Source organism: Neoarius graeffei, chromosome 3 (assembly GCF_027579695.1).
Source record: "Neoarius graeffei isolate fNeoGra1 chromosome 3, fNeoGra1.pri, whole genome shotgun sequence".
NCBI lineage: Eukaryota > Metazoa > Chordata > Actinopteri > Siluriformes > Ariidae > Neoarius > Neoarius graeffei.
This window is the reverse complement of record NC_083571.1, coordinates 14,150,298-14,222,386: the sequence shown is the minus strand read 5'-3', so window position 1 is coordinate 14,222,386 and position 72,089 is coordinate 14,150,298. Positions and strand designations below refer to the sequence as shown.

General features: G+C 44.2%; 1 long non-coding RNA gene across 1 annotated transcript; it reads left to right on the top strand.

The window, feature by feature from the left end:
- Positions 1 to 1,393: 1,393 nt before the first annotated feature.
- On the top strand, positions 1,394 to 1,965 carry LOC132882714 (uncharacterized). The gene is made up of 3 exons (XR_009654217.1): positions 1,394 to 1,537; positions 1,647 to 1,708; positions 1,860 to 1,965. It is a non-coding gene; the product is annotated as an uncharacterized LOC132882714 (long non-coding RNA).
- The last annotated feature ends 70,124 nt before the right edge of the window (positions 1,966 to 72,089 follow it).

The window sequence follows — 72,089 nt, the reverse complement described above, 5'->3', positions numbered from 1 at the left end:
TTCCCTGCGAACTAATAAAAAAGGGTGAACAAACAGGGTTTCACAAAAAGACATTGAGAAAGGTAGCTTTTGAACCTCTCACTAAAATCAAAAGGAGCTGAGTCGAAGCATGCTTGAGTTTGCAGTGATCACTTCATGAAAGGTTTGTATATCTCTCTCAGCTATGTCCTTAGTGTTTTCCAAGTAGCCTACTTTTCTTGCTATGTGCATATGCATGAAGGTCGGAACAAAATTCTTACCCAGCCATACAGTTACAATGCGCCGTGATCACTTCTCTGTCTTGTTTAACTAAGATCCAGGTCTTTAAAGGGGTTTCTGATGATCTTTGTGAATGATTTACCTGAGAGATAAGAACAAACAAGTGAGAATCAAGAGAACTGTTGTTTGTTTACACTTCAACTTGCAGTACTTCGTTGTAAAGACATGAAAGAAAAGATAAAAAAAAACATACTTACACGGGCAAAAACAATACAGGATTCATACAGCAACTTGATACCGAGGTCCTTTACCCAGGCACATACAAAAAAGTTGTAAGCCTCCATACCCTTCCATGGTTTCATCCGTTTTGTGGTGTAGAAGGATGTCTGCAACAGCAGATAGTTCGAGATGTCAGGGAACTCGACTGAAGGGTAGTTTTCATGATTGTATGACAAATCCTCCTTTTCCAGACTGAAGGGGTCTATTCCATTGCACATAGCAATCTTCTGAATATATCTAAAGCGAGCAGTGGCTTCTAGATTACGAGCATACTCTGATAAGTTATCGCAGTTTTGGTTTGCTTGACCACCAGCTGTTTTACCAGAAGTGAAATCACTAAGAAAAGTCACGTGTAGTGTTGCCACCTGTCCCGGTTTTTCCTGATTGTCCCGGATTTTCATGGTCTGTCCCAGAAAAAAAAAATAAAAATTCGGGACACTGAATGTCCCGGTTTTTTGTACATGATGGGCAAAATGTGTATTTCAACTTGCGAGCCAGCTGAGAACCAGTTTGCTTTTCCATAGCTCGCCCGTGCTAAGCGCCACTAAGCGGAGCCACGTCATCACGTCGCTGAATACGTCATTACGTCGCTGTATACGTCACTTACGTCGCTGTATACGTCAGTTACGGCGCTACGTTTACATAAACCTTGGCGCGAATATCAAAGCAAAAACACGGAAGAAGCAGCAGTAACAACAATAATAATAATAATAATAATAATAATAATAATAATGGATGACTTCGCGTTTGTACAGCTGCTGCTTCTCGGCGCTTAAAAATGGCGATCTTTCATGGTCTTGTTATTGTTGTTGGTCTTAACAACTCCGCCCCCCCGCTGACGTAAGCAGTTCTTTCCTCTGGCCCAGCAGAGAGTTGGTGCTAGCCTGGAACCGGCTTGGACTGATAAAAGAAACAGACTCTCTGTTGCAATGGTGAAGGCTGAGCTTCAAGTCAGGCTAAACTTTCAGTTGTCCTGTACTGAGTTCAAGACATTCATTGAAAATCAGCCAGGACTCACAGCAGCAGCAAAGAAAAACACCAAATATAAATGGAAGATTAGGTAAGGTTTTGGTGAATTAAACGAAATAGTGTAGTGTAGTAACATACTCCTGTATGTACTGTATGTGCCAAGTTATATCAGTTACATGTCCTCCTATGTATTTGTTTAGCCAAGAGCAGCAGAGGCACAGGCAAGCACAAGCAAAGCACACACCACACTCTAAGCAATCAGGTAAGCTGTTTGACACTACACCTTACATTGTTACATTCAGGTATTCTTAGATACAATGAAAAATTAGATTATTTATTTTTATTCCACATAAGCAAACAAACAGAACTTAATTATGTATTTCCCTTTTACCTGTGCCCACTACTGCCCCCAGTTGTCCACAACCAAAAACTGTTGGAAATAAACCAAAATACTGAAGACCTAGCCTAGTAAACTAGACCCACCCGCCTAGCGGCCAAAAATATTTTTGCCTAGCGAGTGGGTCTAGCCTCGCACCATATAAACAAAAACACTCCGGGCATCAAATCGTGCCCGCCAATCACAACGCAAGGTTTTTGTTTGGATTCTTTGGGCGGGCTTTTGCAGGAGTGACGACAAAGCTGCGCGACGCTGGAGAAAGCGCAGTAGGAAAGATGGCTACGGCTAGTGAACAGCGCGCGTTTAACTCCGCTTTGGAATCAGTTTTAGAAGAATTAGACTTGGAGTTTTCGTTGAAACATGAGCAGGAAGAGGCTCTCCGCTCATTCCTTTTCAAGAAGGACGTTTTCGCTGTTTTGCCGACCGGCTATGGCAAAAGTCTGATCTACGAGCTGGCTCCGCTCGTAGCCAAAAGGATGGGACTAGTTTGTGCAGTACAAAGAATTAATAAACAGCTTTGAAACATTACTTTTTGATTGTTTCTTATTTTCCCGTTATTTTAAATTTAAGGGAAATTATTTCACCAAACACCACTAAATAAAAACTCTCAAAAACAGTTTAAGCAAACCCTTGAAAAACACTTGGGGAAAAAAAATGAGTGTATGTTATGTATGTGGTACAGACTCCAAACTTGTGGTCATTATCTCCAAACTTCTTAATATCTAGAACATGTTTATTAATTAATACGCATTTTGAAAAATTATTTATTTCAAGGCCTCCCCCACTGCTTTCTGTCGCTCTGACTACGTCACAGTCACTGTTGCGCTGATTGGTCAGAGCGTTGGCCTATACGCACAGAGACAGTTTGAAAGACAGCGGTTTGTTCCTCCTACCCGCTTCGGAAATGTCTACGGGTCGAGGCCAGACTAAATATTCACATTTAGTCTGGCTTGCCAGGCTAATGAAGACCTGCTATATTATGTAAAGCAATTAACTAAACAAATAACTAGCAAAAGCATCATTTTTACTAATTAGAGCAATACAGTTTCAGTGTAGAAGGGCGATTTTTGTCTTGGGTTAGATGTGTGAAGGGCGCCGTTGCTTACAAGCAAAAAGGTCGATTGGATGGTCGAAATGTCCAGGATTTTTGTCAGACACAGGTGGCAACCCTAGTCACGTGACTGAAACCCAAGAATAAAAAAAGACTGTTAGTGCCAATAAGCTTAATTAGTATAAAATTATAAGATTATAAAAACTGATTCGGAAATGTATATTTGCCTTTACAGTTGTATTACTTTTGATTTTGCCTTCGACTGTCTTTTATTTAGGATTACAATAGCCATGAGAATAAGAAGTCCATCAGTCAACTATGAACAGATTAGCCTGGATATGAAACTTGTTTGTCCTAGACACCTAGGTAACTGATTTGTCCATCACTTCCTCCCATGCTACCTCGTCCCATGTTTTGCTTGGAAATCTTTTTGACAAAGTTAAAAAGTGGTAGCTAGTGTACTAATAACTAATGTACAGCTAACTAGTTAGCGATTCAGATCAAGGCATATCAAACCATGTTTAAACAGTTACAGTGGTGCTTGAAAGTTTGTGAAACCTTTAGAATTTTCTATATTTCCACATAAATATGACCTAAAACATAATCAGATTTTCACACATGTCCTAAAAGTAGATTAAGAGAACCCAGTTAAACAAATGAGACAAAAATATTATACTTGGTCATTTATTTATTGAGGAAAATGATCCAATATTACATATCTGTCAGTGGCAAAAGTATGTGAACCTCTCAGATTAGCAGTTAATTTGAAGGTGAAATTAGAGTCAGGTGTTTTCAATCAATGGGATGACAATCAGGTGTGAGTGGACACCCTGTTTTATTTAAAGAACAGGGATCTATCAAAGTCTGATCTTCACAACACATGTTTGTGGAAGTGTATCATGGCATGAACAAAGGAGATTCCTGAGGACCTCATAAAAAGCGTTGTTGATGCTCATCAGGCTGGACAAGGTTACAAAACCATCTCTAAAGAGTTTGGACTCCACCAAGCCACAGTCAGACAGGTTGTGTACAAATGGAGGAAATTCAAGACCATTGTTACCTTCCCCAGGAGTGGTTGACCAACAAAGATCACTCCAAGAACAAGGCGTGTAATAGTCGGCGAGGTCACAAAGGACCCCAGGGTAACTTCTAAGCAACTGAAGGCCTCTCTCACATTGGATAATATTAATATTCATGAGTCCACCATCAGGAGAACACTGAACAACAATGGTGTGCATGGCAGGGTTGCAAGGAGAAAGTCACTGCTCTCCATAAACAATCATTGCTGCTTGTCTGCAGCTTGCTAGAGATCACGTGGACAAGCCAGAAGGCTATTGGAAAAAAAAGTTTTGTGGACAGATGAGACCAAAATAGAACTTTTTGGTTTAAATGAGAAGTGTTATGTTTTGAGAAAAGGAAAACACTGCATTCCAGCATAAGAACCTTATCCCATCTGTGAAACATGGTGGTGGTAATATCATGGTTTGGGCCTGTTTTGCTACATCTGGGCCAGGACGGCTTGCCATCATTGATGGAACAATGAATTCTGAACTATACCAATGAATTCTGAAGGAAAATGTCAGGACATCTGTCCATGAACTGAATCCCAAGAGAAGGTGGGCCATGCAGCAAGACAATGACCCTAAGCACACAAGTCGTTCTACCAAAGAATGGTTAAAGAAGAATAAAGTTAATGTTTTGGAATGGCCAAGTCAAAGTCCTGACCTTAATCCAATCGAAATGTTGTGGAAGGACCTGGAGCGAGCAATTCATGTGAGGAAATCCACCAACATCTCAGAGTTGAAGCTGTTCTGTATGGAGGAATGGGCTAAAATTCCTCCAAGGCAGTATGCAGGACTGATCAACAGTTACTGGAAACGTTTAGTTGCAGTTACTGCTGCACAAGGCGGTCATACCAGATACTGAAAGGAAAGGTTCACATACTTTTGCCACTGACAGATATGTAATACTGGATCATTTTCCTCAATAAATAAATGACCAAGTATAATATCTCATCTCATCATTATCTCTAGCCGCTTTATCCTTCTACAGGGTCGCAGGCAAGCTGGAGCCTATCCCAGCTGACTACGGGCGAAAGACGGGGTACACCCTGGACAAGTCACCAGGTCATCACAGGGCTGACACATATGGCCCTTTTCCACTACCCTTTTTCAGCTCACTTCAGCTCGCTTCAGCTCACTTCAGCCCGACACGGCTCGCGTTTCGACTACCAAAAACCAGCACGACTCAGCTCGTTTCAGCCCTGCTTAGCCCCTAAAACTCGCACCGTTTTGGAGTGGGGCTGAAGCGAGCCAAACCGTGCCGACTGAGGTTGGGGGCGTGAGCAGACACTCCCCTGTGCACTGATTGGTGAGGAGGCGTGTCCTCACATGCCCACACACGCCCCGCGAGCGCGCTGGGATCTGTAAACACCGCAAACCCGGAAGAAGAATAATTATGAATTGCGAGAATTTCGGAAGCCTTATGCGCCTCGCCTCATCAATACGCTCTTGCGAGTATCTGTTGGCAAGCCACAGCACCAAGACCAGCAACACTAACGACTCCATGTCCTCCATGTTTATTGTTTACTCTCCGGGTCGTGAGACTACCGCTTAAAAGATCACTGAATCAGTGACATAGAGCATCGTGGACGAGTTCGCGGAGCGCAAGGCTCATCGTATGCCCTTCAAATAATGCGCGCAGTAGGCTATTGATGTTTTATTATGAGCCATGTACAGTATGTCGCCTAATGTTTTTTTGTTTCTGAGTTACATGTTCGTTTGAAGGACTTAATGTACAAAATAACATAGTTGCACCCCGGAGTGTTGAAATTGGTAAACACAGTGCATTCAGTGAGGTTTGCACCGCCCTCCTTTTATTTCTGACTCTTCCTGTCACCACTCTGAGCGCTCATTCGTATGCCCTTCAAATAATGTGCGCAGTATAGGCTATTGATGTTTTATTATGAGCCATGTACAGTATCCTAATGTTTTTTGTTTCTGAGTTACATGTTCGTTTGAAGGACTTGATGTACTAAATAACATAGTTGCACCCGGTAGTGTTGAAATTGGTAAACACCGCAGTTGCGGACATTTTGTAGCCTAAAATGATGTTATGATAAGCTTTAATAAAGGGCCCGGTCATTTGCCCCGCCCCCGGCCCGGCTCTGACTTGTTCCGCCACTGTCACTGATGTCACTGTTTGCGCTGCTTAACGACATCACGTGACGTCCACCCACTTTCGCTAACTCCACCCAATGTGTCCACCCACTTCCAGCCAGCACGGTTCAGCGCGGTTGTAGTCGAAATGCAACTTCAATAGCCCCGCTCAGCTCGACTCAGCTCGACTCGGCACGGCACGGCTCAGCCGCGTTTGTAGTGGAAAAGCGGCAATAGTGTCAGCCCTGCGATGATCTGGTGACTTGTCCAGGGTGTACCCTGCCTCTTGCCCATAGTCAGCTGGGATAGGCTCCAGCTTGCCTGCAGCCCTGCATAGGATAAGCGGTTATGGATAATGGATGGATGGAATATTGAAAATAATAAAGATAAACTTCATAATAGCGATGGCAAACCATCTCATCTCATTATCTCTAGCCGCTTTATCCTGTTCTACAGGGTTGCAGGCAAGCTGGAGCCTATCCCAGCTGACTGCGGGTGAAAGGCGGGGTACACCCTGGACAAGTCGCCAGGTCATCACAGGGCTGACACATGGACACTTGACCATTCACACTCACATTCACACCTACGGTCAATTTAGAGTCACCAGTTAACCTAACCTGCATGTCTTTGGACTGTGGGGGAAACTGGAGCACCCAGAGGAAACCCACACAGACACAGGGAGAATAAGCAAACTCCACACAGAAAGGCCCTCACCGGCCACGGGGCTCGAACCCAGACCCTCTTGCTGTGAGGCGACAGCGCTAACCACTACACCACCGTGCCGCCCATGGCAAACCATTAGTCACAAAAAATCCATCCATCCATTATCTGTAACTGCTTATCCTGTGCAGGGTTGCGGGCAAGCTGGAACCTATTCCAGCTGACTATGGGTGAGAGGCGGGGTACACCCCAGACAAGTCTCCAGATCATTGCAGGGCTGACACATAGAGACAAGTCAAATCAAGTCAAGTTTATTTGTATAGCGCTTTTAGCAATAAACATTGTCACAAAGCAGCTTTACAGAATTTGAATGACTTAAAACATGAGCTAATTTTATCCCTAATCTAACCCCAATGAGCAAGCCTGCGGTGACGGTGGCAAGGAAAAACTCCCTCAATCAACATGAGGAAGAAACCTCGAGAGGAACCAGACTCAAAAGGGAACCCATCCTCATTTGGGCAACAACAGACAGCATGACTATAATATTAACAGTTTTAACATGAAGACAGTTTCGTTGATGTTTTAACTCTTTGTAGTGGGGTGCATATTCACATTCCCCTCCCCTCCACTAGGAGGAGTCAAGTCTCGGTCTTAACACAGGAACTAATTTTGAGCACTCTGGACTATTTAAGGAAGTGGTGTGTGTTGTGATGGTAGGGGGCTGTTAATTCCTGGTTGATGTGGTGGGATGTGTGGAGCAGCCTTGTTCAACTTTCAGTTGCTGCCGTGCTTACTTTAGTTACTTTACAACAGGAGGGAAACTCCTTGCCCTCAGGAGTACGCACTGGCTCTGGAGGTTGCTTTCTCTCTCTCTGGTCTAGTGGAGCGTGGAGCACTGTTTATGTGGTATGTATCTGCAGAGATGCCTACTAGTACGGATTGGTCGTATTTTGTGCGGAAAAGTTATGTAAATACGATGTTACGGCAAACAGTGTTATTCTCATCTCATCTCATTATCTCTAGCCGCTTTATCCTGTCCTACAGGGTCGCAGGCAAGCTGGAGCCTATCCCAGCTGACTACGGGCGAAAGGCAGGGTACACCCTGGACAAGTCGCCAGGTCATCACAGGGCTGACACATAGACACAGACAACCATTCACACTCACATTCACACCTACGGTCAATTTAGAGTCACCGGTTAACCTAACCTGCATGTCTTTGGACTGTGGGGGAAACCGGAGCACCCGGAGGAAACCCACGCGGACACGGGGAGAACATGCAAACTCCACACAGAAAGGCCCTCGCCGGCCACGGGGCTTGAACCCGGACCTTCTTGCTGTGAGGTGACAGCGCTAACCACTACACCACCGTGCCGCCCAGTGTTATTCTGTACAGAATTATTATAAAGTCTTAAATTCCAGTGAGTTGTTTTTAAATGTCCAAGCGACTTTTTCAATCCATGCGCGGTTCACGGCTATTTATTTTTACGACAACCACACGTGCTGTGTGTGACATGCGCAGATTCCGCACGTGCTGTGTGTGACATGCGCAGATTCCGCACGTGCTGTGTGTGACATGCGCAGATTCCGCACGTGCTGTGTGTGACATGCGCAGATTCCGCACGTGCTGTGTGTGACATGCGCAGATTCCGCACGTGCTGTGTGTGACATGCGCAGATTCCGCACGTGCTGTGTGTGACATGCGCAGATTCCGCACGTGCTGTGTGTGACATGCGCAGATTCCGCACGTGCTGTGTGTGACATGCGCAGATTCCGCACGTGCTGTGTGTGACATGCGCAGATTCCGCACGTGCTGTGTGTGACATGCGCAGATTCCGCACGTGCTGTGTGTGACATGCGCAGATTCCGCACGTGCTGTGTGTGACATGCGCAGATTCCGCACGTGCTGTGTGTGACATGCGCAGATTCCGCACGTGCTGTGTGTGACATGCGCAGATTCCGCACGTGCTGTGTGTGACATGCGCAGATTCCGCACGTGCTGTGTGTGACATGCGCAGATTCCGCACGTGCTGTGTGTGACATGCGCAGATTCCGCACGTGCTGTGTGTGACATGCGCAGATTCCGCACGTGCTGTGTGTGACATGCGCAGATTCCGCACGTGCTGTGTGTGACATGCGCAGATTCCGCACATTTGTTTGCGCTATTTTCGATACGGTAGAATGGCTGTGCATTACACCCAGTCAAAAGGGTAATGGATACGTGCACTGCAAACTGTGTAGAACTGACATTAACATCACTCATGGTGGTCGCGATGACTGCACGCTGCATGTCAACTACAAAACATATGGAGGATGCTGAAATGGCGAGTCAGGCGGAAAGTAAATCTGGGGGTATCCAGCAGTTTTTTACGAAATCTGTGGATGAAAAGACACGGAACGTGACACGTGCTGAAGCGGTGATGGTTGACCTATGCTTGGAGTTGAACTTGCCAATCAGTGCCATGAAATGTGAGTTAAACTTATTCAGTTTCTTTTTACATGTATGATTTTTATTCACTGAAATATCAAACACTGGCTGTACTTTAATTCAAAGTCTTTTCAGTGTTGCAAGTACAAATGTACATGTAGTATGATCAAAAACAGAATTTTATGATTAGTGTTGGGATTGTGGCAAAAAATTGATCATTCCACTGTTTTAAATACAATATAAATGTAATTTTATTCAATGTCTCTTCTGAAGCATTATGCTGAAATATTTATATATTGGGACATTAAGATAACAATGTCGGACTCTTTGGCATGAAATAAGATTTTTTAAAAATTTTATTAGAATCCGTTAACAGGTAGAACATTTTGCCAGGCAATATAATATAATACTTTTGAGGAGTTACATTCAATACCAATGATTGGTAGTCAACCGTAATGTCAGCAAACAGGGAACACTTGTATTTATAAAAATGTGATATATTGTATGCTCTAGAAATTTGTTGAGTGGAAATTCAGTTGAGATGGCTGCTCATGTTTGTTTATTCAATTCACACAAAACAGTACTTTTTAATAATTTAAATGTTAAACATATTGGTATATACACCTCTTTATAATGGAAATGTGCATAAATTAATGTTACTGAAAGTCATTCCAAAATACTGAAATGTTTTCAAGAATACTGAAATTCAAAATTTGGGGTAGGCATCTCTGTATCTGCTAATCTTCCTATCGTCTTATACGGGACTTATAGTGATCTAAACCGTTCTTCCTGCTTCGTCAGCCTCTCTGATTTAGTCGGAGCATGTACTGGCTTCGGAGTTTTTTTTTCTTCCTGGTCCATAGTGGAGCGAAAGCATTGTTTGTGTGGTATGCATCGGCGTCGCCAGGGGTATTTTACTGGGGCACGTGCCCCAGTATAGATCTGTAGTGCCCCAGTAAAAAAAATCCAGTGACGAAACGCTCTGAATTTTAAACTTGGGAATAGCTGCAATTTAATTAATTCATAACGTGGGGTAGGCTAACCGATGCGCGAAGAAGACCATCTACAATGCTTTTACATTGGTAGTTTTGGCTGGCCTCGCGCACACTAAGCAATGTGAAAAAAGTGTGCGCGTGACATGAGTAACATCTTGGTTGCTATGGGGACCGCAGACTCCAGCAGCCCTCAGATGCAATGAAATTCAGAGCAGGGGAAACCATCTCTCCGTGTTTTTCAACTGTTTACAGGTTAGTAGACAGTAATTCCACTGTCATTTTTGTAACACACACACACACACACACACACACACACACACACACACACAGTGGTGCTTTTAGAGGCTTTTGGATTGTGTTTAGAGATGTTCAATGCTGAAAATGCGTGTGCTTACAAAGATATGTTTGGTGATTTAAAAGGTATCAAGTGTGAATACTGTTGGCCATTAAGTACTCTTGGTTGAGTTTAAAAACTCGGCGGTGTTGTATTGTATGTTAATATGTTCTTTTACAATATTACCAACAGTATAAGTATTACATTGCTATTATCACAAATGTTGCAAATATTCATACTGTTATTATTAAATGATTGACCTGGATTCAGTGTCCTCGTAATCATTTTGAGTTTTACAGCTCTAGTGACTAGTTTTAAGCAGGCCGTTTCTAAATATAAATATCAATATATAAATATATATTACATAAAATATAATATATATTACATAAAATGTAATATATATTATATAAAAATATAAATATAAATATAGTGCAAAATTTTTAGCTCGCGCGCTTCGCGCGCTCGCATACATTTCCTGTGCCCCTTTTGTGCCCCAGTATGGTCTTGGGTCTAGTGACGCCCCTGGTGGTATGCATGTACTTTTTTTTTTTTTTTTAATCCTGCTATGTGTGGCTTATAAAGCGATCTAGCATTTTAAGTTTTTTGTTTTCCAGATCTGCATGTGCTGGAAGCTGCTTGCCTGCTGTTCCCACAACTTTCGCTGCTGCTGTTTTGTCTCCCGTTTGATTGTCCACTTACAAATGGTGGCTGCTCGGCTTGCTTGCTGCTGCTTCACAGTCGCTGTTAGCCTGTGGGCTACTGCACACTTGGGGGGGGCTTGGTGCAAAGCGGCCAAGTTGTAGTAATTAAGTGCCTGTAGTTTTCTTTTTGGTTTTGCTTGTTTTGTTTGTGAAATGTACTACAGAGTGGGCAAATGTAGTCATGCCTGTGGTGGTTTTTTTTTTTTTTTGTCTTGTGTGTTTGTGGGTGGATGTGTATGGTGTGTTTGGGCATGATGCCAGTTAAGTATATGTAGAAAGAGTGTATGTATACTTGTGGATCTGTATGACTCGTCTAACTTTGCCTCCTGTGACCAGGGTAGCTTTTTTTTCCTTCCCGTCCAGTGGGAGCGCTTCGGGACAATGTTCAGCCCTAGCTGTGAGGAAAGTTAAGTCACATTATTGTGCTCTAAGTGTATTTAACCCTTTAGAATGCCAGTAGCTGCTGTAGGTATCTGCCTGATCTGTGTATTTTTTTTTTTTCTCCCTTTTTGGACAGGAGAGTAGCAATCCAGGTGGGTCCTCGGCTGACTTGGAGGTGGTGGAGCTTTCTCGTTTTTTCCTTTGCTGTGTGCACAATGGGTGATTTTTTTTTTTTTGTATTGACAGTTGTGTGCTGTGATTTTGTTGTGTGCTGTGATTTCGTTTGTGTTTCTTTCCTGGGCCTCTGCCCCTTCTCTCCTCTTGTTGTCTGTCAGCCTGGTGCACTTGGTAAGCCCTAGCTCTGTTCTAGTCCCATTTATTAAAGTAAGCAGTAGGTACTATGGCTAAATGGCTATTGTGTATGTGCAGTGTATGTGCATATAAAGAGAGAGCGCAGAGGAAGAGTTCTCTCCCCAACCAGATGGCTTGTGTGTGTGTGTGTGTGTGTATGCGTGTGGCTGGGAGAGTGTGTTTTGCGACTGAAAAGTGTGAATAAAAAGAGTTTTTGGAACTCAGTTCTGGCCTGCCGTACTTCTGTGCTCCACCCACCCGCTCTGATTTCTACAGTTACATACCTCACTCCACTCAAACAAGGACCTCTACAAGTTCGCCAAATGTGCACCATTAACCTCTGCACTCAAAGTCTCGTGCTAAACCATAGTTCAACCAGTGCACCGAATACAAATGAAGCCCAATCAATAAACAGCACACAAACTTTACATTGTGCATGAATGACATATCAGGATGACAGACAGCAAATCTTTTTAACATACTGTGCTAAACCTCTGACAGAGGCACAGCAGTGAGCATCTGTAGCATAACAAATACAGCTTCCTGGGCTGACAGATCCTCCCAGAACATGAATAATGAGTGACAGCTTTGGCCGCCACTTGCACACATTTGATACTCATCGGGAGCTCTGCTTTTAGGCAGTGCTTAAATAATCCATGTTTCATGGTGAACAATGTGGTAGCACCATAACAATCATATAATTTTCAAGCACCACTGTATGTTACCTCTGGGTGATATTATTCATAAACATTGTATTAGTTTCCACTGTTATGCTGATGACACACAGTTGTATGTTTCCAGATGAGAGACACCAGCTTAATAGACTTGAGGAATGTGTAAAGGACATTCGACACTGGATGCTTTTTAATTTCCTTCTGCTTAACTCTGACAAGACTGAAGTACTTGTACTAGGACCACATGCAGCTAGAAGTAAGTTTTCTGATGACACAGACCTCGGAGTGATTATTGACCCCAGTCTTTCATTCGAAACTCACATTGATAACATTACCTGGATAGCTTTCTTTCATCTCAGAAATATTGCTAAGATAAGACATTTAATGTTACTACATGATGCAGAAAAACTAGTTCATGCTTTTGTTACCTCCAGGTTGGATTATTGTAGTGCCTTACTGTCTAGATGTTCCAATAAGTGCATAAAAAAAGCTCCAGTTAGTTCAAAATGCAGCAGCAAGAGTCCTTACTAGAACTAGAAAATATAACCACATCACCCCTGTCTTATCCACACTGCATTGGCTCCCAATCAAATTTCATATTGATTATAAAATACTACTATTGACCTTTAAAGCACTGAATGGTCTCGCACCATTGTACCTCAGTGAACTTCTGCTCCTCTATGACCCGCCACGCCTCTTTGATCAAAAGGTGCATGCTATCTGCTGGTACCTTGTATAGTGAAGGCTACATCAGGGGGCAGAGCTTTTTCTTACAAAGCCCCACAGTTATGGAACAGCCTTCCAAGTAGTGTTCAGGAATCAGACACAGTCTCAGTGTTTAAGTCTAGGCTGAAAACATATCTGTTTAGTCAAGCCTTTTGTTAATGGTGTTTATGAGGTAAAGGTGTAGATCTGGAGGGTCCTCAGACAAAGTGTTTTGGTAAACTGGGATGTATGGATGCTGTCAGTCCCCCACTTGCTTCTCACTCGAATTTGTTCATGGTGTAGTGGCTGGCTGCTTTATGTCCTGGGGCTCCCTCATGCCTGTGTTACCTTCTGGCTCTCCCCTTTTAGTTATGCTGTCATAATTAGTTGCCGGAGTCCCTGCTTGTACTCAGTGCAATATGTATACTGTTCCTACTTATTGAGGTGACATTGGGCATACCTAACAATCTGTGTTTTCTCTCTCTTCCCCCCCATCTGTCCCTCTGAGTTACATGTCGGTCCTGGGATCGAGATGCTGACCTCCTCTGCTCCTTGGACCTGCCTGATCCATCCTGGTGCCCTATGTCTGGTTGGAGTCTCATCGCATCGCCCCTGTGGAGGGTGGCCCCATGTGCACAGTTGGGGGTCACACCTGGGAGATGCTGTGGACTCTTGCAGTGGTGCTTTTGTGGCTGGGGACTGCAGTTGACTTGCTGACTTTAGGACTGCAGTTGACTTGCTGACTTAGGGACTGTGGTCGTCGTGAACGGTTTTGCGCTCGGGTTTCCGTCGGTGGGGGGTTTATAGCATCAACGAAGCTGACTTTATGTTAGGACTGTGAATGTTATAGTCATGTTGTTTGTTGTTGCCCAAATGAGGATGGGTTCCCTTCTGAGTCTGGTTCCTCTCAAGGTTTCTTCCTCATGTCGATTGAGGGAGTTTTTCCTTGCCACCGTCGCCACAGGTGTGCTCATTGGGGATAGATTAGGGATAAAATTAGCTCATATTTTAAGTCGTTCAAATTCTGTAAAGCTGCTTTGCGACAATGTTTATTGTTAAAATTGCTATACATATAAACTTGACTTGACTTCTATCAGAGTTCTTTCATTATGTATGCTTCAGTATCTTTCCATGACTGTTCCCCCTCACTATTGTTTCTGCTTTTGCCTTTTTTGTTTCCAAACCTGGACACCAGTTGGCTTTGGTTCATTCACAGAAATGAAGGAAAGCATACAGTTTGTTCTAACTGAATTGTGGGGGTGAAAACAGCTTTGTACCTTGCTTTCATTAAGCAATGAATAACTTATTGTGTTAGAATTTCCTAATAACTGGATTAATTTCACTTCGGCAAAAAGTCCTGAAATTAACATATATAAACACAAATATGTCTCTGTGGTGAGTCTCTTTTGGCTTATTCTTAAGTAAGAAACCAGAAAATGACTTCAGCACAAGGAACTTGAGAAGTACTCGAGGCATTTCTTTATCTTCCTACACTATTTCTCATTTAATAGGGAAAACTGATTGTACAGGAATTTTTAAAAAATACTATAATTCTTATATAGCTTCAAGAGTTTATACATATGAAGACATTCATTTTATTGAACTGTAATTCCATCATATGAGTAATGCAAGTGACCAAATAAGAAAAAAGTGATAACATTATTGTTTCTAATTATGGTACTTTTTATGACAAATACGGTCTTATGGGAGGCTTTCCGGGCTGCGATGGAGTAGACGTGTCTCGAGTCTCGCTCCCGCAACTATTTTCATTTTCACGCTTTAAGACCCCAAAAGTCACAACAATAGCCGTACTCGTCTTTTCTGACGAACACACCAGCTAAATATGTCAACGTATGTGACCAGACAGAATGTAAAAGACCAGGGTGCCAAGGTCAGTTCCGCGCTTGAGGCAAGTGATGGATTTAGCATGGCAGCCATTGCTAACCTCCTGGAAGAACACCGCCAAGCCCTCTCCACTGACTTCAAATCTTCCATCTCAACACTTGAATCAAAGCTGGACCATGTCTACACCACGGTGTCAGATCACGCTCAGAAGATGGTCTCTCTCGAGGTACTGTAAATGCTACTCTACAAGATAAGCACTTGCTGTCATTGGAGGCATCCTGTGCTACACTGACGGAGAGCAATGCTAAGCTGTTAGCTAAAGTTAGCGACCTGGAGTCCCGAAGTCGGCGGAACAATATCAGAGTGGTCGGCGTACCTGAGTCAGTGGAGGGGCCATGGCCCACGGCCTTTTTTGCAGAGCTGCTCATGGAAGTTTTTGGCGAAGATGTCCTGAGCTCTCCGCCAGAATGTGACCAAGCTCATCGTACGCTGTTCGAGAAACCGAAGCAGGGGCAGAGAGCACGGCCCGTCATTATCAGGCTGCACAGGTACCAGGTGAAGGAGAGGATCATACGCGAAGCCCGAGCCAGGAGAGGCAAGCTACAGTACAGAGGCTCCCCCATCTCCATCTACGAGGACTACGCACCGGAGTTAATGTGATAAAACTGTGTCATGACCAGCCCCAGATGGGCCTGGAGTTAATTCTCAAACCGCGTCATTAGTTGTCATGGTGCTGATGGATTGCTGGTATTATGAATGTGCAGAGTTTTGAACAAAAGTCACTGGCTAGACATTTTACTATATTACCTGTACATTGATTTGAGATCCAGTATCCACTAATATTTCTGAATTCCCTCTTTTTCATTTTTCTTCCCTCTCGTTTACACTATTTTAGGAATTAAGATTATCTTCAACCCGCTCTCGTGATAAATACGGGAAGCTTGTTCACATGCCGATTGCAGTTGGTTATTACATATTTTCCTTACAGTTTTATTTTAAATTCTCTTTTCTATCTGTTAGAACCTAATCATCTCTAACCCATGATGGACATCAGTGTTTCTTACATGTAGGTATTTTGTTAATCTCATTTGATGTATAGGAACATGTTAATGGCCTGCCTACTTTAAGAAATCTTGGTGCTTATTTACCTTAAGTGTTAGTTGTTTGCATATCTGGTCTGGAATACAGTACTCAACTTGTTTTTTTGACGTTTTCTCTCTGTGACTTAAGGGGTCAAATATTGTTAATGCAAGGGAGGAGACCCCGGAAGACTTAGTTTAGCGGTTAGCTGTGAGCTGGAGTGCTCAGATGATGTTTCTTTCTATGGGTGTAGCCCTCAGGGTGGTCACAAATGTTGTTAATGTTTTGTTTTTGTGTCCCCCCCCTTTTCTTTTCTTTTTGTTTTTTCTCTTTCCCTTTTCAACTCTTCCTCCCCATTCTCTCTTCCTTCATTACAGTGCAGAATACAGGTAATGCAATGTCAATTTAACGTGTTATTGTCAGCTTTATGGCTAATGCTGTGAATGGACTGCGTCTGATTTCCTGGAATACTAAGGGCATGAACAACGGGATTAAAATTGGTAAGATTTTGACACAGTTACAGTACCTTAAAGGGGACGTGATGTTTTTGCAAGAAACACATCTCAAAACATCTGACACCCCACGTATTAAAAGAGCGTGGATGAGCCACTTATTCCATTCAAAATTTACAGATAAGGTTAGAAGGGCAGCCATTATTATTCATAAAAGGGTCCTCTTTGAACCAACAAAGGTAATTCTAGATACTGACAGCCGCTATGTCATAGTTTTGGGCACGCTTCAGAATATATCAGTGATCTTAATTTCAGTTTATGCGCCGACCTGGGATGATGACCAATTCTTTACTAGGCTCTTTGCAAAAATTCCAAATGCAGATAGTCACCGCATTATCATGGGTGGGGACTTCAATTTGGTGCAGGATGTGACTCTTGACAGATCTTCCCCTACGCACATCACACTGTCAATCAGCGAACGTAGTAAAATTGTACGCATCGCAGTTGGGAATCTCTGATCCCTGGAGGTTTAAAAAACCCCATGATAGTTTTTTCCTTTTTTTCCCATGTACACCACACATTCTCCCGAATTGATTTCTTTCTACTTGATAATAATCTCCTAGATTGTGTGAATGCATGTGAGTACCACCCAATAACTATCTCTGATCATGCCCCTACTACAGTTGACGTTAGTTTTCCACGGGAGACAACTCCACGTTCACGATGGAGGTTCAGTTCGCACTTGCTGTCAGATAATAAGTTTAAAGATTTTGTTGCGACTCAAATTCGTTCTTACATAGAGTTTAATGACACCCCTGATGTCAGCAGTAGCATTCTGTGGGAAGCGCTTAAAGCCACTATTCGTGGACAGGTGATCTCTTATATTTCCCAAATGAGAAGGGCTGAACAGGCTAGGCTGGTGGAGATTGCAGAGGAACTTCTAAAGCTCAATGGAACTTACTCCACCTCTCCATCCCCCACCCTCTATAAGAAACGGTTACTACTACATTCGGAACATGACCTGTTAATGACACGCATAGTGGAGAGACAGCTGCGACAATCAAAACAAAACTTTTTTGAGCAAGGAGATACGGTAAGGCAGGGAGACTCCTGGCACAGCAGGCCCGTGCAACTAGTGCTTCTAGATTGATCTCTCAAATTAAGCTACCTAATGGTAGCCACACTTCGGATCCAGTAGTTATCAATAAATCTTTTTCTGATTTCTATACCACGCTGTATACTTCTGAATATATATGTTGGGTTGCCCCAACTATGGCAGCGACCCCTAATCCTTTAGACTGGTTAATGTATCCTCAGATTGACGTAAAAATCGCTAGAGAACTGGGTAGACCCATCACTTTGTCAGAGGTATATGAAGCAATCAATTCTATGCAAAACAGGAAATCTCCCGGTCCCGACGGTTTTACAACCGAGTTCTTTAAGGCATCCTCGATGTTACTAGCTCCTATCCTTGTGAGAATGTTCAATGATTCCTTTATTGAAGGCAGACTACCAGTGACCTTGTATGAGGCATCTATTTCACTGCTTCTGAAGAAAGACAGAAATCCTACCTCTTGTGGGAACTATAGACCTGTCTCACTTTTAAACATAGATAAGATTCTCGCAAAGGTTCTTGCCCTCCTTCTCCAGAGTGTGATGCCATCAATAATCTCATTAGACCAGACAGGCTTCACATTGGGGAGACATCCATTCTTTAACACCAGAAGGCTGTTGAACATCATATTCTCACCCACGTCAAACACTCCTGAAATCGTAGTGGCGCTTGACACAGAGAAAGCTTTCGATCGGGTGGAGTGGGGATTTCTATTTTTCATCTTAGAGAAATTTGGCTTTGATTCTAACTTTATTTCTTGGGTTAAACTTCTATATGCCACCCCCTGTGCTTCTGTAAATACTAATGGCATTCATTCAGTATACTTCCCTCTCAAACTTGGGACCCGACAGGGCTGTCCACTTTCTCCTTTGTTGTTCAATATAGCCATCAAGCCGCTAGCTATCTGGCTTAGAAACCAGAATGAGTTTGAAGGCATTTCTTGCTTTGGTTTAGTTCATAAACTTTCTTTATATGCTGATGACCTTCTCTTATTTATTTCAAATCCTACATCCTCCCTCCCCTCAATTTTGTCAACTCTGGATCAGTTTGGGCACCTACCAGGGTATAAATTGAACATTCAGAAAAGTGAGCTCATCTCATCTCATTATCTGTAGCCGCTTTATCCTGTTCTACAGGGTCGCAGGCAAGCTGGAGCCTATCCCAGCTGACTATGGGTGAAAGGCGGGGTACACCCTGGACAAGTCGCCAGGTCATCACAGGGCTGACACACAGACACAGACAACCATTCACACTCACATTCACACCTATGGTCAATTTAGAGTCACCAGTTAACCTAACCTGCATGTCTTTGGACTGTGGGGGAAACCGGAGCACCCAGAGGAAACCCATGTGGACACGGGCTATTTTTTTGTTCATAATTTGGCGAGATCCCTCCCACATTCTCTATTTCCTTTCAAAATAGCTGAAGAAGGATTCAAGTATTTGGGGGTGTTTATTACCAGCCCCTTCAGGGAACTCTTTCAGAAGAATTTTCAGCCCCTATTAGATATATGCAAGTCGGACTTGTCTAGATGGGCTGCCCTCCCCTTGTCCCTTGCAGGCCGAGTTAATCTCATTAAGATGGTTATTCTTCTGAAATTTCTGTATCTTTTTCAACACATCCCAATTTGTCTTAGTAAATCCTTTTTTGTTAACCTCGACCAACAACTCAGTGCTTTCATTTGGCATAATAAACCAGCCCGTATTAAAAAAACATTCTTCAACTTTCTAAACCTGAAGGGGGACTAGCATTGCCAAATTTTCGCCGCTATTTTTGGGCCTGCAACATCAATAAATTTATATATTGGCTCCATGGGGAGGGTGTAGACACCTGTCCACCTTGGGCTCACACTGAGATATCATCCTCTTCTTGCTCCTTACACTCTACGATCTGTTCCCAGCTCCCCATAAGTGCCCATAATGTCTCACCCAATCCGGTCATCACAAATACAATTAAAATTTGGATCCAGTTCAGGAAACAGCACGGCTTACATAGAGCTTCGACTTGTGCTCCAGTTTTGAATAATCATGCATTTCTTCCTTCTTGCTCTGACCCTACATTTCGTCTATGGTCAGATAAGTGCCTCAGAAGACTTAATGACCTGTATGAAGGTGTTTTCACGTCCTTTGCATCTCTGTCAGATAAATACAACCTACCCAATAGCCATTTTTTTCGGTATCTTCAAGTGAGACACTTTATCCAAAAACAGTTTCACATTTCCCAAATCACCCCTCTGAAGCCGAAATTGACCAATTACTGTCTCTCAACTTGCGGTAAAAGCGACTGATATCTGGCATTTATAATAAGATTGCACTTCTGAACTCAGTCCCCATTGTATCACCTAAAAATGCGTGGGAGAAGGATTTGGGAGTAGACATTACTGATGTCCAGTGGAGAGACATCTTAAAACTGATTCATTCTTCGTCAATTTGTGCTAGGCACGGTCTATTACAGTGGAAGGTGTTTCACAGAGCCCATTTTACTAATGCTAAATTAGCAAAGATATATCTAAACCACAGTGATGCCTGTAACCGCTGTAAACAGTCCCCAGCCGACCATGTACACATGTTCTGGACGTGCCTGAGGCTGACCAACTTTTGGTCCAATATATTTCAAACTCTCAAACAGGCTCTCAACACAAATTTAGAACCAAATCCCCTGACTGCTCTTTTTGGTCTCCCTCTGTCTAAAAATCTCCGTTTCTACACAGTGTGTCCTGGCCTTCACCACCTTGCTTGCCAGGCGTGCCATTCTTCTCAAATGGAAACAAATTTCTCCACCAACTCACAATAGTTGGATACGGGAAATTTTTACAATGTCTAAAATTAGAGAAGTTAAGGTTTTCTCAGAAGGGATCTTTGACAGCATTTCATAAAACTTGGGACCCACTGCTGGCTTATATTACTAATAGCCTTAATGTTACTCCTGATGATGCCGAGGGCGCTTCTTAACAGTTGGAAAGAGAGAATACCCCCCCACATACACACTTTCTTTATTTACATCTCTCCTCTATCCCCCTGTTTTCGGGGTTTTTTTTTGTGTGTGTTTTGTTTTATTGTACTGCAATTATTTACTTATGTTGTTATATGTTGTGTAATAATTTAGTCATTTGTTGTGACTACATCTGACATGGGTTGTTGGGAGGGATAGTGGGATTCATGTTGGGGTTCTCTTTTTGTCTTTTTTTTGTACTTCACTCTAACGCAGATACTTCGGCACAATCTGACATCGATGCATTTTTCTGTACTGTCTGCAAAAATTCAATAAAGAAATTTGGAAAAAAAATACAGTCTTATGATTTTGAGATGATAACCTGCACAAAATAAGAGAAACCATATTTAATATTTGTTTAAGACTGCTCTGATAAACTAACAAACAGATGAGGATTCTGAAGATTTCTTCATGAAAAGACAGATGAGGAGCAAAACTTTTTTTTTTAAACTTGTGTATGTGACAAATACAGTTGTGTACAAAAGTCTTAGGCCCCCTATTTTTTTTCATATAAACTTTGCTATAGATTTCTATTTTATGACTTTTACATTATCGAGTCAGTACAAAAACATTTTAGAGTTTCAAACGTTGGTTTTCCAGCACAAAATTAAATGTTACAGAAAAAAAAAATTTGTATCTGAGCAGCATATTACACAAGAGACCACTTTTCAGATTAAAAAAGAAAACATAATGAAGGCTACTGGGTTTTGGTGCAAAATTAAGAAGCAAGTGTGACAGTCAAAGTGTCCAGAAGAACTGGGGCTGGTTCTGCAAGATGCTCAATAAAACCTACAGCTCATCTCCTTATAAAACTGCACTCATTGTACCTGAGACGACTTTTTTTTTTAAACAAAGGGTCAACTCACACCAAATACTGACTTTGTTTAATTTATTACAACTTACTGCTGTTTATAATATTTTTTTAATGTTGAAACATTTCATTTCATTATTTTTAAGCCATTTTTGGTCTACAGCATTTATTTACATGTGCTTTTGTACAGTACTGTATATCCAACTTTCACCTCAAAGAACCAGCTCAGTGTCAACTCTTTTACAAACAACTCATCAGTACAAATCACAAAGTAACAAGTTAAATGTATTAAAATCTAAAACATACTCCCAGTCTAAATTTATATTCAAACCAGCATGAATACAGGAAGCTCTTGTTAAACTATAGCATCTTCAATAATAAAACAAACACAGTTTAATGAACAGATTATCATTTTACAGGACACATTTGTGAGTCAAGAAGACAGTACGAATGTAAAATTATCATTAAAATTACTGCTATTAGCAGGAAATTAGGCACAATGCAGCGAAGCAACAAATCATCGGAGGACTGCAATGAGGTCTAAATGGAAAAACTGGCACAAAAACATACCTCTTTGATGCTACCATACAACAGGGATTGAATATGAGATTATTTCTTTTGATCTCCAGTTTCTGTGAGCTTTGTTTCAAACTAAAGAAATGATAAATAGTTTAATCTGTTTGCTCTGAGCTGGTTTTGCAAGCATACATTCTTAAAGTCTGTCAGTAACTCCTTAGAAGTACATAAATTAGCCTATTTAGTAACATAGTGTGTAAAAATATTGTCTAATTAGCAAGAACTGCAGCTAACTAGATTCAACTGAGGAAATACTCACCTGGCTTATACTCACCATTCCTTATTGCTCACTTTAGAAAGTTCCAGTGAAACCATTCTGGGAATTTGTTGTGTACATCAACAGATCAACCACAAGTACAAATGATTACATTGCTTTTACAAAGTTTGTCAGGCACATCTACAATTATTTAAACCATTCAATGGGTTAATATACCAAATCACTCGATACAGAGATCCAAATGTCATGGAAGAGTAATGCTATTGATTGCAGTGTATAACTACAATTTAAATATTATTTAATCCAGTGGAAGAATTTCGTTCCATGAGCCTCTGAGTACAGAGCTGCTTAGGTGACATGGTGGATGTATAAAGTGTAGCCATGAATTAATATTTAAGTCCAACAAGAAGCCTTTATTTGTCACACGTACACTCAAACACAGACTTAAGCACACAATGAAATTCAACCTCTGCATTTAACCCATCTGAAGCAATGAACACACACATGCACACACAAGTGAGCAATGAGTACACATACATACCCAGAGCAGTAGGTAGCTATGCTACAGCTGCCCTGGAGCAGTTGAGGGTTAGGTGCCTCGCTCAAGGGCACATCAGCCCAACCTCAGGCCATGGCTACCCCATGGGTCAGTCCATATGAACTCACCGGAGGCCTCCCAACTGACCATCTCTGATTTGCTTCATACTTTCACAAACTAATGTTCTTATTCCCAGTAAATACCATATAAAATTTCAGCTATATATCTTTATTAGTTTTTGAGATATTGGGGCTTTAAAAATGGGGCACGACACTGATTTTACTGTAAAAATGAGCGGTGCAGGGGCGGCACGGTGGTGTAGTGGTTAGCGCTGTCGCCTCACAGCAAGAAGGTCCTGGGTTCGAGCCCGGGGCCGGCGAGGGCCTTTCTGTGCGGAGTTTGCATGTTCTCCCCGTGTCCGCGTGGGTTTCCTCCGGGTGCTCCGGTTTCCCCCACAGTCCAAAGACATGCAGGTTAGGTTAACTGGTGACTCTAAATTGACCGTAGGTGTGAATGTGAGTGTGAATGGTTGTCTGTGTCTATGTGTCAGCCCTGTGATGACCTGGCGACTTGTCCAGGGTGTACCCCGCCTTTCGCCCGTAGTCAGCTGGGATAGGCTCCAGCTTGCCTGCGACCCTGTAGAAGGATAAAGCGGCTAGAGATAATGAATGAATGAATGAATGAGTGGTGCAGAAAAAGATGCTAAGTTCAATAAGTTATTACTTTTGAGCTATTCATGCTAGATGCATGAAATTTTCAGGAGTTGTTTTTAGGTACTAGATGTCTTTAACTACTATAAAAGAAGATCCACAGTTGCATATGTCAGTTTATAGCTTGCTGAAAACTGTAATTAATTAATTAATTAATTAATTAAATGCCTATAAATTATATAACGTTTTCTGAAATCTGGTGATTTGAGGTGGATTTACCCACACGTTAACCTAACTTGCATGTCTTTGAACTGTGGGGGAAACCGGAGCAAACCCACACAGACAGCATGCAAACTCAACACAGAAAAGCCACCATCAGCCACTGGGCTCAAACCCAGAAGCTTTTTTCTATGAGGCATCAGTGCTAACCACTACACCACCATGCCACCAGTTAAGTTTCTTGAGATCTTTGTGGAGAAATAATACTTAACTTTTTGTATTTTTAAATGAGTGACAGAGAAATTAATTGAATTAGAATTGTATTGTCTATAGGAGACTGTGGCAGCAGGGGCGTGGCCAAGCGTCGGTTTGTGAATGGAGGGCGGAGTCGGGGAAGGTGAGTGGTCAAATCGCTACACCTGTTGTCAGTTAATGTGTATTTGTGTGTCTCTTGCAGTGATGGTGCTCCATAAAAGGAGTAAGAGAATAGAGGATGAGAGATTGGGACCAGAGCATGACGGTGTGTCTGTGTGTGTGTCCCAAGTGAGAAAGTATTGTGCTGAAAAGCCAAATAAAAGCAAATTTGAATGCTAACAACAGCGTGCTGTACTTCTGTGCTCCACCCACATCCGGGCAGCTTCTACAGTGGTGCTAAAACCTGGGAGTGCAGAAGGGAACCCCCCCCATGGAGTCCTCGCCCTTTAAAGACCTCCTCCGTACCCTCGCCACAGCACAGCAAAACCAGCATCAAGCACTGATCGCCTTCCAAAAGGAGCAGGAACAACGGTTCTAAGCCTTGATGCTGGCCCAACAAGAAGACCGCCAGGCATTCTGGCACCTACTTGCATTGGTGGGGTCCATGATTGCCACTGTAGTGGACCCTCCCCACCTCACCCTAACAAAGATGGGTCTGCACGACAATCCAGAAGCCTTTCTCATGCTCTTTGAGCAAGCGTGGGGTTGGCGGGTCGAGCAGTGTACAGCGTGCCTCCTTCCCCTGCTGACTGGCGAGGCGCAGCTCGCCGGGCTGCAGCTCCCTGCCGACAGCCGGCTCGAATACGCGGACCTCAAAAAAGCCATCCTCCAGCATGTCGGCCGCTCCCCGGAGCAACAGCATCAGCGCTTCCGCTCGCTGCGCTTGGAGGAGGTCGGCTGGCCATTAGCGTTTGGCCAAAAGCTCCAGGAAAGAAAGAAAAGAAAGAAAACAACTTTATTCATCACACACTTGTGAAATTTCCTCTCTGCATTTAACCCATCTGAAGCAGTGAACACACACATGCACACCAGGGCTTTACATTAACTTTTTGCTCACCGGCCACTGTGGCTAGTGGTTTTCCCGAGTCACTAGCCATTCAGCCTTTTCACTAGCCACAATTTTGTTGCCAGGAAATCGCAGTTTTTTCTTCACCATGATATGTTAAAGTTCAGAAGATCTAGATTTAATTATGAATGGCAGCGTATAATGCATCTCTACAGTAGCACTCAAGTATTCAGTGCTGTTAAGGTAGCTCCCTATATGAAAACATGCAACCAATTCAGACAAAAATATAAACAGGGTATTCTGTTTATTGAACTCAAATTCAAGCCCCTTACAATATGAAATATCGTATAATATGAAAAATAATATTCAGTACAACTGAACTGATTCTAATATTAAAAGTCCAATTCAAAACATTTATCACTGAAAAACATTTGATGTTTTGATATGCAAGTATTGTGTATTATCAAGTATGATTATGTATTATCTATTAATTGTGTGTGTGTGTGTGTGTGTGTGTGTGTGTGAACATGTGTAGAGAGAGACATTAAATGTCCTCATGACATTCATCATCAGATGAATGTCATGAGGACATTTAATCACCCGCCATCATCACCCGCCAAAGTGGTTAGTGAGACTAAAGTCATTACCCACCAAAGCCGAATTTTACCCGCATTTGGCGGGTGGGCGGGTGCTAATGTAAAGCCCTGATGCACACACACGTGAGCAATGAGCACACACACATACCCAGATCAGTGGGCAGCCATGCTAACAGCGCCCGGGGAGCAGTTGGGAGTTGGGTGCCTCACTCAAGGGTGGTGGCTGAGGGCAGACAACCGCGATGCTGAGGGAATTATCAACCTGGTGACACTGGAACAGTTCATCGCGCGACTTCCTGAAGGAATGGCAGAGTGGGTCCAGTGTCATCGCTCGGCGTCGCTGGATCAAGCCATCAAGCTGGCAGAGGACAACATGGCGGTGGTTCCAACAGCAGGAAGACGTGCTTCTCCTTCTCTTCTTGCCTCTCTCTCTCCCTCTGCTTCCTGTCCTCGACCCGTTCCCCCATCGCAGACGCGGGGGCTGGCTCCCCCCCAGCTGGCCCGACGCACCTGTGGTGTCCTCCCATTTCCCCCTTCCTTATCTGTGTCTTCTCCCCCACCCCCACGTGAGTGATGTCCGTAACACCAGTGCAGAGGGAGAGCCTGGGCTAGTGTGCTGGTGCTGCGGGGAGCCGGGACATCTCCAAAATCAGTGCTCCGCGATGGAGGTGGGCCCAGTGGTCCAGATCCCTGATGTGCCAGAAACCACCCTCGATCAGGCCGGAGTGTATCATATACTGGTAAGTGTCCAAGGGGATACCTATCAGGCCTTGGTGGATTCCGGCTGTAACCAGACCTCAATCCACCAAAGCCTGGTGCAAGGTGAGGCATTAGGGAGAGCACAAGTGGTGAAGGTGTTATGTGTGCACAGGGATGTTCACAACTACCCTTTAGTGTCTGTCCACATTCTATTTTGGGGAAAAAAAGCATAGTGTAAAGGCAGCGGTTAACCCTCGTCTCACCCACTCGCTGATTTTGGGGACGATTGGCCAGGATTTAAGGAGTTAATGAAACACAGTAAGAAGTGGGTCCTGCAGTAATATGTCTTGGGAAGATCTTGGACTAGCATTGGTGGGAGAAGCTGTCACAAAGCCGTCTACATCAGCACCACGTCAGGGCGATACGTGGAGTGAGGAGCACCCTGCCCCTCCTCCCTCTCTTGGGGAGCCCCTTGTGGATTTCCCATTAGAGCAGTCATGAGATGAGACTCTGCAGCATGCATTTGGCCAAGTGAGAGTAATCGATGGTCAAATTCTCCAGCCAAATGCAACGCCAGCCTTCCCCTACTTTTCTATTATTAAGGATGCAGGACACTCAAACTGGCGAAAGGATAACACAGTTATTAATCCCAAAGAGCCACAGGGAACTCATATTCCATGTGGCTCACTTTAATCCCATGGCCGGACACTTAGGGCAGGACAAAACACTAGCCCGAATAATGGCTCAGTTCTATTGGGGATTCATGGGGATGTCCATCGGTGGTGTGCGGCATGCCATGAATGCCAATTGGTAATTCCTGTGGCCACTCCAAAAGCGTCTTTGCACCCCCTCCCTTTGATCAAGACCCCTTTTGAAAGAATCGGGATGGATCTCATCAGGCCATTAGATCAGTCAGCACAGGGATATCACTTTATTTTAGTTTTGGTGGACTATGCAATGACATATCTGGAAGCAGTGCCTCTCCGCAATATCTCAGCATGCAGTATTGTGGAAGCGTTCTTCTGTATTATCTCCCAGGTCAGGGTTCTGAAAGAAATCCTGACAGACCAAGGCACTACGTTTATGTCATGCACACTACGTGAACTATATGGGCTATTGGGGATTAAGTCTATCCACACCAGTGTCTATCACCCACAAACGGATGGCTTAGTGGAGCATTTTAATCGAACACTCAAAAACATAATTCAGAAGTTCCTAAGTGAGGATGCACATAATTGGAATAAATGGCTCAAGCCCCTGTTATTTGCAGTACGAGAGGTCCTGCAAGCCTCTACATGTTTTCATCATTCGAATTATTATATGGGCATAAGCCGCGTGGCATTTTGGACATGCTACGTGAAAATTGTGAGGAGAGACCTTCATCTAGTAAGAATGAAATTCAGTATGTTCTTGACCTGCATGCCAAACTCCACACACTCTCGCACTTAGCCCAGGAGAATTTGCGGCAGGCACAAGAATGTCAAGTCCGACTGTATGACAGGGGCACGTGCCTTAGAGAGTTCACACCGGGAGACAAAGTGCTTGTATTATTGCTCACATCGAGCTCCAAATTGATCAAGTGGCAAAGGCCCTTCGAGGTCACACGGTGAGTTGAGGATGTCAACTATGAGGTGAGGCAAAAAGACAGGGGTGGGGCATTGCAAATTTACCACCTCAATCTGTTAAAACAATGGAATGAGGAGGTCCCCATGGCATTGGTGTCAGCAGTCCCAGAGAAGGCAGAGCTGGGGCCAGAGGTCCAAAAACAAAACCTGACATCTCCAACCACTCCAGTTCCTTGTGGAGACCACCTCTCCCTGGCTCAACCCATGGAGGTAGTCCAGTTGCAGAAGGAATTTTCCGACATGTTTTTGCCCCTGCCTGGCCACACCCACCTCATAGAACACCACATTGAGACACCCCCAGGGGTGGTAGTGTGCAGCTGCCCTTACTGCCTGCCCGAACACAAAAAAAGTGGTCCGGGATGAACTCAAAGCCATGCACAAAATGGGCATAATCGAGGAGCAGCCCAGTGGTCCTGGTTACCAAGACCAACGGGTTGGTCCAGCTCTGTGTGGACTATAGAAAGGTCAATGCAGTGTCTAAATTCAACGCATGCCCAATGCCTCGCATTGACAAGCTGCTAGATCAATTAGGCACTGCTCATTTTTACTCGACACTGGATTTAACAAAGGGATGTTGGCAGATCCCCTTGACGACTCTATCCCGAGAAAAAAATGGCATTTTCCACACCATTTGGGTTACACCAATTCATCACACTTCCTTTTGTGTTGTTTGGGGCTCCCGCGACATTCCAGCGGCTCATGGATAGGGTTCTCCGCCCTCACACCACCTACGCAGCCACGTACCTCAATGATATTATCATCTATAGCAATGATTGGCTGTGTCAAGGAGGCATGTGGGTCTCACAGCTAACCCAAAAAAGTGTGCAATTGGGTGGGTGGAAGTACGGTATCTGGGTTTCCACTTGGGTTATGGGCAGGTGCATCCCCAAATTAACAAGACTGCAGCAATTGCAGACTGCCCAAGACCAAAAAGGGGGTGAGACAGTTCCTGGGGCTAGCTGGCTACTATCGTAGGTTCATACCTAATTATACTGAAATCACCAGCCTGCTGACTGATCTCACTAAAAAGGGAGCACCAGATCCAGTCCAGTGGACGGAGCAATGCCAACAGGCTTTCTCTAGGGTAAAGGCTGCACTGTGTGGGGGGCCACTTTTACACTCCCCTGACTTTTCTCTCCCCTTTATTTTACAGATGGACCCATCGGACAGGGGACCAGGGACTGTTCTGTTCCAGAACTTGGAGGGGGAGGAACGTCCCATGCTGTACATTAGATGGAAGTTGTCAATGCATGAAAGCAAGTACAGCATGATAGAGAAAGAGTGCCTGGCCATCAAGTGAACAGTCCTCGCCCTCCAGTACTACCTACTGGGATGCCCTTTTACCCTCTGTTCGGACCATGTGCCCCTCCAGTGGCTCCACCGCATGAAGGATGCCAGCGCGTGGATCACCCGTTAGTATCTCACCCTCCAGCTGTTCAAATTCAAGGTGGTCCACAGGCTGGGGGCAAAGGTGGTAGTGGTGGACTTCCTGTCCTGTCGGGGGAGTATGCTGCAGGCCGGACGGCTCCCCAGCCTGAGTCGGGCAGTGGGGGTATGTGGCAGCGGGGGCGTGGCCGAGCGTCGGTTTGTGAATGGAGGGTGGAGTCAGGGAAGGTGAGTGGTCAAATCGCTACATCTGTTGTCAATTAATGTGTGTTTGTGTGTCTCTTGCTGTGACTGCGCTCCATAAAAGGAGTAAGAGAGCAGAGGACGAGAGATTGGGACCAGAGCATGATGGGGTGTCTCTGAGTGTGTGTGTGACTGTGTGTGTCCCAAGTGAGAAAGTATTGTGCTGAAAAGCCAAATAAAAATAAATTTGAACACTAACAACAGCCTGCCGTACTTCTGTGCTCCACCCACATCCAGGCAGCTTCGACAGAGACTAATCATAGTGATGACTGATGCCCTAAAATTACACTTCTATCTAGAAATGATGCATAAAGACATACTGGTGTTGCAACATGAGTACATAAGCCTGCGTTACCTTAAACAAATTCTCAAAGCATGTAACAATCAGTTTGCTGATATTGAGGAAGTTGAAGATTTATAGACAAGCAATAATTACCTTCCACTGGCATGGAACAGTGGTGCAGTGATTAGCACTGTTGTCTCATGGCCGGCAGGGGCCTTTCTGAGTGGAGTTTACATGTTCTCCCTGTATCTGCATGGGTTTCCTCCCACATATCAAAGACGTGCAGATTAGTTAAAATACCCAGCCACTGGGGTTGCACAAGCCAGTGCATACTTAGTCCCAAGCCCAGATAAACCTGGTGTAATAACTTATGCCAAATCAAATTTGCAGATATGCTGTGACCCCTCATGGGAGCAGCCAAAAGAAGACTCTCTAGCTTTGAAACAGTCTTCTATGTTCATCCCTCAACATCTAATGATGGTGCTTGGAATATCACCCCCAAATAATTTAGCACAGAGACAGCACTGGTTAAAGTAGTAAACGACCTACTGTTGGCGTCTGATCAGGGCTGTGTCTCGCTACTTGTGTTGCTTGACCTTAGTGCAGCATTTGATACCATTGATCATTCCATTCTTCTGGATAGACTAGAAAATGTTGTGGGAGTTAAGGGAATGGCCCTCTCCTGGCTCAGGTCTTATCTAACTGATCGTTATCAGTATGTTGATATAAATGGTGATATTTCTAGACGTACCGAGGTAAAGTTTGGTGTTCCACAAGGTTCTGTCTTGGGTCCACTGCTTTTTTCTCTATATATGTTACCTCTGGGCGATATTATTCGTAAACATTGTATTAGTTTCCACTGTTATGCTGATGACACACAGTTGTATGTCTCTGCAAAACCTGATGAGAGACACCAGCTTAATAAAATTGAGGAATGTGTTAAGGACATTAGACACTGGATGCTTATAAATTTCCTTCTGCTTAACTCTGACAAGACTGAAGTACTTGTACTAGGACCACATACAGCTAGAAGTAAGTTTTCTGATTACACAGTAACTCTGGATGGCCTTTCTGTTTCTTCACGTGCAGCAGTAAAAGACCTCGGAGTGATTATTGACCCCAGTCTTTCATTCGAAACTCACATTGATAACATCACCCGGATAGCTTTCTTTCATCTCAGAAATATTGCAAAGATAAGAAATTTAATGTCATTGCATGATGCAGAAAAACTAGTCCATGCTTTCGTTACCTCCAGGTTGGATTATTGTAATGCCTTACTGTCTGGATGTTCCAATAAGTGCATAAACAAGCTCCAGTTAGTTCAAAATGCCGCAGCAAGAGTCCTTACTAGAACTAGAAAATATGACCACATCACGCCCGTCTTATCCACACTGCATTGGCTCCCAATCAAATTTCGTATTGATTATAAAATACTACTATTGACCTTTAAAGCACTAAATGGTCTCGCACCACAGTACCTGAGTGAACTTCTGCTCCTCTATGACCCGCCACGCCTACTTAGATCAAAAGGTGCAGGCTATCTGCTGGTACCTCATATAGTGAAGGCTACATCAGGGGGCAGAGCCTTTTCTTACAAAGCCCCACTGTTATGGAACAGCCTTCCAAGTAGTGTTCGGGAATCAGACACAGTCTCAGCATTTAAGTCTAGGCTGAAAACATATCTGTTTAGTCAAGCCTTTTGTTAATGGTGTTTATGAGGTAAAGGAGTAGATCTGGAGGGTCCTCAGACATAGAGTGTTTTGGTAAACTGGGATGTATGGATGCTGTCAGTCCCCACTCGCTTGCTCACTCAAGTTTGTTGACGGTGTAGTGGCTGGCTGCTTTATGTCCCGGGGCTCCCTCATGCCTGTGTTACCTTCTGGCTCTCTCCTTTTAGTTATGCTGTCATAGTTAGTTGCCGGAGTCCCTGCTTGTACTCGGTGCAATATGTATACTGTTCCTACTTATTCAGGTGACATTGGGCATACCTAACCACCTGTGTTTTCTTTCTCTCCCCCCCACCCCAAATCTGTCCCTCTGAGTTACATGGAGTCAACAGGAAATCTTTTGGTGGAGACGGTGGGGACCTCGACTGGCTATCGTAGCCTGCAGGGAATCGGCCGTCAGACATTCTGTCGCATGTCCCAGACCCGGTGAAATGTAACTGAATTGTCTTGGCCAGGCCTAAGGGTCCCATCTGCATCTCATCATTGCTGAGGAGTGTGCTCCCATCACCCAATCAAGCATCCAGCCAGAGCAGGTCATGATATATTTTTTACCATATTAACATGCCATTGTGTGTTATGCCTGATGTAAAGACTCTCGTCTCTGCGAGCCTACCACACAGATTTAATACTTATCATTTTTAGGGCATACCTAACAACGTGTTTTCTTTCTCTCTCTCTCTCTCTTCCCCCCCCCCCCCCCCCATCTGTCCCTCTGAGTTACATGTTGATCCTGGGATTGAGATGCTGGCCTCTTCTGCCCCTCGGACCTGCTTGATCCATCCTGGTGCCCTGTGTCTGGTCGGAGTTTTATCGCCCCACTCCTGTGAAGGACGGGCCCCATGAGGACAGTTGAGGGTTATACCTGTTAAAACTGTTAAGATTATAGTCAGGCTGTCTGTTGTTGCCCAAATGAGGATGGGTTCCCTTTTGAGTCTGGTTCCTCTCGAGGTTTCTTCCTCATGTCGTCTGAGGGAGTTTTTCCTTGCCACCGTCGCCACAGGCTTGCTCATTGGGGATAGATTAGGGATAAAATTAGCTCATGTTTTAAGTCGTTCAAATTCTGTAAAGCTGCTTTGCGACAATGTTTATTGTTAAAAGCGCTGTACAAATAAACTTGATTTGATTTGAAATAATTACCTATAGGCCACTTAAGAGTGACACGTCTGTTTACTTGCATTACAGAAAAATAGAGCCTTTAACTTGGTTTTAACTTTATTTTCATGCCAATAAATTACATTATATTAATGGCATTTAGCAGACACTCTTATCCAGAATGATGTACAACATACCTAGAGCAGCCTGTGGAGCAGTTGAGGGTTAGGTGCCTTGCTCAAGGGCACTTCAGCCATTCCTGCTGGTCCAGGGAATCAAACCTTTTGGTCCCAAAGCTGCTTCTCTAACCATTAGTCCATGACTTCCCCCATGAGTCTGAAATGTCCTGAAATGTTTGCCAAGTCTCTAGTACCCTTGTCAGTCAACCTCACTACCCTTTGAGTACACTGAGTACAACTTAAGAGAAAATTCAGAAGGAAATGCTGTGACATGGATACAAGTTTCAGATCAGTAAATGATCCTATTACAGTACGTTTGAACCCAGAGCTCAACAGAGTAACACATTTTCTTCACCACATATTTTCCAACTGTGCTAAATTGGGTTTCTCTATAGTGTTAGACACTGCTATTATGTTTCAGTTGTACTGCAGTTGTCGAGTCAGACCCTGTTGAGAAGTAACAGATGAGACAAACTCATTTCAGCTCTTCAGCGTTGCTGGACGGAGTTTAACAGAGACAGCTGTGAGCATGTTGCTTCACCCCACAAAGCCAATTTGTACTTTAGCACTCAGGCATGCTTTTTTTCCCTCCTTTAAAATGTCTTTTGTCTCAGCTGGTGCAATCAGTGCCTGCTATTTTGCTTTATATATATTTTTCCATCAATCAATGAAATTATTGCTAAGCAGAACTCCGTGGTGAGGCTTTGATCCTAAGCAGCTACTCAAGGCCTTGTTCAGGGTGGAAATAATCCTGTATCTCATCAGACGTGTGCAGATGATTGTTTGTGCTCCTTATATTACAGCTCAGATGAACTGAAGTAACTTACAGCAATATTAAGTGAGTTGTATTAAAAAGTTAATAGCACAAATGCTGGCACAATAATTGTTTCCCTAAATATATTTATATTTACAATTTGCAATTTATCCAAATGAAAAGGCAGTTATTATGGCTATTATCCTAGCAACAATTCCCAGAGCAATAAGCATGTTCTCACTCTTCATAACAATTTGGACTTAAAATCAATCTGAAGTATATGAAATGTTGAGGTTAATGTTGCAGAAATGGCTAGAATTTATATTATTTAATTAAAAAATAAGTGTATACAGTAAATCATACAAATTCAAATGAAATCCAACTGTTACACCAACTTTGGACATTACACCTCCCTCTGCGTTTACTCTCTTGTTTGTGATCTTACCCATTAAATGTACTCTCTGTTTTATACATAGTATACCTTTGTGTTTACTATTAAAACCAGGGATTAAAGTAGAATTTGTAAGGTGGTGGAATGCCGACAGTGACTGGAGATGAGGTTGCAGTTTCAGTTAGATCTCCTGCCAAACTATAGGGGGAAAATATGTGTTGCAGAACTGTCTGTGACTATTCTCATTCATCCAGGTCATAGTTAGCTCAAGGAAATTGAATTGGACACAACTGGACTTGGTTTTAAGTCTTTGAAGATGTTTCACCTTTCATCCAAGAGGCTTCATCAGTTCACTTCATCAGCTTGTCTGACTAGACTAGACTAGACTAAACTAGTCTGACTAGACTAGACATACGGGATACCCAGGGATATCCCATATGTGTCTGGGCTGTCTGAGAACCTCAAGAGGATCTTTAATAAGCCCTGCATCCCTGTATTTTTTCAAACCTAGTAAAACACTCAGATGAAGACTAGTACACCTCAAAAACCATACACCACATACCCAGAAAAGCAACCTGGTGTATGCTGTCCAATGTAGCTAGGAATGCTCGGACCTATACACTGGTGAAACCAAACAACCACTAAACAAATGTATGGCCCAAGATAAGAGGGCCAACTCTTCAGGCCAAGACTCTGCTGTATAGAGAGCGTGCACGTGACGTCACGAGGTCACGTGATATTTGTTTATCCACCATTTTGGATGGCAAGGTCGCGCATAGAACTTAGACGAACCCGTTCTAATTATCAAGTGTGTGGGAGTAGATCTTTCAAGAATGGTTATATATTGTTCAGCATTTGGTTGTACCAATAGACAGGGCCAAAAGGAGGGCCTGTCATTTTATAGATTCCCCGCAGACGAGGAGAGATGTGCAAAATGGGTGTCCGCTGTGCGAAGAGAAAACTGGAACCCCAGTTCTACCAGCCGAATTTGTAGTGAACACTTCATATCAGGTAGGTGTAATCTTCTAATTCAATACTCCTAGTACATCTGTTAAGTTGATTTTCAGATTGAATGATAATTGCATACTTAGAAACTAGACAGTCTCTAACGTTTAAAATGGCTATGCCTAGCCCTACTACCCTGGCCTAGTCTATGACAATGTTTTATCTTTTTGGCTCATATATGCCTTTGAAAGGCCAATCCATAGTAGGGATGGCGAAAACTAAAAAAAAATCTTGACCGACCACCGAGCCTCATTAGCCAGTTAAAGGAACAGTCCACCGTATTTCCATAATGAAATATGCTCTTACCTGAATTGAGACGAGCTGCTCCGTACCTATCCGAGCTTTGCGCGACCTCCCAGTTAGTCAGACGCAGTCCGATGCACTGTCACTCCTGTTAGCAATGTAGCTAGGCTCAGTATGGCCAACGGTATTTTTTGGGGCTGTAGTTAGATGTGACCAAACTCTTCCGCGTTTTTCTTGTTTACATAGGTTTATATGACCAATGATATGAAACAAGTTCAGTTACACAAATTGAAACGTAGCAATTTTCTATGCTATGGAAAGTCCGCACTATAATGACAGGCATACTAACACCTTCTGCGCGCTTCGGCAGCGCATTGATATCTGAGCTCCATATCAATGCGCTGCCGAAGCGCGCAGAAGGTGTTAGTACACCTGTCATTATAGTGCGGACTTTCCATAGCATAGAAAATCGCTACATTTCAATTTTTTTAACTGAACTTGTTTCATATCACTGGTCATATAAACCTATGTAAACATGAAAAATGCGGAAGAGTTTGGTCACATCTAACTACAGCCCCAAAAAATACCGTTGGCCATACTGAGCCTAGCTACATTGCTAACAGGAATGACAGCGCGTCGGACTGCGTCTGACTAACTGGGAGGTCGCGCAAAGCTCGGATAGGTACGGAGCAGCTCGTCTCAATTCAGGTAAGAGCATATTTCATTATGGAAATACGGAGGTCTGTTCCTTTAAAGTCAGTTAACCTGTGAGTTTAAACAGGGATGCAAACGGCGGATGCCGGCTTTTTCACAGCTGAATCGCGCAGATTTTTTTGGGGGGGGGGCATTGGAGTGTCTGAATAATTTCATCAAAGTAAATTATGTATTAAAATTACTAAATGAGCAAATGCTGTTACAGTCCATGAAACATAGGAAGTATTAGTATAAGAAGGCAGTTGGTTAGAAAGCTGCGCACATTTGCGCAGCTTCTGCACAGGCGTGCGCGGCTGTTTTTCAGACAAAAACATACATATTTACAACCCGGTCATTATCTGGGACTGAGTTTAGATTACGAACATTCTTAAGATAAAACGTCCTGCATAGTCTCTTTATGATAAACGTCTTAATGCCACTTACCTGTGAGGTTATCAAGTAGACTTCCTTCTTTGGAACCTTCCAGAGGTATAGTTGAGATATCCATCCTGCAACAAAATATTTATAAGCTTCCAGGCTCTTGTAAGCTTTGAGGGCTTTGCCAGTGTAACACGATTCACGATTAACAAGAAAATTGTAAATGTCGTGGTAGGCCAGATCAGGCAAATCACCGGCACTGCAGCTCTGACTTTCCCTGAACAAGGATTGCGGCAAGTTGTACGGATCTGCAATCCCCAACCTGGAACACTTTTCCATGTAACGCTGCCTCACGTCACCTTCAAGATGCTGAACAAACTTAGACAAGTAATCACACAATGTAGACGGGGTATTTTCCGAATTTTCTTGGGGATTACTGCCTGGATCCATTACGCTTGCACAAGGTAAACTATCCTGATGCAGTTCAATGTAGCGGAGTGGGCAGAGTACACACATGCGGGTCACGTGACTGCACATCCTCTATATTTACACCTAAAGCAGAGGGCATGCTCCTTTGAGGACAGCAATGAGGACAGTACACATTTTGGACAAGGAAGACAGATGGTTTGAAAGAGGAGTAAAGGAAGCCACCTATGTGAAATTGGAAAAACCATCCCTCAACAGAGGGTGAGATCTGCAACAGTGCCTATCTCCCACTTACAATGCTGTCCTTTCATCCCTACCTGGGAGATTTCACACCTTAGCCACCAAGAATAATGGTTATTCACAAATGGCCTCATGTGACTCCAGCAGCTCTAATGACCCCAAATGACTGTTGTTCCAACAGAATGGAGCAATAACAAAGTTGACTCCAAAGACTTTATCACACCCTGGAGTACAACCCTGATTCCAAAAACATTGGGACAAAGTACAAATTGTAAATAAAAACGGAATGCAATGATGTGGAAGTTTCAAAATTCCATATTTTATTCAGAATAGAACATAGATGACATATCAAATGTTTAAACTAAGAAAATGTATAATTTAAAGAGAAAAAATAGGTGATTTTAAATTTCATGACAACAACACATCTCAAAAAAGTTGGGACAAGGCCATGTTTACCACTGTGAGACATCCCCTTTGCTCTTTACAACGGTCTGTAAATGTCTGGGGACTGAGGAGACAAGTTGCTCAAGTTTAGGGATAGGAATGTTAACCCATTCTTGTCTAATGTAGGATTCTAGTTGCTCAACTGTCTTAGGTCTTTTTTGTCATATCTTCCATTTTATGATGCACCAAATGTTTTCTATGGGTGAAAGATCTGGACTGCAGGCTGGCCAGTTCAGTACCCGGACCCTTCTTCTACGCAGCCATGATGCTGTAATTGACGCAGTATGTGGTTTGGCATTGTCATATTGGAAAATGCAAGGTCTTCCCTGAAAGAGACGTCGTCTGGATGGAAGCATATGTTGCTCTAGAACCTGGATATACCTTTCAGCCAGGGGCAATTTCTCAGAGACAACAAGGGAAGCCGAACTTCCCCTAAAATTCTCTCCCCAAACTGTGGCATCTACGACGTTGAATTCTCATTAAAACAATAACTTGCATAACATAATATATGCCCAAGATTGTATTTACGTTCATAACTATCCCTGTCATCCTGTAACTTATTTGAGTGATGTCTGACGAACTTGCAGTTCACTACGAGAATCACCTTTGCTGCCAGGCTATAACCTTATCTTTCTTATTTCAATGGGCTCTATGGACTGGCAGCTGGGTATCCGTTGCAGTCTACAAGACGGCTTTGAACAGCCAATTTCGGCTAGTTGTTATTGGTTAAAATCGACAAAATTGTCACTTCCAGGGAAGCCGGGTATCTCTGGGGTAAACGGGACATTGGGAGGGCCAAGAAGCTGGGCTGATAAAGGATTATTGGAGGTGGTGTTTAAAAGACATGAGGAGGGCGGTCACTGTACTTCGGCGAGGAACACAGTAAGCATGATCAGTCAGTCCCTAGCGGATGTCGAGAAAGTGTAGTCGTGTGCCAAAGTGCTGTCCAAATTTCTTTTCATATAAACGTTTCTTCTGGGGCGGCATGGTGGTGTAGTGGTTAGTGCTGTCGCCTCACAGCAAGAAGGTCCTGGGTTCGAGCCCCGGGGCCGGCGAGGGCCTTTCTGTGTGGAGTTTGCATGTTCTCCCTGTGTCCACGTGGGTTTCCTCTGGGTGCTCCGGTTTCCCCCACAGTCCAAAGACATGCAGGTTAGGTTAACTGGTGACTCTAAATTGACCGTAGGTGTGAATGTAAGTGTGAATGGTTGTCTGTGTCTATGTGTCAGCCCTGTGATGACCTGGCGACTTGTCCAGGGTGTACCCCGCCTTTCGCCCATAGTCAGCTGGGATAGGCTCCAGCTTGCCTGCGACCCTGTAGAAGGATAAAGCGGCTAGAGATAATGGATGGATGGATGGACGTTTCTTCTCATTGATGTCTCTGGGGTAAACGGGACATTAGGAGGGCCAAGAAGCCGGGCTGATAAAGGATTATTGGAGGTAGTGTTTGAAAGACATGAGGAGGGCGGTCACTGTACTTCGGCGAGGAACACAGTAAGCATGATCAGTCAGTCCCTAGTGGATGTCGAGAAAGTGTAGTCGTGTGCCAAAGTGCTGTCCAAATTTCTTTTCATATAAACGTTTCTTCTCATTGATGTCTCTGGGGTAAACGGGACATTGGGAGGGCCAAGAAGCCGGGCTGATAAAGGATTATTGGAGGTGGTGTTTGAAAGACATAAGGAGGGCGGTCGCTGTACTTCGGCGTTGGCAAGGAACACGGTAAGCATGATCAGTCAGTCCCTAGCGGATGTCGAGAAAGTGTAGTCGTGTGCCAAAGTGCTGTCTGAATTTCTTTTCATATAAATGTTTCTTCTCATTGATGTCTCTGTACATTACTCTGTAAATAAATGTAAATATTACTCGTTGTGCTCCGTTAACTTTCATCCATTCTATCAGTTTGATCATTCGTGAATTCACTCGTTTATTTCATTTGTAGTTCAGTCAACGTGGTTGTAGGCTAGCTTGAGCCTTATTGGGATCTGCAGTGCTAGCTGCTAACAGCTGGTATCTATCTGCTATAATGGCAAACGTCATGGACATGCTTTTGTCAAAACGTTTTGACACTCTGCCATATGAGGAGAAAGTGAGAATTAAAGAGCAAGGCAGACCAAAGCCCAAGCTTAATCTCATTCAAAAATCAGCAGGTCATAACAGGTCTTTTCAGGTGTCTTGGTATGAAAATGTGAACTGGTTGACTGGGTCTCCTGTAACTAATAAAATGTACTGTTGGCCATGTCTTTTGATGAAGCCCTCTCAGGGAAATTTAGTTTGGTCAAAAGATGGGTTTGGGGACCTGGTGAATTTCAAAAGGGCTTGCAAAAGGCATGAAACGAGCAATGAGCATGTCACTTCATGTGCAAGACTTAGCTGTCTGGGGAGGGTCAGGGTGGAACATGCCATCAATGAAGGTGCTCGTATACAGTATGCAAGGCATAATGAAATGGTAACTCAAAACAAGGCCTTCCTGAAACGTTTGATAGATGTTACCTCATTGCTTGGCCATCAGGAACTGTCATTCAGGGGGCACAATGAGAGTCATGAATCAGACAACAAGGGGAATTACAGAGAATGTACTGAAACATTAGCAAAATATGACTCTGTCCTAGCCACACGTTTTCAGTCATCAGCTGTGTTTACTGGTAGGTCTCACACCATTCAAAATGACCTGATCAATGCACTTGCTGCCACTGTTTCTGATGAGATAACCAGTGAAGTGCAGGCTGCTCCCTTTTTTGCTTGGCAGGTGGATGAGACCACAGACATATCCTGTCATGCCCAAATGTCTGTCATTGTTCGCTATGTGGATAGGGCAGGTGCAATCCAGGAGCGTTTTATTGAATTTTCTGATGTGTCAGAAGGCCGCTATGCTCAGTCTGTGTTTGAGGTTTTGCAGCAGAATATGCATGCTTACAATTTTGAGGAAAAACTTGTGGCACAAACATATGATGGGGCTGCAGTTATGGCATCATCTCTCAATGGCCTGCAAGCCAGAGTCAGGGCAGTAGCTCCTAGTGCCATGTTTGTGCATTGTTATGCACATAGACTGAACTTGGTGTTGTCCCAGAGTGCTAAATGCATACCTCAAGCAAGAGTCTTTTTTGCAACGTTGTCTGGGTTTGCGACATTCTTTGCGAACTCAACTAAAAGAACATCTTTTCTGGAATCTGCAGAATGTTCAAGGCTGCCCCGAAATGCACCTACTAGGTGGAATTTTAGTTCCCGCATAGTGGGCATTGTGCTTGAAAATTATGATGCTTTGATCAGGATTTTTGACAGCTTAATTGCTGATAATGTAAGGTTGCAGAGACAGAGACCCAAATGCAGATCAGTTTGGCATGTTTATTCTTTAAACACAGCCACCAAGGTCAGGGCAGGTGAAAAGATTATGTTTCAATGCAGTCCTCAATACGCCCCAAAACAAAAAGGCACAGAAGATCACTGGGCTTCATGTTCAAAGTAACTCAGTCAGTTCACAAAAATCCAACAAAAAATCCAGCAAAGCACAGAGGTTAGGAGTAGTACTTTAAGATTCAAAAAGTCATTGATGCAGTCCACAAAAATCCCTAAGAACATAAACTCAAAGGTCCCAAGCAGGATTCCAGATTCCACTGGTTACTCACGGACAAACAGGGTAATCTTCACAGGCAAAAACAGGTTGACAAACATCAGAGTCAAGGTCAGGCGATCAGAGACAGAGCAGAGAAATGACAGCGCTTAAGTAGCAGTCCAGCACACAGAATTGAACAGGAAACAGCTGACCCTGATTACAATGGTGAATGAGTCAGGTGACAAAGGTGAGACACGAGGGGGGCGTGGCAGGAGACCAAAACAAAGGGCACATGGGACATCAAAACAAGCACATTGTCAACACACCCGCAGTACTACAACTGTCCAGTGGGTGGCCAGAGTTTAAGACATTCAGACTCTAACAGTACCCCCCCAATGGACGCCTCCCGGCGTCCCCCGGGCAGACACGGGATGCTGACGGCGAAAGTCCCTGATAAGTGTGGGGTCGAATATGTGCCAGGACAGGACCCAGGGCCATAGCCCTCCCAATCGACGAGATACTGGAGCCCACAGCCCCAGCGCCGAACGTCCACCAGCTGTCGGACAGTGTATGCCTCAGAGCCATCGATGAGGTGAGGGGGCGGGGGGGCTTGGGGGCAGGATGCATGGGACTGCATAAGAAAGGGCTTGACCCTAGAGACATGGAATGCGGGGTGGATACGGCGCAGGGGTAAGGGGAGCTTGAGCCGGACAGCTGTGGGGCTGATGACTTTGGCAATGGGGAAGGGGCCGATAAAACGTGCTGTGAGCTTGCGAGACTCTGTCTTCAGGGGCAGGTCTTGTGTGGAAAGCCATACGCATTGCCCCTGGTGATATCGGGGGGCCCGGGACCGATGCTTGTCGGCCTGGACCTTCATCCTGGCAGCAAAGCGAAGCAGGGTGGAGCGGGTGCGCCTCCACATTCGGTGGCACCGGCGGATGAAGGCTTCCACTGATGGAACCCTGACCTCCTTCTCCTGTTCTGGGAACAGTGGCGGCTGGTACCCCAAGGAGCACTCGAAGGGAGATCGACCCGTGGCAGAGGAGATGTATGAATTGATTGCATACTCTGCCCATGGAAGCTGCTGGCTGCAGGAGGATGGGTTCTGGGACGCCATACAGCGTAGCACAGTCTCCAGCAACTGGTTCGCCCTCTCGGTCTGGCCATTGCTCTGCGGGTGAAAACCAGAAGATAAACACACAGAGGCACCAAGCAATTTACACAAAGCCTTCCAGAATTCAGAAATGAATTGGGGGCCCCTGTCTGATACCACTTCTACAGGCAACCCATGTATGCGGAATACGTGTTGGATCATCAGGTTAGCAGTGTCCTTGGCAGATGGAAGACCAGGCAGGGGAATGAAATGAACAGACTTTGAGAAACGATCCACAACAGTAAGAATGGTAGTGTTACTGTCAGATGGGGGCAGACCAGTCACGAAATCTAGGGAGATGTGGGACCATGGTCTTTGGGGCAGAACAGGGGTTGCAGCAGGCCAGCAGGGGGTTGAGTGGAGGTCTTGTTTTGGGCACAGACCTGGCAGGACCGGACAAAGTTGGTAATGTCCTCCTTCATGGACGGCCACCAAAATCTCCTCCCGATGAACGCTTGGGTTCGTCGGGGTCCAGGATGGCAAGACAACTTGGTGGAGTGACCCCACTGCAGCACCTGTGAGCGGACAGAGTTAGGAACATACAGACGGTTAGTGGGACATTGACTGGGGCCTGCTTCATCCGCTTGAGCAGCCTTCACAGAGGATTCCACATCAAACAGAGCTGCCCCCAAAAAGCAGTGGGAAGGGAGGATGGTGTTAGAGTCTGGATTCGTCTTGGACATGGGAAACTGTCGGGACAGAGCATCAGGCTTAACATTTTTATGACCAGGGCGGTAGGACAGGGTCAAGTTAAACCTGGAGAAGAATAGGGACCAGCGTGCTTGTCAGGGGTTGAGTCTCTTGGCTGAACTAATGTATTGCAGGTTCTTATGGTCAGTCCAGACCAAAAATGGCAGCAGGGCGCCCTCCAACCACTGCCGCCACTCCTCCAGGGCTAACTTCACTGCAAGCAGCTCCCTGTTCCCCACATCATAGTTCTGTTCTGTTGGTGACAGACAGTGAGAGAAGAAGGCTCATGGGTGTATGTGATTATCCTTAGCAGAACGTTGGGAGAGCACAGCGCCAACACCCACCTCAGAAGCATCTACCTCCACAATGAACTGCCGGTTGGGATCGGATTGGATCAGGATCGGAGCAGAGGTGAATCGCCGCTTCAGGTCTTGAAAGGCCTCCTCTGCAGCTGTGGTCCAAACAAACTTTACCACTGAAGAGGTCAGGGTGGTGAGTGGGGTGGCTACAGTGCCGAAATTTCAGATAAAGCGCCGGTAAAAGTTGGCAAAGCCAAGGAAGCTCTGCAGGTCCCGTCGACTAGCAGGTGTGGGGCATTCCAACACTGCCTTGACCTTATGTTGGTCCATTTGGATGCCCCCCGGGGTGATCACATACCCGAGGAAAGCAACCGTCTCCTGGTGGAACTCGCATTTCTCTGCCTTTACAAACAGCTGGTTCTCCAGAAGACGCTTCAGGACCTTACGGACATGGACAACATGCTCAGTGAGTGACTTGGAAAAAATCAAGATGTCATCTAAAAACACAAAGACAAATTGATTGAGCATGTCCCTCAGGACATCATTGACTAAGGCAGGGGTGTTCAAACTGATCCATAAAGGGCCATGTGGCTGCAGGTTTTCATTCCAGCCATGCAGCAGCACACCTGACTTGGCTCATTCAATCAACTGAACTGTCTTCACACAGTCAAATACTTGCAGCCACACCTACCCTTGATTAAAGGATGGGTGTGTCAGTTGATTGAATAAGCCAAATCAGGTGTGCTGCTGCATGGCTGGAATGAAAACCTGCAGCCACACGGCCCTTTATGGATCAGTTTGGACACCCCTGGACTAAGGCCTGAAAAACTGCAGGGGCATTGGTAAGGCCAAATGGCATGACCAAGTACTCATAATGGCCTGAGTTGGTGTTAAAGGCCGTCTTCCATTCATCCCCCTCACGGATATGGACCAGGTGGTAGGCATTCCTTAAGTCCAGTTTGGTGAATACCTTGGCTTCTTGGAGGAGTTCAAATGCTGAGGACATGAGAGGGAGAGGGTAACGGTTTTTAATAGTGATATCATTTAAACCATGGTAATCAATGCAGGGGTGTAACGAACCATCCTTTTTTCCAACAAAGAAAAAAACAGCTCCTGCAGGAGATGAGGAAGGGTGGATGATGCCTGCAGTGAGGGACTCTTGAATGTACTTGTTCATAGCTTCAGTCTCAAGTTGTGACAGGGAGTACAAACAACCTCTAGGGGGAGTTGTGCCAGGAAAGAGGTTGATAGCGCAATCATACGGGTGGTGAGGGGGTAAAGAAGAGGCTTTGGACTTACTGAATACAGGCTTGAGGTCCATATAGTCCGGAGGAACACCTGACAGATCTGGAAACTCCTCGTTGACATCGGAGACAGGTTTTGACAGGGTCTGAGCCTGAAGGAGGCAGTTTGAGTGGCAAAATGGGCTCCAACCCATGATACACCTCCCTACCCAGTCAATATGTGGGTTGTGCTTAATAAGGCAAGGGTAGCCAAGAACTACTGGAGCATGAGGGGCATTAATGACAAGAAAGCGTAACTGTTCATGATGGTTGCCAGAGAGGGTGAGACTCACCGGAGCAGTGGTGTAAGTGACGTTGGCCAATTTCATTCCAGTCAATGCATTGGCCACCAGGGGTTTCTCCAGGCTCTCGGTAGGCAGACTCCACCGACTCACCACGCTGGTGTCAATGAAGTTCTCCTCGGCATCAGAGTCGACAAGAACTCCCACCTCCAGTTGTTGATCTCCCCACCAGAGGACAGCTGAGAGAAGAGTGCGCTGAGCAGAGGAGGGGTGTATGGGGTCATGCTCACCAGTACCCCCCTCACAGGTGAGCATTGGCCGTTTGCTGGACAGGAAGCAATGAAGTGACCTGGTTGGCCATAGTACAGGCAGGAGCGTGCGTTGATTCTTCTTTGCCTTTCCTCTTGGGTCAGGCGGGTGCGGTCCACTTGCATGGGCTCTGGTACCGATGTGGTGGTGGGAGGAGAAGGAGGGGGCATGACTGGGCTGACAAGAGGCCTTCCTGCTGGGGACCCAAAGGTCCTGGCCCGGTGGCGTTGCTGTAGTCTGGTGTCAATGCGGATTGCAAGGTTGATGGGGTCCTCACAGGAGCCGGGCAGATCGTGATAAGCCAACTCATCCTTGATCTCTTCTGACAGGCCATTAAGGAAGGTGTCATAGAGAGCCTCAGTGCCCCATCCTGTTGTGGTTGCGAGAGTTTGAAAGTCAAAGGTAAAGTCTGACACCGACCTACGACCCTGGCGCATATGGAGTAGCTCACGGGCAGCCTCATGCCCTTGCTTGGATCGATCAAAGACTCTCTTCATCTCAGTCGAAAACTCCTGGAAATTCCCACAGATTGCTGACTGAGCATCCAACACTGCAGTTCCCCACTCTCTGGCACGCCCCGACAGCTGAGTAATCACATAGGCAACCTTTGCTTGATTGGTGGGGAAGGTACCTGGTTGCAGCTCAAAGATGAGGGTACACTGAGACAGGAAAGAGCGGCAGGTACCGGGTTCGCCAGTGTACTTCTCCAGTGGGGGCAGTTGTGGCTCGCGGGCTGGTTGTGCAGTTGAGGCAGACTGGGCAGGCTCTGCAGGCTGGGCAGGGTCTGTGGACTATGCAGATGCAGAAGCAGACTGGGGGAGTTGGAGTGGCTGGATCTGGGCTGTCAGGTCTCTGGTGCTGGCAGCTACTGCCTCCAGTTGGGCTTGTTGGTGGCCCAGAAGCACTCCATGCTGTTTGAGACAAACCCTCAGGCGCTCTGGATCTGCTGGGTCCATCCTGCTCTGATCGCATTGTAAGGTTGCAGAGACAGAGACCCAAATGCAGATCAGTTTGGCAGGTTTATTCTTTAAACATAGCCACTAAGGTCAGGGCAGGTGAAAAGATTATGTTTCAATGCAGTCCTCAATATGCCCAAAAACAAAAAGGCACAGAAGATCACTGGGCTTCATGTTCAAAGTAACTCAGTCAGTTCACAAAATCCAACAAAAAATCCAGCAAAGCACAGAGGTTAGGAGTAGTACTTTAAGATTCAAAAAGTCATTGAGGCAGTCCACAAAAATCCCTAAGAACATAAACTCAAAGGTCCCAAGCAGGATTCCAGATTCCACTGGTTACTCACGGACAAACAGGGTAATCTTCACAGGCAAAAACAGGTTGACAAACATCAGAGTCAAGGTCAGGCGATCAGAGACAGAGCAGAGAAATGACAGCGCTTAAGTAGCAGTCCAGCACACAGAATTGAACAGGAAACAGCTGACCCTGATTACAATGGTGAATGAGTCAGGTGACAAAGGTGAGGCATGAGGGGGGCATGGCAGGAGACCAAAACAAAGGGCACATGGGACATCAAAACAAACACATTGTCAACACACCCGCAGTACTACAACTGTCCAGTGGGTGGCCAGAGTTTAAGACATTCAGACTCTAACAGATAAAAGCATGGATGATGATAGAGTTGACTGTGCCAAGGGGTATGTGATGAGGATGGAGGACTTTGAGTTTGCCTTCCTGCTGCAGTCCTACTATGACATCTTTTGTGAGACAGATGTTGTGTTTGACATTGTGCAAGCCAAGGCCATGGATGTCCTTTTCTGCAAAAAGAGAGTAGAGGCCCTGTTTTCTTTTGCAGTGGAGAAAAGGTCAGAGGAGTCTTTTCAAGCTGTGTATGTCAAAGCTGCAAATATGACAACAGACCCTTGAGATGTACCCTTGAGAAAGCGCCGCTCCACATTGTCAGATCCACAGGAGCATTACAGAAATTTGTATATCGCCATCTTTGATAACATAATTGAACAGATTTCTCGTCGTTTTGCAAACCTGGAAAGTCTGCGCTTCCTTGAACTGGTTAACCCAGGAAGGTTTGATGAAATGAAGCTGGTGTTTCCAGAGGAAGCATTCCAGAGTGTTGAGAAAATGTATGGTCATTTTTTTATTTAGGGAGACTACAGTCTGAGCTGCAGGTTTGGTACAAAAACACTGACTTGCAGGGCACTCTGGGCAAGCTGAGTGATTCTCTGTTGTTTTTCAAAGACATGGAGCTGGACAGTTCAATGCCCCAGCTATACAAGCTGCTGTCTTTAGTTGCAACTATAGACCCCTTCGCATGTTTGTAAACAAACCGACCATTGCCAGGATGCGCGCGCAGCCTGGACTCAGAAATAATGGCGCTGCCCATAGACCAGCATTATGAGCTGTCAGATTATGCAAAACAATTGTCGTTACAAGATCGAGAATGCTACATAAATAAGTTAACTCTAACAAGTGGACATCGCCTACCGGATCCGTATTTAATTAAAGAGTGGACGGACGATGTTAGTAAGTTCCCTCCTCATTTTCCTCTGATACCTGAAGGCAGTCATACTATTTACAAAAAATGTCAAACTCCAAAAAAAAAAACTATTTACAAAAGTAGCCTGCCATCAACATTCTGGTTACAGCGAGACTACAACTTGATTAACAATGGGACATTCATATTCATTTTGTTTTAATCAAATTATGCCAGTGATGTGATGGCAATGTGGCTTTAGCTACAACAGCAAATACCAACACTAAACAGCAATTTGCAGGAAGTAATGGCATGAAAGGAATGATAGTGTAAAGAGTGCAGCTAAGAGAAATCAGAGCTGCGTAAAAAGCGAGAGGCAGAGACCAGAAATGAAACTGAACTGGGCGGGAGCTAGGTTAGAGCAGTCAAGGTAAGTTGGGATTTAGAGTGAGGGCACACAATTTTACCTTTCCATCCTTGCTTTAAAATTGTGATTTTCGGCATACACAAATAATGATGGCACAAAATCTGGACTGCTTGAGACAAGCGAGACCTCTCCTACAAACAAAATTGCATGCAAAGCTAAGTTAACATGCTAACAATATTCATTACATTGTGTAACTATGACCCAGCTAATCAGACAAACGTTACCAAAGTATTTTGCTACATCAATAAACAAAGACTAGAAAGAATAAAAAAAGAAAGATTTAATAAATAGCCCAATCTTACCTGTGATGACGTGGGCACTGCAAACCCGCGCATTTTTGATGGTGCTTTCATCCCAGTCTACACGTTTGATGGCTTGTAGCCATAGATGTCGGTGATTTTTTTGGAATGGGTGAGATCCTGCTGGAATTCTGTACATTTTAACCCCATCACTGCTACAATTCTGACACCCGACAACACAACAACTAGGCATTTCTTCCAAATATTTCTTCTCGTCTCTACAGTTGCTGAGTCTTTTTTGGGTCCAGGCTGCACGCGCAATTTCCTCTTACGTATGAATGATGTTTACTGCGAAGGGGTCTATTGGCGCCACATCAGCTGGTGTAGAGCGTAGCTTCTCTTGTTTAAAAAGAGTGAAGTCTTTCACTCGAAATACAATGGGCCAACACCGTTTAAGTAGTCTTGCTCTGCTGGCCATTGAGAAGAAATTGGTGAAGTCTCTGGAAAGCACAACCAGCTGGTATGACAGGGTCACAGACCATTTTCTGGAAAAGGAGCGGAGGGCAGAATTTGTGTATAAATAGTGTGCATCATATAATGTTCATGAATCTGAAGTGTGTATATTGTTCAGTAATGTTAAGAGAATGGTGGGCTCTGTGTTATAGGTTATACCTGGATATAATATTCAAAGTTCTGTGTGTTGCATAGCCTACCTGGTTGAATTTCCAGACTGTGTTGCAGAAGATGTTCAAGGATGTGTTGCATCCTTGATGCAACCAACAGCTGGGTGTTGTGTTAAAGACTCTGTGTTGCATATCAGGGTATGATGTTCAAGGCTCTTCGTTGAATAGCCAGTGATTTTTGGATGTTTGATATTTTTAATTAAGGATATGAGGCACTAGCCTGGCAAGCCAGACTATAACATGAAATGTACAAGCAAAAATACTTTCTGCCACTAGGTGGGGTTGTCTAGTTCACTATGCTAGTGGGGCACACCTTTCTATGCTTTGATATCTGGCCTACAGGTTTTACGATGAATGCGTAAAATGGGCTTCCCCTGTTTTAAAAACCAGCAGCCGCCACTGCTTTCAGCATTGATGGTGTCTTTCCAGATGTGTAAGCTGCCCATGCCACACGCACTAATGCAACCCCATACCATCAGAGATGCAGGCTTCTGAACTGAGCGCTGATAACAACTTGGGTCGTCCTTCTCCTCTTTAGTCTGAATGACACGGCATCCCTGATTTCCATAAAGAACTTCAAATTTTGATTCGTCTGACCACAGAACAGTTTTCCACTTTGCCACAGTCCATTTTAAATGAGCCTTGGCCCTGAGAAGACGTCTGCGCTTCTGGATCATGTTTAGATACGGCTTCTTCTTTGAACTATAGCAGGGATGCAAACGGCGCGCCTTTTGGCGGATGCTGCCTTTTTCACGGCTGAATCACGCAGATCCGATTTTTTTTTTTTAGGGGGGGCATTGGAGTGTCTGATTATAATTACATCAAAGCAAATTCTGTATATAAGCAAATGCTGTTACAGTCCATGAAACATAGGAAGTATAAGTATGAGAAGAAAACAGTAAATCAGAAAGCTGCGCACATTTGCGCAAACGTGCGCAGCTTTCTGATTTACTGTTTTCTTCTCATACTTATACTTCCTATGTTTCATGGACTGTAACAGCATTTGCTTATTTAGTAATTTTAATACAGAATTTACTTTGAAATTATAATCAGACACTCCAACGCCCCCCCTAAAAAAAAAACGGATCTGCGCGATTCAGCCGTGAAAAAGGCGGCATCCGCCAAAAGGCGCGCCGTTTGCATCCCTGCTATAGAGTTTTAGCTGGCAACGGCGGATGGCATGGTGAATTGTGTTCACAGATAATGTTCTCTGGAAATATTCCTGAGCCCATTTTGTGATTTCCAATACAGAAGCATGCCTGTATGTGATGCAGTGCCGTCTAAGGGCCCGAAGATCATGGGCACCCAGTATGGTTTTCCCGCCTTGACCCTTACGCACAGAGATTCTTCCACATTCTCTGAATCTTTTGATGATATTATGCACTGTAGATGATGATATGTTCAAACTCTTTGCAATTTTACACTGTCAAACTCCTTTCTGATATTGCTCCACTATTTGTTGGTGCAGAATTAGGGGGATTGGTGATCCTCTTCCCATCTTTACTTCTGAGAGCTGCTGCCACTCCAAGATGCTCTTTTTATACCCAGTCATGTTAATGACCTATTGCCAATTGACCTAATGAGTTGCAATTTGGTCCTCCAGCTGTTCCTTTTTTGTACCTTTAACTTTTCCAGACTCTTATTGACCCTGTCCCAACTTTTATGAGATGTGTTGCTGTCATGAAACTTCAAATGAGCCAATATTTGGCATGAAATTTCAAAATGTTTCACTTTCGACATTTGATATGTTGTCTATGTTCTATTGTGAATACAATATCAGTTTTTGAGATTTGTAAATTATTGCATTCCGTCTTTATTTACAATTTGTACTTTGTCCCAACTTTTTTGGAATCGGGGTTGTACTAAAGAAAGAATGACATCAGTGGCCTTGATAACGACTCTACAGAGGTTAACTACCTGGGCACTCACACCAGTTGGTCAGACTAGCCCAGTCTAGTCAGACAAGCTGATGAAGTGAACTGATGAAACCTCTTGGATGAGAGGTGAAACATCTTCAGAGACTTAAAACAAAGTCCAGTTGCGTTCAATTCAATTTCCTTGAGGTTGCAGAACTGCTGCTTCTGCTCCCCTGGCCATGGAACTGCTCTGTCCCTCTAGTTTATGATTTTGGGAAAAAAGTAAATACTGTACAAGATTATGCAATGTCTCGCAAAAGTATTCATCCCCCTTGGTGTTCATCCTGTTTTGTTGCATTACAAGATGGAATTAAAATGGATTTTTGGAGGGTTAGCACCATTTGATTTACACAACATGCCTACCACTTTAAAGGTGCAAACTGTTGTTTTATTGTGACAAAAACAATAATTAAGATGGAAAAAAAACAGAAATCTGGAGTGTGCATAGGTATTCACCCCCTTTCGTATGAAACCCCTAAATAAGAGCTGGTCCAACCAATTCACTTCATAAGTCACATAATTAGTTGATTAAGATCCACGTGTGTGCAATCAAAGTGTCACATGGTCTATCACATGATGTCTGTATAAATCAACCTGTTCTGGAAGGACCCTGACTCTGCAACATGAATACCAAGGAGCACTCCAAACAGGTCAAAGACAAAGTTGTGAAGAAGTATAGCTCAAGGTTGGGTTATAAAAAATATCCCAAACTTTGAATATCCCATGGACTACCATTAAATCCATTATAGCAAAATGAAAAGAATATGGCACCACTACAAACCTGATAAGAGAAGGCCGCCCACCAAAACTCACAGACCAGGCAAAGAGGGCATTAATCAGAGATGCAACAAAGACACCAAAGATAACACTGAAGGAACTGTAAAGATCCACAGCAGAGATGGGAGTATCTGTCCATAGGACCACTTTAAGTCATACACTCCACAGAGCAAGACTTTATGGAAGAGTGGCCAGGAAAAGTAATTATTTAAGAAAACACATTTGGATTTTGCCGAACAGCGTGTGGCAGACTCCCAAACACATGGAAGATTCTCTGGTCAGATGAAATTAAAATTGATCTTTCTGGCCATCATGGGAGACACATCATGTGTGGCACAAACCCAACACTCCGAGAACACCATTCCTCCAGTGAAGCACAGTGGTGGCAGCATCATGCTGTGGGGATATTTTTCATCTGCAGGGACAGGAACGCTGGTCAGGACTGAAGGAAAGAAGGATGGCACTAAATACAGGGCAATTCTGGAGGAAAACCTGTTTGAGTCAGCCAGAGGTTTGAGACTGGGATGAAGGTTCACATTCCAGCAGGACAATGACCCTAAACATACTGCTAAAGCTACACTGGAGTGGTTTAAAGGGAAGCATTTAAATATCTTGGAATGGCCTACTCAAAGCCAAGACCTCAATCTAATTGAGAGTCTGTGGCATAACTTGAAGATTGCTGTACACCAACACAACCCATCTAACTTGAAGGAGTTGGATCAGTTTTGCCTTGAGGAATGGACAAAAATCCCAGTGGCTAGATGTGCTAAGCTAATAAAGACATACCCCAAGAGATTTGCAGCTGTAATTGCAGCAAAAGGTGGCTCTACAAAGTATTGACTTTGGGGGGGGGGTGAATACCTATGCACGCTCCAGATTTCTGTTTTTTCATCTTATTTATTGTTTGTGTAACAATAAAACAATTTTCACCTTTAAATTTGTAGGCATGTTGTGTAAATCAAATGGTGCTAACCCCCCAAAAATCTATTTTAATTCCAGCATGTAATGTGACAAAACAGGACAAACACACAGGGGTATGAATAGTTTTGCAAGACACTGTATATGTGCATATTTGTATTCACAGACTTTGAGATCTCACACGATTTAAGTAAAATTTGTTTTAAAATAAGTGTTTTGGAAGTTTAAAATAAGCAGGAATGAAAAAAAGCAATCTGTCAAGTAGTTTGTCCCCCTTCTATTTCTGTCTGTATATCAAAGCAAGATGAATGATTGCTGAGCTTACCTACATTAATATTCACATAGACTGAACTTACACAGGACACATTTTGGCTCTCACACACAAGGTAATATTAATTGAGTCAATTGGGCCATATCCATTGCAATAATGTGAAAGGCAAAAGAAACATTGCAACTCAGTACTGTGTGTTCATTTGGTGGATTTTTTGTTTTTTTGCACATCTAGAATTGAATGTGTTTGTGAAACTAATTATACTACAGATTAGCTAGCTCACTACTCACAATTTGATTTATTTACTCACTATCTGCTCTGACTTCCATCATAGTTTCAAGGGAAATTTGCAGTAATGGTTTCCTGTTGCCTTCTACTTGATTATTATAGAGGTTTTCTCCTCTAACCATTCATACATACATTCACACCTATGAGCAATTTAGACTAGCCAGTTAACCTAACTGCATGTCTTTGGACTGTGGAGGAAACTGGAGCACCTGGAGGAAACCCATGCAGACATGAGAACATGCAAACTCCACACAGAAAGGCCCTGTGACGGCCAGTGGGCTTGAACCCAGAACCTTCTTGCTGTGAGGCAACAACATGAGGCTAACCACTGCCACCATGAGCTAGCTAGCTAGCCAAGCTAATCACCAAACAACAAGTTAGCTACATTTATACATAATCATACATTTATACATACTGCAAGTTGGCCTAGTGGTTAGCGTGTCCGCCCCTCGATCGGGAGAATGCAAGTTCTACTCGCAGTCGGGTTGTACCAAAGACTATCATAAAAATGGTACCTATTGCTGTCTGGCAAGGCACACTGCAATACAGATGCAAGTGGGTAGTCAAACTCTTGCAGGTACCAGAGGACTAGCCCCCCACTATAACCCTAGCTGTGTAGGTGAGAGGCTGAGGGCTACAGAAACAGAGATCAGCGCTGCCCATTGCACCTTCAGGGTCTGGCTAGTACTGGGACAGGAGACTGCCTGGGAAGACCAGGTCCTGGCATGGGAGGGACTTTGACTTGACATTTATACATAATCACAGATTAGGACACAATGAAGACTTAATTAAAGGCAAGATTATTGCATGCATCATTACAAGTTCAGTTAGATGAAAATGAACAACATATGATCAACACTGTTCAAATGGACTTGATTGGAAGTGAGTTTTAAGCATTCATATTCTGGTCTCTCAGTGTTTTCCCATCCTGTGCCTGATAACACTATGGACATTAAACTGGATGACAGTTAAACATGAAACATGATTGGTTCTTACTTTTTTTCCTGTGTAACATGATTGTACCTTATTATTTCAGTGGTCATGAGTTTGGTTCCTACTTTCCATCAAACTGCAGGTACAAGAAGCAAACTTTCATTTTACCTTCCAGCTCACATTAACCCATGGTTACAACTTTGATTTTGGATTGTGCTTTGGTTCTCCTAATAATTCCTCCTGCACATGAATCATGGATCCTCAATCATCCTTCAAGCCTTTTGTTCATACCAACTCGAAGAACCTCACCTACTCAAACAAGAATCTCAATGAGATCAGGTTCTTATTTTTTTTTCTCTCAAATGACAAAAAAAAAAAACAAAAGCTCCAGAAACCAAACAACTGCAAAAGAAACAAAGCAACCAGGCAAGGAAAAAATGTTAATTAATAAACACCAACAAAGACAACCAAAGAAAATAAGCTCTTATCCCCTCCAGCATTTATAATAGTCTCTAATTGTAAATCTTTTATTTAAACAGATGGAGGCAGACAAACCAAAAGGGCAAGCCAATACTCCAAGACGTACTGCAAGCAAACAGTCAGGAGATCAACAAACAGACTAAATTAAGCAGAGACAAAGGTGAGAGCACAACAAAAAGTTAAATCCAGATAAACAATGCACTAAAAAATAAGGCTCAATAATGTCCTCATGTAAGCAAGGAGTAAGACGTAAACTCAAGATTGAAGGAGCGTAGCACAAGCCTCGACTTCACTAAATACTTCATGGTACTTAAAAGTAATATGGAGGCATTTCTGGGGTTTGTTCAGTATCAGGAGCTCTTGGGGCAGGTTCTGACTTGAAGTTCCCTGTGGCTCCAAAAACAAAAAAAACCTCTGTGACTAATGTACACCACATTTTACTCACTGCATTAGTAGCTGATCTACCAGGCTTAGATTTGCAGATCCTCTTGAAACTGTGTTGGACACTGTGCAATGATGGGTGTGGTTTTTCCACAGTAGAAAACCAGGCCCTTGTCTGTGTGCTACAAATTTTCTGTTAGGCATGCCCAATGTGCACAGCTTCATGGTACTGGTTCTCCTCTTGGTGAAAGCTCTTGAAGAACTTGGTTCCAAACTTGGTTCCAAAACACGATAAATTTGAGGAAAAAAAGGTATTTTCTTTCGCAAAAAATTGGGAGCGTGAAAACTACCATTTGAAGTTTGAAATTTTAATATAACACTATGAGGCTGTAATAACATTAAAATGCAAATATAGATTGAATTTTAAAATTTTATTTTTAAAAAACTGATTTTTCCTCCCAAAATGTGATAAGTCCATTATATTAATAAAATTTTGTTTTTGTGTGTGTGTAATATAACTAGAAATAAGAAGTAAAGTTTATATACACATGACAATCTCTGAACTTGGACCACAGATTTTCCCAATTACATCCATCTTGTTGTCTACAAGCCCCAATTTATTTTACACACAAAGCTCTGATGAGTGTTAATAGACCCAGTTAGATGTTTACATGGAAATAAAAAAGGACAACTTTTTATTCTGAACAATAAATTTAGAAGCCTGGACACCTTGTACTTCATGTACAGTTCAATGCATAGCGGAGTGCAGCGCGAAGCACAGCTCCATATTAAGAGAGTATGGTAATGCATTGATATGATTTTTGATGGCTTTTGCAACCAAAGAGAACCCAATCGAGTGCTAGGAAACATATCTCATAAACACTACCACCAGACAATGAAGTGTGTATCTTTATTTACATGAGATAGATGGATTTTTATTCAGTGCTAATTTTTAATTTGCTTTTTAAAAAAATTTCAGGCTTGTAGTGCTCAAATCCAGGACTTGGACTTGAGTCTGACTCATGCCCTAATTTTAAGGACTCGTGACTTGACTTGGACTTGAGCACTGATGACTCAGACCTGGACTCAGATCAGTGAATAAATTGCATTCGGACTCGTAAATTGGAGACAAGGACTCGGGTTTTTTCTTTATTTTTTTACAACATGCCATAATAATTTGCCATAAGATATAAATATCTACATTAATTTTATACTAATTTTGTGCAAATGAATGCACATTTACCTGTTCATACATCATGTTCAGGAACAAGTTAATGTCGCCAAAATGCCTGGAGAGAATGCCCCAGGATTGTCTGCTTTGCTTATACAGACTTCTTGTGCAGTGGGAAAAAATGCACTGCTATGTGTTCCATATGTAGAAGAACATGTGGGCAATGAACATAGCGTATCACTTACTTCTCTGGATGTAGTCTTGCCAAATGACAATTGAAGCTCGAGGTTGTCCCCGTCGTCTCCTCTATAGGGCTATTGATAGTGGGGCTTGCTTACTGACTGATGAACTAGCTAGTGTTAACCCTTTCTCATGTTATTTGCCCTGTTGATAGCAGGGCTTGCTGAGCGATCCATCCATCCATCCATTATCTGTAACCGCTTATCCTATGCAGGGTTGCGGGCAAGCAAGAGCCTATCCCAGCTGACTATGGGCGAGAGGTGGGGTACACCCTGGACAAGTTGCCAGGTCATCACAGGGCTTTGCTGAGCGATGAACAAGCTTTTTTATCTGTAGCCTATTAACTACAATGGGGCAGTCAAGCAGTAACATTCATCCAACACAGTCAGGGACATGCACAGGATTATAGAGGGGCAGGGGCTCAAAGTCAGAAAAAGGGCAGCAAGTGCATGATTTTTTCCCTGGTCCTTTCCAAAATATGGAAATGTAGAATTAAAATTAACGTACTAATAGGAAGGTAAGTACTTAGCTATGTGTCCTGTGTTGGTGAAAGTGATATGCAATTGCCATTTCTTTTGTGTCAGCAAAATTGTTACTCACATTATCATAGGCTTGGAAGACATGCAAAGCAATAAAACACTGGTGCATTATTAGGCTTTTTTATTGTTAAAGATTTAACATTAAACAGTGAAACCTGAACTTTGAACAAATAAGTAAATAGCCTAATGGACAAAATGATAAAAATCAGTCCTTCCTCTCATAAGGTAGAAGCCTAACATTCCAGGGGCCTTAAAGCAGTAACCTTCTGGGGGCCATGTCCCTGTCGATATTAATGACCTCATTGTGATTTATGGGTATGTCTTTTTCAATTGAGAGGAGAAGGAGATCAGAGAGACTCTCTTCTTTGCATAGGCTTCTGAGTACATTTTTCACAAGCTTTTGTTTTTGTTTTTTTTCTGAAACATAACCCACATTTTGATTTGAGCACGTTGTGGAAGAGGTCGACGACTAGTTATATACAAGAGGAGAATGTAAGCTTCCCGACGATATATGATACTTGCATGCAGAGGTGGAAAATAATGAATTACATTACTCACGTTACTGTACTTGAGTAGCTTTTTTGTGTACTTATACTTTTTCAAGTAATTTTTAAAGAATGTACTTTTACTTAAGTATGTTTTCTTTTAAGTAGTGTACTTCGGTACATTTTACATCACAACCGTTACTGAGTAAAAAAAATTAATAAATAAAAAATAAAAAAAGGCTAAAATGGAGAAGGGGAAATGCGTTCTGGAAATGAATCACGGGAAGGACAGTTGTCGCGCGTGCGAGTCTCACACAGACGATGGCGGACATGCACCGGCGCAGGCCCGGCTCCAGGAACAGTTTACTAAGGGGGCAATTAGAAATCGCAAGGGGGCAAATATTTTTCATAGTGTGTAGTAGTGATGGCGGTCTGACAACGTGTTTCAAACAATTAACTGCGCCAACCACAAAACCACGGCCCCGAAGGTTGCTTTAGTCCGGGAAAATCATGTGACATATTACCAGGGCAGTTGCGCTTTATCAACCCCCGTGCCCACCTGTTACCCCTCCCCTCCAATTTTCTCACAGACACGCGTTACAACCGGAAAGGTGCCAAATATAACACACACACAAACCTACAGGCAAGTCCTTTACATTTAAAATACATACAAATAGCTCCGCGGCATGAAAACAAAACGTCAATGCAAGTCTAAGGTACTTGGCTCGGCGGCCAAAATCATAATTTTAAAAAAATCAACAGACCCCGTGGCTGCACCAGTAATAGCCTTCTTGACTCGCACCGAGTCAACGCTAACCACTTAATCCGCGATCCCAGTTTAGGCGTGTAGGGGACAAAACACTCTGAAGTGATGAATTTTCACCCCTGCTGCATGGGGGGTGACGTCAACGGCACATATTCTTACGCTATTTGCGCACAAAGCGGACCATATATGAACACATACACCAGCATAAACGGAGATAAACTTAGCCTACAAAGAAAGAAAATGGATTCACAATATTGTGATTGAATTCGTTTAATTCGGTGGGGGAAAGACTACTCCCATAAACTTGACTGCGTATTACAGGATATTGCAGAGACAGTGCACTTGTAAGTGTGATAACAAACAATCAGATTTGTTCTACCGTGCCAGTTTTAGTAGTGATTTATGTGAAATGTATTTTTGTGCAATGCGCAACCACTCAATATTTCGTATTTGAAAATACAAATTATTAATACGTCTATAATACATTATATTTTCATAAGAAAGCAATTAAGTGATCTGAGTCTCCGTTGAGGGGGCGGGGCTGTAGTCACGAGGGGGCGACACCCCCTTTCGCCCCCCCACGGCGCCGGGTCCGCACCAGCGCTTTAAGGGGGGGGCTTCGGGGGGCTCAAGCCCCTGGGCCACAGCCAATCAGGGGCCTTGTAATATTAATAAAATAATAAACTGTTGGAATCGTGGGCCTACATTAATGTACGGATAGAAATAAGGTTAGAAATAAATGAGCGCACAGTAGCCTGCTGTAAGAGACATGGTGGATGTGGTTCGCGAAACGAACACCCACACCTATACCAGAATAAAATGTAACAAAATGTAATGTCACACACGAAAGCATGCCAAAGACTACAGACTACTGAGACACAAATTTAGAGGCTTTGAAAGATGAAGCGTTCACATGTTAGCGGGGTGCATAAAAGGAAAAAAGAGAGAGATGCAGGTAATGATAGAATCGTTGCCTAAAGTCACAGACTTTTTTAAGGTAAGGATCACCAATCTGTTCAGAATATCAGCTACTTATCAGTTATCAGCCTACCAGCAGCTAGGCTATGTGCAGCTAGGCTAGATATGCTATGATCTGTCCAACAGTAAAATAAATCAGTTGTGATTTGAATACGTGTCGTGTGATTTGAGTTATAATCCTGTTAGTATAATAGCATATTTCGATGGGGATAATAAAATGTCTAAAACGGCATCTACTGAAGAAATTGATGAAAAGATTGTAGCCTATAATGTTCACAGTTCGGGCAGCAGACAGAGTAAGCATACTGAGGGGAATAGCAATACAAAGCTAACGCAGATCCACATTTCTCGCTAGCTGTGTTGGGTGTGTTGTTAACCCATATGGATTTAAGTGAAATACTTGAGAAGTTCTGTGGTCAAGACAATGTTTTAAGGTAAGGATGCTTGATTATTAATGTTTGCCCGCCGTGGCTTGTTGTTGACGAAAGGCCCACACGATTTTGCCTTATGCAGCTACTGCTAGCGTCATGCTTTGAACTAGGTTAAGCTCATTTGCGCTAAAGGATGGGTTTATTGAAGGACTTTGATGTAGCTAGTTTCTTTTTAAAAAATTGTACGCTCAAAACAGTATGCCCGTGTTCATCATGTTTCAAATCAAATCAAGTTTATTTGTATAGCGCTTTTAACAATAAACATTGCCGCAAAGCAGTTTTACAGAATTTGAACGACTTAAAACATGAGCTAATTTTATCCCTAATCTATCCCCAATGAGCAAGCCTGTGGCGACGGTGGCAAGGAAAAACTCCCTCAGACGACATGAGGAAGAAACCTCGAGAGGAACCAGACTTAACTTTTTTCTTGATGGAGTGCGTGAAATATTGTTGCAAGTGGTATTTCGATGCAGTCATGTCAAAAAGGCAGTTGAATGCACGGTCTTATTCAAGGAGAAGGAAGACTTGCATGATGCTTGAACATAGATCGGTAAAATAGACCCTAGTAGGACTTGGTTTCGTGTATTTCGGTCTGTAGAGTTATGAGTTTGGCCGCTGTCCATGGTGTTTACGTTTCATGCGGCTGCCGAGCCAAGTACCTTGACTTGCAGTGAATGTTTGTTTTCATGCCGCAGAGCTATTTTTATGATTTTATTTTTTAAAAGGACTTGTCTGTAGGTGTGTGTGTTTTATGTTTACAACACATAGGTCTACATTATAGCGCACGCGCGCTTGTGTGGTTATCTCTGGCCATGCCCCTGCGTGAAAGTTACACAGTATCACTGTCCTGTCCGTGGTAATAATCAGAACCGGCTCTGTAATGATAATGCGCGTTCTTCTCTCCCTCTGTGGTCGGATGTGTTGAGCGATGTGAGCGTGGGCCTTGCGCAGCTACGCTGAGCCAAATGTAACCTATCGTAGGCTTCTAGGCTAATTACGCGCTTACACTGTAAATGCTTGACACGTATTGCAAATAAAATAAGAGTGTTTTCCTGGCCAACGGTAAGGGTAGGGTTGACAGGTAGCCTATGAGGGGCCTAGCCCCTGGGCCACGGGTGTTGATAAAGCACCCCTGCGGACATGGAAGAGACCGAGGAACCTGTGGTGGATGACCCTGCAGAAAACGCAATTTCTTCCAGTAATGAAGTGCACCCCTGGCCCTACATACGTGATCACTTCAGCTTCGTAGAGAAAAGGGGTGACAGTTTCATTATGCAGTGCAGATTATGTGTACCCAAGAAGACAACCATTGCGGCATACAAAAATTCAACGTCTAATCTGCGCAAGCATGTTGAGGTAAGTATTGTCATTGGCATCATAATCACGGGCGCAGATAGAGGGTGAGACGGGTGGGATTCGTCCCACCCAGATTTAAATTCACCTCGTTCGGTCCCCCCCACTTATAGGGAGGAAAAAACGTCTATGCTGTCTTTCTTTGCATAAGGCAAACCTCACGGAAAAATCAAAAGACTAATTACCATTCGGTTTATTGAGGTGCACAGCAGTGTATACATAGTTGCAACAACTCACATAAAACAAAACAAAGACTGATATTCGGTTGGTTGAGCTGCGCAGACTGCACAGGTTGCGAGCTCGAGCTTGGTTGCTATGGTTACCCACAACAAGTTTGGGGTTGGTTTACTGGCAGCTTTGTCCCCCCCAGTTCAAAAAACCTATCTGCACCCCTGATCATAATGTTTCCTTTCCATAGTAAAACCGACAATAGGCTGGTTATATTCCAAAAATAGTGGATGGCATTGCTAATGTTGAAGTAGCAACCTGTTGGTACTGTAACATAATGGTAACTAGTCTGTTATTCGGTTGGCTAATCATGCAAGCAAGTTAGCTCGCCAACCTGACGTGATCAGTCCTCCTACCATTCTACATCCAACAGGCCAGAAAGGAATACTAAGCAAAACAAATAATGTTTGAATTGAATTGTTCAATAACACACAGTGCACACAGGCAAGCTACGAGATTTCGGTGCAACATTTCACTTTCATATTTCGTGTACAATGCTTTGTGTGTGGTCAGGGCAATGTAAACGACATGACTGTGTGTATTGACCTTTTTTGTTTGTCTCAGTTTTAATGCAGCATTATCCTAAGCATTCAATTTGATACACTTCCTTTAAATAAAACATCTGGGTTGAGATGTACATATATCCTTGTTTCCTCTTCTTTTTCATTTTTGCACAACACAATGGAGGCAGAAAACACCTTTTACACCTTTTTAACGTTTTACTTTTACTCAAAGTACATTTTAAATGATCTACTTTTTACTTTTACTTGAGTAGATTTTTTGTCTGGTAACTTTACTTGTACTTAAGTAAAATTTCATCAGAGTAACAGTACTTGTACTTGAGTATAATATTTTAGTACTCTTTCCACCTCTGCTTGCATGTACACCGAAGCACGGCCGAGGCAATCGATTGTGAACAGTAACAGGTCAAGTCACGTCAGTTAACAAGCAGATTATTAAACTACAGAGACTTAAATTACTCGCACAAATGTCATGTACATACAGTTTGAAAGGGCTAACTGTTAGACCATAACTCATGTTCAAACTGCCTCACTGTCCGTCTCCTCTGTTATCATTGTGGCAGTGCATGCAGCAGCTTCTTCCCTCTCACTCAGTCCGTGCGCGCCCTCTCTCTGGCCGCGCGCCCTCTCTCTGGCCACGCTCGAGCGGAGCAGCAATGGACAGAGAAGCGGCAGCTCAGCGCACAACCACCCCGGATTACAGGAACATTGGTAGATTGCCATGGAGTTTTTGTACCGCTGTTGTTTTAAACTTCTAACAGGACTGTATTATTATTATTATTATTATTATTATTATTATTATTATTTTAAAAGGCCAACATTTAATTCGAGGCAAAAAGGGAAGGGGCTCAAGCACCCCTAAAGCCCTATGTGTGCACGTGCCTGAACACAATAGCAGAGACGGTTTTACATAAAAGCAGCAACAGCTACCATCACAGAGCATTTTTTAACGTATGCCGCTTTTCCACTACCAACGTGGCTGAGTTGGGCTGAGCCGTGCCGTGCTGAGCCATGCCGTGCTGAGTTGGGCTGAGTGGGGCTGTTGGAGTTGCATTTCGACTACAACAGCGCTGAACCGTGCTGGCTGGAAGTGGGTGGACACATTGGGTGGAGTTAGCGAAAGTGGGTGGACGTCACGTGATGTCGTTAGGCGGCGCAAACAGTGACATCAGTGACCTTTTAAGCGGTAGTCTCACGACCCGGATAGTAAACAATAAACATGGAGGACATGGAGTCGTTAGTGTTGCTGGTCTTGGTGCTGTGGCTTGTTGTCACCGACAACGCGGACAGATACTGGAAAGAGCGTATAGATGAGGCGAGGCACATAAGGCTTCAGAAATTCTCGTAATTCGTAATTCTTCTTCTTCCGGGTTTACGGTGTTTACAGATCCCAGCGTGCTCGCGGGGCGTGTGTAGGCATGTGAGGACACTCCTCCTCACCAATCAGTGCACAGGGGAGTGTCTGCTCATGCCCCTAGCCCCACTTGGCTCGGTTTGGCTCGCTTCAGCCCTACTCCAAAACCGTGCGAGTTTGGGGTGCTAAGCATGGCTGAAGCGAGCTGAGTCGTGCTGTTCTGAGGTAGTCGAAACGCGAGCCGTGTCGGGCTGAAGTGAGCTGAAGCGAGCTGAAGTGAGCTGAAAAAGGGTAGTGGAAAAGGGCCAATAGTTACTGGGAGACCAAATGGTCTCCCAGTGGCCAGATTTGGTCTCCTAGTCAATGCCAAACCAGCTTCACTGGGAGACCAAATTTTAAACCAAGTTATGTCTTATCATTTGGTTCAATCAGCTGCAATTAATTAACCAAGTACCATGTAAGCATACATTTAACAAGGAAAACGAAGATCTATGTTATAAGATATACACACAAGATCATGTTGGTTAAGAAAAACAAAACTTAAATTTGGTTACTGAGATGGCTGATGTCAGAATCTGATGTCATTACTGTGTAACTTTGAGTGTCTTTGACATAACATTTGTGCTTGGTAATTGCTCTTGATAGCTGTGTAGTCACTGTAGTGTGTTTGTCTGTATGGTGATTGGTGAACCATTTTGCATCACAAAATATGGCGCAGCGGTGCAGTCGCATGGACTCTGGGGCCTGTGATTGTATTGCCCAGACCAGTTGGTCTCCTAGTGGAAAATCCTTAAAAAATGCTCTGCCATCAAATGGTGCAGTTGGAATCTTGTTCTCTGACTCGACTCGACTTGGATCAATAGTGGACTTGACTCGGACTCGACTCGAAATTTTCTTTAATGACTTGGACTTGACTCAGACTTGAACACTGGGGACTCAAGACTGGACTCAGACTCAAGGTTTAGTGACTCGACTACAATACTGGATTATTTACTAACAAATTTTATACTCATCAGGAGTGCCGCTTTTAGGCAGTGCATATATAATACAGACACGAGTGTTCTACTGGGAAATACGCTGCTCGTATTTTACATACGAGCTACATCCAGGACATGGAGACCTGCAACCATAACATAAATCTCTATATGTCACTTGTGAGAAAATCAATTAATTGTTTTGATAAATTTGCATATTTTTTGTTTGTGAATATGTCTGTATGATAAAAAGAAAATCACACGTTGGCTTGAAGATATGAAGTTTATCTTCTCTTGTTGAAAAGCTTGCATTTTTCATATGAAATACATCATGGGTCTGAGTGACATATTTCCTGATATTTCACTCCAATGATGTCACTTCCAGTGTTTTCCCACTGACTAGACGCACGTTGTCAAAATGCCAAACCGGTTCAAAATTAAAATTCTTTTGATTAACTTGTGTTTTGTGTGGATGTGTCTATATAATATAAAGAACATTACACAGCACTGCAAAGATATGAAGTTTATCTTCTCGTGTTGAAAAATATAATCACTCGTTCACTTCGCTCACTCGTGATATAGCCATTCACCACTCAAAGATAAACTTAATATCTTTGAGCAACCGTGTAATATTCTCTTTATATTAAGTGTCATATCTAGATCCCAGGAGGACTCAGGTGCGCTCAAAGTGGAAAATAACCTTGGACCACATTCTCTACCAGAATAATATAAAATGTTAAGAAATGTTTGATTCTATCAAAGTTATTTATTTTGTTCAAAATCTCACAAAAAGGTGGGGATTCTCTGCAATGTTGACAGTCATCAGTAGGAGCTTCTATTACTGTTTCCATATTCAGATGGTGTGCTGTGATTGGTCAAGTGGGAGATAATGCATTTTATGGAAAATAAGTAGTGGTGCTTGTCGCATTTTGGAAGGAAAGGGGATATAAAATGCAGAGAAACATGGCAGATATCATGTTTTGCATAAAACTGATTTTGGAACTTTGAACAGTGATCAAATGCCAAACTTCTTTTGACAGTAACTTGATTTTTTTGAAAATGGTGCTCATCACATTTTGGAACCAAACTCTTCACTTGTTGTTTCTCTTTCAGGAGTTTGTCTAAGAGAATGGCTGGGGCAGTTAGAGAATCCAGTGATGAGTGACTATCATGGCTGGCTCTGTGAAGACATCTTGTTGGAGTCCTTGGCAGAGAGGCGTATTAAGAGCTGGCTCATTCCACCCACTGTCAGCTGTGGTTCTTAAGCCATGCTTTCAGGATCAGTAGCTGTTCTCTGGCATCCTCTGATGCAGTATGCTGAGAAAGACTGTGCCAAAATGGTTGCAAGATTGGGTGATCTCCCTTTAATTGACCACACTACTGTAGCCCAGATTTGCCCATGATGATGACAATCTGAACAATGTTCTTGTCAGTGTTGTAGCATTGGGAAGCAAAATAAAATAAGCACTGTGGGAGGAAACCTTGGTATTTTGCTGGATCTCAAACTTAACATGATCTCTCTGGCTTGTTTTGATGTCAGACTATGACAGAGATGGAGGATACTTGCTGAAGATGGCTATATAGCTCATTATTGTGGTGCGGATGGTGTCCAGTTGCTGTCACAAAAACTCTACCACCTGATGTAGCTTCCACAGTAGTCTGTTTTCTTAAAACAGGTCGAGGCAGACAGCTGAGTCAAAACCACATACAGTAAACAATCTCATCTCATTATCTCTAGCCGCTTTATCCTTCTACAGGGTCGCAGGCAAGCTGGAGCCTATCCCAGCTGACTACGGGCGAAAGGCGGGGTACACCCTGGACAAGTCGCCAGGTCATCACAGGGCTGACACATAGACACAGACAACCATTCACACTCACATTCACACCTACGGTCAATTTAGAGTCACCAATTAACCCAACCTGCATGTCTTTGGACTGTGGGGGAAACCGGAGCACCCGGAGGAAACCCACGTGGACACGGGGAGAACATGCAAACTCCGCACAGAAAGGCCCTCGCCGGCCATGGGGCTCGAACCCAGGACCTTCTTGCTGTGAGGCGACAGCGCTAACCACTACACCACCGTGCCGCCCTGGTCATTTATTTATTGAGGAAAATGATTCAATATTACATATATGTGACATGTCATATGTGAACCTTTGCTTTCAGTATCTGGTGTGACCCCCTTGTGCAGCAATAACTGCAACTAAATGTTTCCAGTAACTGTTGATCAGTCCTGCACACCGGCCTGGAGGAATTTTAGCCCATTCCTCCATACAGAACAGCTTCAACTCTGTGATGTTGGTAGTTTCCTCACATGAACTGCTCACTTCAGGTCCTTCCACAACATTTCGATTGGATTAAGGTCAAGACTTTGACTTGGCCATTCCAAAACATTAATTGTATTCTTCTTTAACCATTCTTTGGTAGAATGACTTGTGTGCTTGCTTGTCTTGCTGCATGACCCACCTTCTCTTCAGATTCAGTTCATGGACAGATGTCCTGACATTTTCCTTTAGAATTCCCTGGTATAATTCAGAATTCATTGTTCTATCAATGATGGCAAGTTGTCCTGGCCCAGATGCAGCAAAACAGGCCCAAACCATGATACTACCACCACCATGTTTCACAAATGCAGTGTTTTCCTTTCTCCAAACATAACGCTTCTCATTTAAACCAAAAAATTCTATTTTGGTCTCATCCATTCACAAACCATTTTTCCAATAGCCTTCTGGCTTGTCCACATGATCTTTAGCAAACTGCAGATGAGCAGCAATGTTCTTTTTGGAGAGCAGTGGCTTTCTCTTTGCAACCCTGCCATGCACACCATTGTTGCTCAGTGTTCTCCTGATGGTGGACTCATGAACATTAACATTAGCCAATGTGAGAGAGGCCTTCAGTTGCTTAGAAGTTACCCTGGGGTCCTTTGTGACCTCGCCGACTATTACACGCCTTGCTCTTGGAGTGATCCTTGTTGGTCGACTACTCCTGGGGAGGGTAACAATGGTTTTGAATTTCCTCCATTTGTACACAGTCTGTCTGACTGTGGCTTGGTGGAGTCCAAATTCTTTAGTGATGGTTTTGTAACCTTTTCTCACCTGATGAGCATTAACTACGCTTTTTCTGAGGTCCTCAGAAATCTCCTTTCTTCATGCCATGATACACTTCCACAAACGTGTTGTGAAGATCAGACTTTGATAGATCCCTGTTCTTTAAATAAAACAGGGTGCCCACTCACACCTGATTGTCATCCCATTGATTGAAAACACCTGACTCTAATTTCACCTTCAAATTAACTGCCAATCCTAGAGGTTCACATACTTTTGCCACTCACAGATAGTAATATTGGATCATTTTCCTCAGTAAATAAATTACCGAGTCTAATATTTTTGTCTCATTTGCTTAACTTGGTTCTCTTTATCTACTTTTAGGATGTGTGAAAATCTGATGATGTTTTAGGACATATTTATCAAATCAAATCAAGTTTATTTGTATAGCGCTTTTAACAATAAACATTGTCGCAAAGCAGCTTTACAGAATTTGAACGACTTAAAACATGAGCTAATTTTATCCCTAATCTATCCCCAATGAGCAAGCCTGTGGCGACGGTGGCAAGGAAAACCTCCCTCAGACGACATGAGGGAGAAACCTCGAGAGGAACCAGACTCAAAAGGGAACCCATCCTCATTTGGGCAACAACAGACAGCCTGACTATAATATTAACAGTTTTATTTATGCAGAAATATAGAAAATTCTAAAGGGTTCACAAACTTTCAAGCACCACTGTGTCAATAACACATGCAAAGCTGCATTTTTTTCATCTCCACAACGTCAGGAGAATTAGGAAATATCTTTCATGAGAAATGACTAAGATTTTAATACATGCCTTTATTACGAGTAGGATAGATTATTGTAATAGTCTCCTTTATGATTTGCACGCAAAGTCAATTAGCAAGTTACAATGTGAAGAGAATGCAGTGTCACGGCTAGTAACAGCTACAACTAAGTTTTCTCATATTACTCCTGTGTTGTGCTCTCTCCACTGGCTACCAGTTAAAGAAAGAGTACAATTTAAGCTATTAACTCTAACTTTCAAAGCTATGAATGGTCTTGCACCAATTTATATATGTAGCCGAGTTAAGGTAATACATCCTAGTGCATACGTCTTACATAGGAATCGTGATATCTTTCTTCAGCCTTTTAATTCAAGAACCAAGAAGACTCTTGGCAACAGGGCATTCACTGTTGCAGTGCCTAAACTTTTTAATGCTTTTCCTCGTGAAATCAGACATAAGAAGAATTTTGATAATTTTAAGTCTTTGGTTAAAACATTTTTTCCGGGCTGCTTATGGATAAATTTTATATACTACAACTGATCATATTAATGTATCGTCATTATTATATTAAATTTTATTATGAGGTATTTCCATCTGTGGCAGCGGGGGTGTGGCCAAGTGCCGGTCTGTGACCAGAGGGCGGACTCAGGGAAGGTAAGTGGCAGAATCACTACGCCTGATGTCAATTAACCTGTGTCTGTGTGTCTTCCCAGTGACCGTGCCCTATTTAAAGAGAGAGAGAGAGCAGAGGAAGTGAGCTCTCTCCCCAGCCGGATGAATTGTGTGTGTGCATGGCTGAGAGAGTGACTGTTGCATCTGAAAAGAGCAAAATAAAGAAGGCTATTGAACTTTATTCTGGCCTGCCATCTTTCTGTGCTCCTCCCCCTCCTACGAACTGCTACAGTGGTGCCGAAACCCGGGAGCTGAGCACAGGAAAAGAACAGCCCCATGGAGTCCTCCCCCTTCTCAGACCTGGTCCACGCCCTCGCCACGGCCCAGCAGAGCCAGCACCAGGCGCTAGTCACCCTCCGGAAGGAGCAAGAGCACCGGTTCGAGGCCCTGGTGCTGGCGCAGCAGGAAGATCGACAGGCGTTCCGACACCTCCTTGCATCGGCGGGGTCCACCATCTCCACCACCGCGGGCCCTTCTTCCCTCACCCTAACTAAGATGGGCCCTCATGACGACCCCGAGGCCTTCCTCATGCTCTTCAAGCAGGCAGCAGAGGCCTCGGGCTGGCCAGTGGAACAGTGAGTGGCGCGCCTCCTCCCCCTGTTAATGGGTGAGGCGCAGCTGGCCGCGCTACAGCTCCCCGCCAACCGCCGGCTGGCCTACGCGGACCTTCACTGGGCTGTCCTCCAGTGGGTGGGGCGCACCCCCGAACAACAGCAACAGCGCTTCCGCGCTCTGCGTCTGGAGGAAGTCGGCCGGCCGTTCGCGTTAGGCCAGCAGCTCCAGGATGCCTGCTGGCGGTGGTTGAGGGCCGACAACCACAACGCCGAGGGAATCATCGATCAGGTGGTGCTGGAGCAGTTCATCGGCCACCTTCCAGAGGGAACCGCGGAGTGGGTCTAGTGTCACCACCCGGCGTCACTGGATCAGGACATCGAGTTGGCGGAGGACCATTTGGCGGCTCTTCCGACGGCAGGACAGTGGACATCCTCTTCTCTCCTCTCCTCTCTCTCCCCCCCTCTCCTCCTCTGTCTCGTCCTCACCCCGTTCCCCCACCGTGGAGGCGGGGGCCGGCCCCACCCCAGCCGGCCCGTCGCACCTGCGGTGCCCTCCCGTTTTTCCCTCCTGTGTCTGTCTCTTCCCCCAGGTGAGTGAGCCCCAGAGCGCTGGTGCAGAGATGAAGCCCGGGCCGATTTGCTGGCGCTGCGGGGAGCCAGGCCACCTCCAACAGCAGTGCTCAGCAATGGAAGTGGGTGTGGTGGTTCGGATCCCCGACGCGCCAGAAGCCGCTCTCGATCGGGCCGGAGCGTATTGCATACCGGTGAGTATCCAAGGGGATACATATCAGGCGTTGGTGGACTCTGGCTGTAATCAGACCTCAATTCACCAAAGCCTGGTGCAAGACGAGGCATTGAGGGAGCACAGGGGGTGAAGGTGTTGTGTGTGCATGGTGATGTTCACAGCTACCCTTTAGTGTCGGTCCACATTTTTTTCCGAGGGGAAAAATTTAGAGTAAAGGTGGTGGTTAATCCTCACCTCACCCACTCGATAATTTTGGGGACTGATTGGCCGGGATTTGGGGAGTTAATGAGTCATTTAGTGAAGCACGGGTCCTGCCGTAGTTTAGCAGGGGGAGGTCCCAGTGTCACATTGGCAGGAGCAGCGGTCACAGAGCTATGTCATCTCCATGTCAGAATGAGGATCCGCAGGCTCCTCCTCCCTCTCCCGGGGAATCCCTTGCGGATTTCCCGTTAGAGCAGTCGTGAGAAGAGACTCTGCAGCATGCGTTTGACCAAGTGAGAGTAATCGATGGTCAAACGCTCCAGCCAAACGCCACCCTGTCCTTCCCATATTTTTCTATTATGAAGGATAGATTATACCGAGTGACGCAGGACACTCAGATGAAAGAGCAAGTCACACAGCTTTTGATTCCAAAGAGGCGCCGGGAATTGGTATTCCAGGCAGCTCACTTTAATCCCATGGCTGGACACTTAGGGCAGGATAAGACACTAGCCCGAATAATGGCCTGGTTCTATTGGCCAGGGATTCGGGGCGATGTCTGTAGGTGGTGTACAGCATGCCGCGAATGCCAGTTAGTAAGTCCAGCAGCCATTTCAAAAGGACCTTTGCGCCCTCTCCCATTAATCGAGACCCCGTTCGAAAGAATTGGGATGGATCTCGTCGGGCCATTAGATCGGTCAACACGAGGGTACCGCTTTATTTTAGTTCTAGTGGACTATGCAACGCGATATCCGGAAGCAGTGCCTCTTCGCAATATCTCAGCATGCAGTATTGCGGAAGCGCTCTTCCGTGTAATCTCCCAAGTTGGAATCCCGAAAAAGATTCTGACTGACCAAGGCACCTTGTTTGTCACGTACACTGAACGAACTGTATGGGTTATTAGGTATTAAGCCGATCTGCACCAGTTTAATCGCACCCTCAAGAATATAATTAAAAAATTAGTAAGTGAGGACACACGTAATTGGGATAAATGGCTCAAACCCTTGTTATTTGCATTGCGAGAGGTCCCCCAAGCCTCCACAGGGTTCTCCCCGTTCGAATTATTATATGGGCGTAAGCCACGCGGCATTCTAGATGTGCTGTGAGAAAATTGGGAGGAGGGACCTTCACCAAGTAAAAACAAAATTCAATACGTTATTGACCTGTGCGCAAAACTCCACACACTCACACACCTAACCCAGGAGAATTTGTGGCAGGCCGAAGAACGACAAATCTGCCTGTACGACAGGGGTACACGCCTTAGGGAGTTCGCACCGGGAGATAAAGTACTCGTACTGTTGCCCACGTCGAGCTCCAAATTGATCGCCAAGTGGCAAGGACCCTTTGAGGTCACACGGCGAGTCGGGGACGTCGACTACGAGGTGAGGCGAATGGACAGGGGTGGGGCGCTACAGATTTACCACCTCAATCTGCTCAAACTCTGGAACAAGGAGGTCCCCGTGGCGTTGGTGTTGGTGGTTCCGGAGAAGGTGGAGCTGGGGCCGGAGGTTCAAAAGGGAGCATTGGCATCGCGTACCTCTCCAGTCCCCTGTGGAGACCACCTCTCCCCGACCCAACTCGCGGAGGTTGCCCAGTTGCAGACCGAGTTTTCAGATGTGTTCTCGCCCCTGCCCGGTCGCACTGACCTCATAGAGCACCACATTGAGACACCCCCAGGGGTGGTCATGCACAGCCGCCCTTACAGGCTACCCGAACACAAGAAAAAAGTGGTTCAGGAAGAACTCGAGGCCATGCTCGAAATGGGCATCGTCGAGGAGTCCCACAGTGACTGGAGCAGCCCGGTGGTCTTGGTACCCAAGGCCAACAGGTCGGTCCGGTTCTGTGTAGACTATAGAAAAGTCAATGCTGTGTCTAAATTCGACACGTACCCATAGCCTCTCGATTGACTAGGCACGGCTCACTTTTACTTGACACTAGATTTGACAAAGGGTTATTGGCAGATCCCCTTGACTCCATTATCCCGAGAAAAAACGGCCTTTTCCACACCGTTCGGCTTACACCAGTTTGTCACACTTCTTTTTGGGCTGTTTGGGGCACCCGCTACATTTCAGCGGCTGATGGATAGGGTCCTCCGCCCCCACGCCACCTATGCGGCAGCATACCTCGACGACATCATTATTTATAGTAATGACTAGCCGCGGCACCTACAACACCTGAGGGCCGTCCTTAGGTCGCTGAGGCGAGCGGGTCTCACAGCCAACCCAAAGAAGTGTGCGATTGGGTGGGTGGAAGTATGGTATCTGGGCTTCCACTTGGGCAACGGGCAGGTGCGTCCCCAAATTAACAAGACAGCAGCAATTGCGGCCTG